Here is a 52454-nt window from a genome sequence, read left to right on the forward strand (position 1 = left end):
TATAGAGTCGCGGTGAAGTCTCCTTCAGTGAGATAAGCCCTTGAAGGACACTCCAACCTCGCCAGGGGGTAGCACAAGGACCAATAAAGTTGGGATTATGTTCACAGTTGACTAATTTAAATATGGCTTTGTTTATCAAAGAATGCTATGAAGCAATGTTTGAGAAAGTGCAGCCATATAGCCATACTATTTTATTTTTTTCATTTTCAGTATCTGTCATTGAAACACAACGATACACGACGGGTATTCATAACAGAGATAATACATGATTGCATGATTTGAAAGGGGGATGTCTTGGCCATTTCTTTTAGCCTATGCTGTACATACTAAGTTCATCAAGTCTTACTGAGAGGGGAAATCGCTTGCTCCAAAGATGATAAGCGAAAATTAAACCACGTTAACTTATGAATGTTATGTAGACTATGATCAATTGGTGTTGATTGAAAATCAAAATGAACACTTTTAGTTCACAAAAGAAGAATCTGTAATGATATCGTATCAATGATGTTGATGTATCGCTTATTCTACACGAATTCAACGGATGGCTACAACCTTTCATACTCATTGTCACCACGAAGGAGGCCAAAATAACTTGAAAGTCGTTGTAGAACACAATGTGCTCCAAACAAAATAAAGTATTTACATAAAGTAATACTTATGCTTCATTCTTGCAGGTTTGAATCGGGCCTTGTGAGGAATAGCAAAATTTATGGGGATCAGCTGCTAAATTGTGTCCTTCTATCCAGCTACTTGGACACACACACACACACACACACACAAAAAAAAAAACTTACTTGTGAAAGAGAAAAATATACGACTCTCCTCTGAAAAAGGACACGAGCGGGCAAAGTGATTTTTTTTTTATGTTCTTATCCATCAAATATCAGAACATCGCATGAAAACCATTATTTTGGTAAGTTTGTTTGTTTTTGTTTGTTTGTTTTTTATTGTTCCATATTCCACATTTCAACAAATACATAAAACATAAACATCACAATCAAAGCCTGGATGAATTGTCAAGTACAGCTTACAAGACAATAAAATGTGTGAAATATGAGGAATCTACATAGAAGCATTGCTTGTAGGGTGTAGATTCCCAGATGCGGATGTGAGATTATTTCTTACTTGGTATATGTAATTAAAGGAATGACAATTTGTGAATTGGAGAAATATAAACGCCAAAAAGTAAAAAGAAAAAAAAGAAAACAATGTCCGCGGCACAAGACTTCTTGAGAGTTGCGTAATCACCCTAGCGAGGTACAAGTCAGATGCAGTGTACAACAGCAGAGATACCAAAATCAATGTGTACAAAGGAAGTTCAGAAGATAATACAGAAATCACGAGCGAGGCACATGTTACATAATCGATAATGTCAGTACTGTGAAGAATGTCGAGAAGGATTGAAGAATAGCTATAGATATGAATTCAGAAAAACTAGTTTAAGTTTATGCTTAAATGAAAAAAGAGACTGAGATTGGATTATTTCCCAACTCATTCCAAAATTTAGGTCCTGCAGTGGTTATTGTTTTTAAAGCAGATACGGTCCGTACAGGAGAGAGATGAAAAGAATCTTTTTGTCTAGTAGGGTAAGAATGAACTTCAGTATTTTCGACAAACATCGAAGAAAACACATCAGGGAAACCACCTGAGTTTAATTGATAGATAAATGACCCGATATTAAAATGATATAAGTCCTGGATCTTAAGTGTTCTACTGGAAAAGAATAAGATATTAGTGTGTTCCAAAAATGTGGCGAAGTTAATTATCCGTATAGCTCTTTTCTGTATCAATAATAAAGAATTAAGTCTAGTTGTACAGCAGTTTCCCCATGCCAGGATTCCATAACCTATATAAGGCAAAAATAGAGTAGAATACAATGAATGCAGAACATGTTTAGGAAAATACTGTTTTAACTTATACATAACACCTACATTTTTTGATAGTAATTTACGCAAAGAATCAACATGAACTTTCCATGTCAACTTACAATCAATATGAAGACCAAGGAATTTTGTATATTCCACCTGGTTCAATTCCACGTCGTTGCCTTCAACGTTGAAGTTGCCTTCAACGTGTCAATAATTGAAATACTGGGGGGGGGGGGAGGGGGAGTTAAGCTCAATCTATTTTATTTGCCAGTAGTCAAAATCGTCCTTACAGTTCGTTATTCTGAAGGTACGTTATTCCAGAGATTTTTTAATCAGAAAAGGAAATGAGGTTCGTTATTCCGGACGTTCGTTTATCCCCCCCCCCCCCCCAAAAAAAAAAAAAATCGTTTTTCCCCGGATTCCTTCATAAGAAAACGAAACAAGCTTCTAAATTCCGAAAGTTCGTTTTTAATAGTACGCAGTTTTGTATATACAATGTATTCTTTTTTTTTTTCATTTTCGGATCGATTAATCTTATCTTCTTTTCGAATTAACGAACCTTCAAAATGACAAATCGTCTGAAAATGCCGAAACTGTTCGGATTAATAAACATCTAGGTGTAGAAAATAAGTTTGTTTCGGAACAACAAACACCTATGCAAGAATAACAAACCTTATCCTATTTCGGATTAACAAACCTTCGGATAACAAACCTCACCCCCAAAATCATTGCGATATGGCAGAATGCAAATAGTAACGCACTTTGTATTGGGAATATGGAGAAACATTGACGAAGACTTGGCCTAGGTCTCCTGCCTGATTCTTTGATCCTTGGTCAGGGTATTTTATCCACTGTGTCCCTCCCCTAGTGACCTGCTAATGCTGGTGTGATGATTATGACATTGTAACCGGGAAAGAGTAGTACATCTTTGTGGGCACTACGATCATCTCATTGATGTCATCATTGATTTTAGCTAACGAGCACGGAAAAGGAAATTGCCTTGTCAAGTTCAGCTTTCTCGTTTAGAAGACTGCTTTATAAGAATGAGAGGTGTTGCCTATTCTTTTTTTCGAAAGACGGGGGATGAAAACAAAAATCTTGGAGCATACAAAAATTTGAACATAGAAGTATGTACGGTTTTAGAATCGGTTTACTACAAGTGTTCTATTTGTTCGTTGATGTGGCTGCTGTCATATTAGTCTAGTGGGATTTCGGGAAAATATGACTGTCAGAGGCATTTTTTAGTAAAAGTTGGGAACTGGTCTACTTTGTATAATTCAAGTACGCTGAATCCAAAAATTCCGGTTCCCAAGCGGAATTTTGAGTCTAAGAGCATCTAATTTGCATAAACAAAATGGCCGCCATTCCATTGCTTCTTAAGGTGTTTTGATGATCTAATTTTCAGTAAAACTCCACAGCAATGCAAAAACAGTAATAATTTCAGAAATCAAGATGTAGAGACAATAGCTAGGTCATCAGTTGTTTATAACATTCACTTACACATGCAAATTAAGATGTGAAATATGCAAATTAGGAGCTGTCGCTGATACAGCAATGCAGTACAGCATATTATGCACATGACAGTACTTGTTCACTTCGGTTTTAAGTCTTTTAAACAAGTTATCGGGCGAACAAAAAGTACATGATGTCGTCAGAGTCTAATCAAAATGAAGTCCTGCAATCAGTCAATTCAAAAGAATTAAATAACACATATGCAAACTTTGCATAAACAAAATGGCCGCCATTCCATTGCTTCTTAAGGTGTTTCGATGATCTAATTTTCAGTAAAACTCCACAGCAATGGAAAAATAGTAATAATTTCAGAAATCAAGATCCAGAGACAATAGCTAGGTCATCAATTTTTTATAACATTCACTTACATATGCAAATTAAGATGTGAAATATGCAAATTAGTAGTTGTCGCTGATACAGCAATGCAGTACAGCATATCATGCACATGACAGTACTTGTTCACTTCGGTTTTAAGTCATTTTAACAAGTTATCGGGCGAACAAAAAGTACATGATGTCGTCAGAGTCTAACCAAAATGAAGTCCTGCAATCAGTCAATTCAAAAGAATTGAATAACACATATGCAAATATCTATATGCAAATTAGTATACAAGAGCATACCGAACTGGCAGGTTTCTAGATACTACAACGCATTGCCGCAATATATGAATCTGAATAATAATCCTGATGATAGTTATCATTGTATCAAGACCGGTTCACGATTCCTAGTGTGATAAAGAGATACAAGGACCAACTTCAAGTATTAATAGATAAAACACGCAATCCATTTGCATAATGAATTATGCAAAAATTATTTCCCATTTTCTCAACATATTTTCCCCCCAAACTAAATTTTTCTATCAAAATGTACCTCGGCGTAGTGAAAAATAGATAAGCTATCGGTCAAACAAAGTGTACACGGTGTCATTAGAGTCCGAGTAAAATCAAGTACTGAAATCAACCAATTCGGGGGAAAATGAATAACAATATTTGCAATTATGTATGCACTATGCAATTGGTATGCAAAGGCTAAACTACGGCAGGCTTCGAGATTCTACAATACATTGCCGCCAATGTGAATCATTATAGTTATTATATCAAGACCTAAGTTGATAATTCTTTTGTGATAAATAGATACAAGAATAAACTCTATTAAGAATACCTTAATAATCTAATTTGCATAATAAATTATACAAACAGTTGGCCTTTTCTATGAATATTTTCCCTGAACAAAGTCTCGATATCAAAATGTACCTTGGCGTACTGAAAAACAGCTAATATCGAGCAAACGAGGTGCACATTGTAGTATAGTCAGAGTCCGAGGTAAAATCAAGTACTGGAATCAATCAATAAAGAAGAACAGACTGAATAACACTTACGGAAATATGTTTGCAAATTGGTATTCAAGAGTCCGTAGACCAGGCATGCAGGTTTCGAAATTCTACAACGCACTGCCGCAATATATGAATATGTTTTATAACAGTTATTACATCAAGACCTGTTCATTATTCTTGGTATGATTAAGAGATGTGCACAACAATTACCTGCAACTACTAAACAATTCACCTCTATTTTCTCATTTGCATAATAAATTATGCAAATATATACCAATTTTCCACCAAAACATTGTCTTGTTTTCAAAGTGTATCATGGCGACATGAAAAAAGGGATAATTGGTCAATCACATCACTATACATTGCTCTATAGATTAGTGCAAAGTCGCTTAATCTTTCCCTGTACAGTGTACTTTGCCGTTTTCATTGGATAAATTGGTATAATGATTATTTTTAATCTGCAGCTGAATGTAAAATCAAGTGGCAAGTTTTAAAAATCTCGTCTGCGAACATAATTTATGTCTTTCCTTATCTATCTCCTGGAATCTGGAATCTCGGAAACAGAAACAAACGATGACTTTGTAATTTTTCAGTCATTAACCCCTTGATATTTTGGCTGTCGAACAGACATAATCTGAGTCGAAAGGTCTATTTCTCAATCGAGCTGAATTAATCTACATTCATGCAAGGTTTGCATCATCACATTATTGCTAACATGCACAAACATCGTTAGGCCTGATTTGTAACATTTGCAAACGTTCTGAATTGCTTTCGCAGGCACATGAAACAATCTCAAGGCAACTTTGCAGGATTGGAGCTATAGATACATCAGTACAGGCTGTAGGCCAGATTAAAACGTTCCCACCCATTGTCTTCTAGCACATTGAGCAGGTTTTTTTTCTTCTTTATTATTTTTTTTATGCAGGAGTATTGTTTTCAGTTTACTTTTGTCTGTAAAAATTAATGGGCGGAACATATTTTGTGCCAAACGAGCTTGCGTGATGCATCTTGTGAAACGAATATAAGTCTATTCTTAATATAAAGACGACTGATAACAACCATGTTCTTGAAATCCTTTAGTTTTCTTCTTGTTCAAACAGCATCCTTGATGATAGTGAGTTCTTGATCACTTGCTTTACTAAGACTGCTACTGTCAGTGTCAGTCTGACAGAAAAAGCACAACTACAGTATCTACGGGATGTAAGAAGGCCTTTTTAAGGTAGCTATCGGATCGATGTTATCTATCAAAGGAACAAAAGTAACTTCATGTTCGCAAGGTGGTGGAAACCCAGGTCCTTCATAAAAAGATCCATATCCTTTCTCTTCTTGGGCAGAAATTCAAGTGACAACATGGATATTCAAAAACTATACTTGATAAAGCATAATAATGAGGGGCAAAACGGCGAACATTTACCTCTTATACGAACTGGAATCTTCTGTATGTCTAGCATGGTTCCTTATGAGTATATCAAAACCACTGGCCGTTAAAGATAGAGGCCTATTTGCTTAGAATGTAATTTCTATGATCTGATTCAGACCTGGTGAGATCTATCATAAATGTGTCTTATAGACTAACATGGAGTATGGGCTTAAGCTCGATATCTAAAATTGTAATGATCAACAGAAAATGACATAAATCAATGGAAGCGAATTATAAGGTATATCACTTCTCGCTGGTAAAGATGCATAACAATAAAATTTTTCGAGGAATGGGACCGGATGATTTACCCATTTAGCAAAATTCAGACAGAAAAGGGAGTGTGGTGTCCTCCAATTAAGAATAAATTGAAATGCATCAATACCTGGTGGTTATCACTTGCGGCATGTTATCCACGTACATCGGGAAAAAAAAAAAAGGGGCCAGGAAGGTGTGAACCCCGTATTTCGCAGATTGCACTGTATGACCGAGGCAATTTCAAAGTTCAAACTGTCTTGGAAGTTGACTAAGTTACATTCTTATAAGAGATGTAGAAGGATCAAATCTAGGTAGATGTAGGTGCATGTCACACGTCTTTTATCATTACATTATTTAAGTTTATCATGATATGGCGCGATCAGAGTGGTTATATAAGAGGTCGCAAAGTTTAAGATCTCGAAGTCTTCGCGATCTCAAGTTTTGTTGTCCGGCCACACTGGCAAGAGATCGAGAAGTTTGGCGGGGATGGCACAGGATGAAATATCGCACTTGTAAAACTTCAAGATCTTAAAGATTGCTTTTCTATATTTTGCCAATCTCACCACACCTTCTGAGATCTTAGAGATCGCGATCTTAAACTTCTTGATCTTTTGCCAGTGTGAGATCGCGGCTATTCTACAATCTTTACTTCCCAATGGATTCTTCTCCAGTCATATATATATATATATATATATATATATAACATATATAATACATGAATAATATAATTTCATCCAACGGACTCACAACATCATTTTGTTTATTTAATTGGGACATCAGTAATGTTTGTTGTGAAATTAAAGGTGTTTTTCTCCGATGTGTAAGAAAAAAATGCCTAAATAGAAAATAGAATTTCATCCTATAGACGAATGTTTGCGATAAATAAATAAATAAATAAATGTATATATGTATATGTATATATATATATATATATATATATATATATATATATATATAATCACTAAAACCGAAAATTACTTGCATGACACTCGTGGTATTCCCGCGTGTGTTATGAAACATGATAATTTTAATGAATGCCATGTGTCATGATTACCGTACGGTGCTGTGGTTCGCTGGGAAATAGAATTTTCGCGCTGATGCTACAGATATGCGTATTGGAACAATTATGTTGCATATGAACTGAAAAAGTTGAGTCATGATACGCGGAGAGAAAGTTTTCATCAATTTGTTTTACGATTATCGATGTACTAGAAAATATTTTCCTTGGAAATAACAATTTCATGGCAATACTGCAGCCATTTTGTATGTATTATGCAAATTAGGTGTTAAAGTTTATTCACTTGAATAAGAACCGGGCTTTTTTTGCCCTAGCGCAATCAGTTTTTGGTTAAGAATCGGGTTCCTAACTTGAATAAAAAAAAAAAAATAAAATCCACAAGGACCTTTTTAGACGATTTGAAAAAAACAAACAAACATCGAGGTACATAGCTAGGCTATTTAATGAACTGCATGCACATAAAACTCATGAAGGCTACATTATGATTCGAATACCAATTACAATATTTGCATTTATCGTCATACCACTGAGAAGGAATTTGGTTTTTATTTAACCCTCAAAACCTTAAAATCTATATATTTAGTGCTTAACTTCCCTCTCAAAAAAAAATTAAAAGTTACTCTTTCAGTGTTTTATATTTATCTGTATATTTCAGTAGGCCTACTAATTTGCATAATCATGAATAAAAAATAGACTATTTACCACCTGACACACGTTTATCCCTCAAATTGCTAATTCCATTCTATTAACAAAGATTTCAAATCACATTTTCCAGCTCGTTGCAAAGAATGTATTAGAAATGCGTATGTGAAACTGACAATGTCTGTGGCTTGGCAGCCATTTTGTTTATGCATATTAGATGGTCAATATCGGTGAATTTCGCTTGGGAACATGATTTTCCTAACCTTCAAAACCCTAAAGTCTACATATTTAGTGTTTAACTTGCCTCTCAAGAAAAAAAGTACAAATTATTTTTTCCAGTGTTAATATATAAATATATATCTGCATATTTCAGTACTAATTTGCATAATTATGAATGAAATATACTATTTACCATCTGAAATATGTTTACCCTCAAATTGATTATTTCATTTTATGCACAAAGATTTCAAATCACTTTTTACCAGCTCGTTGCAAAGAATTTATTAGAAATGCGTGTCTGAAACTGACAATGTCTGTGGCATGGCAGCCATTTTGTTTTTGCAAATTAGATGGTCAAGATCGGTGAATTTCGCTTGGAAACAGGATTTTCCTAACCCTCAAAACCTTAAAGTCTACATATTTAATGATTAACTTGCCTCTCAATAAAAAAAAAAAGTAAAAATTACTCTTCCAGTGTTATATATTTATATCTAAAGATATCTATGTGCATATTTCAGTACTAATTTGCATAATTATCAATAAAATATACTATTTACCACATGAGAAACGTTTACCCTCAAATTGATCATTCTGATGTATGCACAAAGATTTCAAATCACTTTTTACCAGCTCGTTTGCAAAGAATTTCTACAAAATGCGTGTCTGAAACTGACGATTTCTGTGGCTTGGCAGCCATTTTGTTTATGCAAATTAGATGGTCAAGATCGGTGAATTTCGCTTGGGAACCGGATTTTTCGGATTCAGCATACTCAAATTAGGTAAAATAGACCGGTTCCCAACTTTTACTAAAAAATGCCTCTAACACCTTTTTAGAGAGCTCTTTTTCAGAAATCCCACTAGACTATATAGGTTTTTATTACGAAGGAGCGTAATATGGGTCGGGAATGTGAGATAGATACACCGTAACGAGTGTAGGCCTACTGACCAAGATTAAAACACACAACGATAAAACACAATTTAACAACAAAAGAGAGATAACGTGAAAGAGGCAAGAAATTGCACAAATCAAACATCAGAAATTAAAATGCTCATAATTATGAAGTAAGGAACCATAAGAACGAGTGAAATGCATGGCATAAAGTCAATTGACGGCCCCGAGTGCATCAGCTTCGGTGAAATTAAATTACTGGTCGTTGACACACAAACGGAACCCCCCCCCCCCCCCCCCCCACACACACAGACACACAGTCCCGTGGGGTAATGTAAGAAGGGATCTTTTAATTAGAGATTCAAATGATTTAAAGTATTTGATCAAGTGATGTGAGGTCCGTTTGTTGAAGATGTAATGACGTATTAAAAAAGGTTTTATCAAAATTCCCCGCATTCGGCATCTTATAGGCCTTGCTTTTATTTGTTTCCTTATTACACAATTATGCAAGCCCATTATAATGACTGTGTCCATTGTAAGGAGGATATAATAGCTTTTATGAGTTTTACCTTTGCCTAATGTATTTTTGTGTGCACAGCAATTCCGGTTCAACTCTATCAAAGAATATACTCCCATAGCCCCTTAATTCTGTTCATTATGATAGTTGTATTGGTTACTTGATACAAACGATTGGGTCTGAAAAGTCCAATGAGATTGGTGTGTGTAGCTTAATTACAGTAACTAAAGTGAAGGAAACGAGTGGACAGGACGCAGATGTAAGCTTTGACAGAACTGATTATCATAAAGCGTGTGACAGTCATGAGAGAAATCGTCTCCACGAAACTGTCTTTGTTCCGTTTAAACTCTTTCTAATAGGGTCTACACCACCTGCCGAAACAGTAAACCGAACTCCGATCACTGTGTGTTCACATATCTGTAGATACTGACAGCTCAAGCAGTATACAACGACCTTACCTATCAGGAAGGATGCTCTTCTTGTACGAGGTGGTATTGAGTGAGCACTGACACGATTACTATCATCTAATTTCATTCAAATTTCCTCATTTTTTTTTCTTTGCTCGGAAATTCATTCCAGTGGTTTTTTGAGTGGGAATCGGAATAAGGATGCAAGGCTTAAATACATCATTTAATACTTCCTATCAAGGGCATTGGCAGATTGCTTCCATTGCGTCAGTGATGAGTTGTTCGTTATCTCTCGCATTCAACACAATTCTTTTCTGTCTCTTGCAAAAGCAAAGGAACATTGGAGATGTCACACGATTCTTACACAAGACTTACTCGTGTCTTCAGATGGCTCTTAGTATAATTTTGTGTGCCTGGATGATGTTCTGGTATCCATTCTACAATGAACACTTGTGCGAGGAAATTTCTACCATCTCACCTTGCTTAACAATGGCTAGCTTCTACGTTACCATGACCTGCTTGTGTTTAATCAACGTGGACAAGTACATCCAAGTTTCCCGACCTCTGCAGTACTACAGCCTGCTTTCAGTTGTGAAAGTTAAAGTCGTCTTGGTCGTCTTGTTCCTTGTGATGTCACCTGTATACATTCTGCACCTGCCCTTACCCGGATTACCGTTACAGAAATACTTCGTATTCGAGTGTTTGAGAGAAGACCTGGATGATATTCCAGGTTGGGCTATTTTCTTTGCTAACTTCTGCCTCGGGCTACCCGCTGTTGTCGCAGGAACTTTCCTCACGGTAATCAACGTCTCTCTCCTCCGCATCGCTCGTCGACACGCACGCCGGGTCGACGTCCAGCTCGTTGCAGCACTGAACAGAAATGTCGAAATGAAGCTCAGCACAGAGAAGACGATTGACACGCCATATCTGCGAAGGCTGTTTCGTTTAAAATCTTGGCAAAAAGGTGGTCTGTATCCTGGAAAGGGAATTGTGACTGTAATTCTTCTCTCGACCACATTTTTTGCCTGTTGGGTTTTTTACATAATACAACCGATACTCCCACTGTATCTTCGGGATATGGCACTCATACTTCACGAATCAAGCGGATGGCTACAACCTGTAATTTATATTGTCACCACGAAGGAAGCCAAAAACACTCTGATATCGTTGTGGAAGAAATGGTAACAAAAACAAAGTTATGGTATGTGTCAATAAAGCTATAATTTATCATACTGAGTAGAGAAATCCGTAGAAAGGGCAGCTAGATTATCATTTTCTTCTTACCGAATGCCGCGAAACACTAAAGTGGATTTCTCATTCGAGACTAGGTGGTGGTGACCTGGTTGTGATAGGTCTCGCTGGGCTCGAAGTGGTGGGGACACGTCTCCTCGACGTCTCCGAGAATCTAACCTGGTCTCAAGGCAGGCGAGTCACGAGAAAATCGAACATGTTTTTGTTTTTGTTTTTTCTTTGACCTTTTTCCAGTCTCCATGCTGGTTTCGGAGAGGTCTCCGCAACGTCTCCTCAGTGACGGCCAAGTCGCGGAGACGTTTCCGCGTCCTTGCGGAGACCCATTATTCGACTTCCCAGAGAATATTGCTGTCTCCGAGACTTGTTGAAAGTTGTCACATTGTTTGTAGACGTCTCGGACGTCGCCAGGGAGTCCCCTTTTCCGGTTAGATTGCAAGAAATTTCTTGGTGTCGAGTCGCGGCAGTCGCGATGAGGTCTTCTTCATTGTGAAAGGGCCTTAAAGGAAGGACACTCCAGCATCTTGAAGGGATCTATAGCACAGGGGTCGGTAAAGTTTAGATTATGTTCACAAGCACTTTACTAATTTCCGTATTGCTTTGTTTATTAAATGATGTTGTAAAGCAATGTTCGATAAAGTGCAGCCACGAGCATACCTTCTATTTTATTCCGTATCTGTGATTGAAATACAACGATACACGAAGTGTATTCAAAACAGAGATATGATTGCATAAATGTGTTGAAAGGGAGATGTCTTGACTATTTCTTTTAGCCTATGCTGTACATACTGAGCTCATCTATTTTACTGAGAGGGAAAACGCTTGCAAGATGTTTTGCGAAAATCAAACCACGTTAAATTATAAGTGTTGTGCAGACTATGATCAATAGGTGTTCATTGAAAATCTTGTGGTAGGATAAAAGCCCAATGTGAGAACTTATAGTGCACAAAGGAAGAAACTGTAATGATAGCATACCAATGATGTTACCAAGGGTGGACGTGGATAAAATGGTGTTTATGTGAGTATGCTTTTGATTTGATTTTGATTTGATTTGATTTATTGGTTTCTGTATCATCATTGTACATATACACATTCATGTACAAACATAAATATGATAATATATACAATGTATATGCTCATGTATTCTTTTTTCGTTGTTGTTTTTACAGCGTTTATAAGTAGGCTACATGTACTTAAGAAAAGGCGCTTTATGGTGCAGGTATGACATTGTACGTAGATGCTTGAATTTGTAGTTTATCAATATACATGCTAAACAGACTATACAGGCGTAAAGAGGATTGAATTTCTTATCGCATTAATTTGATAATGGAATCGGGATAGACTTACTGGATGTAGACGAAATTTGTACAAGTATTATTTATGGTACTTGTGGCGTGTTGTATTGCACTAGATTTGCTATTAATTGCAATTTGTATACCCATTTTCTCCTGGATGATCAAAACTTTGTGTCATTTTTCATTGATTAAATTCTATTTGATTTGTCGACTCTGTGCGTGTTATTCGCTTTCTCAAGTTATTCCTTTTGCTGGCATTCCCAATGATTACTGTCACGTGATTGGTTAGCAAGCTTGTAGTTTGATTTTGACCAAGTGAGCTGGATAGAGTTGTCTTGAGTTGAAGTCAAATTGTTCTCGTTTTCTTTTCTAATTTCTCCCCCTTTCAGTTCTCCCTGTTCTTTGTTCGTTTTGCACGTACGCTTTTTCTTATTATTATTTCTTCTTCTTCTTGTTTGTGTACACGTTTGGGTGTGTGTGTGTGTGTGTGTGTGTGTGTTGATGGGTAGACATCTTTTCTGAAGAGCTATAGTTACCTCGCAAGCATCAGATTTTCTGTAAGTGCTTCTACACATTTTCTTAATTTTCAAATATAATTTTGGCGTACTTTAGAGTCACATAAAGAGTGTCTAGTGACTTTGATCAAAATTGCATTTTTTAAACGATTTGTGATTTTTTTTATGTGGAGATGTTTGTTTCAATTTATTACAAAAATCTAATGATCACAATGAAATGAAATGAAATAAAGGTATACATATTGGCCAATAATTAATAATTAAAATGAAATGAAATTAAATAAAGGTATACATATTGGCCAAGCGTTTGTGTGTGTGTGTGTGTGTGTGTGTGTGTGTGTGTGTGTGTGTGTGTGTGTGTGTGTTGATGGGTAGACATCTTTTCTGAAGAGCTATATTACCTCGCAAGCATCAGATTTTCTGTAAGTGCTTCTACACATTTTCTTAATTTTCAAATATAATTTTGGCGTACTTTAGAGTCACATATAAAGAGTGTCTTGTGACTTTGATCAAAATTGCATTTTTTAAACGATTTGTGATTTTTTTTTATGTGGAGATGTTTGTTTCAATTTATTACAAAAGTCTAATGATTAAAATGAAATGAAATGAAATAAAGGTATACATATTGGCCAATAATTAATAAATAAAAATAAAATGAAATGAAATAAAGGAATACATATTGGCCAAGCATTTGTGTGTGTGTGTGTGTGTGTGTGTGTGTGTGTGTGTGTGTGTGTGTTGATGGGTAGACATCTTTAGTGAAGAGCTATATTACCTCGCAAGCATCAGATTTTCTGTAAGTTCGACACATTTTCTTAATTTTCAAATATAATCTTGGCGTACTTTAGAGTCACATAAAGAGTGTCTTGTGACTTTGATCAAAATTGCATTTTCTAAACAATTTTTGGTTTATCTTTTTTTTATGTGGAGATGTTTGTTTCAATTCATTACAAAAATCTAATAATTAAAATGAAATGAAATGAAAAAAAGGTATACATATTGGCCAAGCGCTTTATAAAGGTTAGACGTCATTTGGTGCCGATTTACCCCCAAAATATACACCAAACGTTCGTAAGAATGTCTCTAAAAGTACTCGACGAATAGTTTTCGGATAGGTCGGAAAAAAAAAATAGATTTGGGGAACTTTTGCGAAACATGCGCAAGACATTCCCCAAACTGTCGTAATCTGTTTCTCGCTGCTTATTCCCATCGTGTTTCTAATCAACGTTTTATTGTCTCCGTATATACAATTAAACGATATTGTACCTAAGCTATTGAAAGGGTAAGCTATAAGTTTCTTCTCTTTCGTAATTATAATAGTGAGTCATAATAATGTTAATCTCCCCTCATTTCTCTCTGTGTCCATGTCCCTATCAAGCTAAATCACGAAATCACGAAAATCAGCGTTTAACATCAGAGGAGGATATCTTTTTCGTATTGTTTTTAAAGAAGACTGAATTTCCATAGCCTTACCCAGTGTACTAAGTCTTTGACACCTATATACACACACCAAAACTATGTCTGGTTTGTTTTGTTGGGTTTATCTTTTTACCTCCTTCATTTTCTATTCCCCGCCTTCTCGTCATTGTTTACATTACAATTATCTTCTTTCCTCCCGCTATAAAAAAAAAAAGAAAAGTTGATGGCAGAGATTAGATGACAACTGATCGTGTTTATTCAGATTGAGCAAAAGCAATTTCAACAGCTCGATGTGACGACACAATCTCACGGCTCAATCACCTGTAGTGCATGAAGTGTAAGTTTATATCAAATACGCTTTTTCCTGTCGTAGGTTGTATCTGTTCTTGTGTCTAATGTGATGGATTATCACCGTCGGTTCTCTATTAATGAAACACTGCTGTTTGAATTTACTCGTTCTTTGATGATGTGATCTATGGTACCGTGAGGTGTACTTATTTCAGATAATATGGACATGAAAATCTTGCGCCTATGAAAAACCTATCACCATATTTCAGCGTATATAAGTAGATGTGTCAAAGCCTATGTGTTGTATGAATGATACGTGAACATAATCTGGACTGTGCAAATGCCTAAATGCACAAATACATATTTACATATACACATAATGTTATGCGTGTGGGTTTTCTTGCGTTTGCGTACATTGTGTATAGGCATACCAAACAGCGCACATTGCGAGACCTAGTCCATGATTATAATTTCACATCATGTAGTACATAAATCATACAGCTCTATGTATAGATTTTTGAGGAATTATTATTGTCAGCGGAGAAACTGATACCCTCTAAAATCGACAACAAATTACACCGAGCAAGGATCATAGCATAGGAGGGGAGGCTCACGTAATATTTCAGAGACGTAGCAATATAATTCTATATTACAATACAGCTTGCTAAACAAGTTCACCTGCATGGCAAGAATTCATGCATGCTTCCTTCCTTTTGTTCGGTTTCCTTGAGCACGCCCCCACTCATACATTCTTATGATGAGGCTGCCATGTCATCATCCTTGTACATTTTGATTTGTTATAAAATTTGAAAACTTTCTGATTCCTCATCCCAGTGACTATTATTCTGAAATCATGTACCCAGAACAAGCAATTTATCGTTGTTGAAATGTAAAAATCTGAAAATTGTCCGGAGGTCTCTTTTACACGACGCAACATGCAATGAAATTACTTATAGAAACTGAAGTCTACTATTCTAATCAAAATTGCACATTGCAGATGAAGGAAATTTAACAACTCAAAGAATTTAAAAGAGATACTATTCATGGGAAAGTATGGAAGAACCCAACCAGACAGTCTGTTTGATAAAAGCGGGGTGAATAAGAAAATAGATCAACAAGACCACCCCCTCTGGAAACAGCTTAAGACTAATGTTCCCCTTTTATTTCAAGCTCTCAACATTATGTTGCGAAAAATCACCAAGCACTTAACGCATAATGAATAACAAACTTGGAATTGATATTGGCCTTTGTGATCTACGGACATTTTTGCAATGATGGTAACACTTTGTTCTTGTCGACGTGCAAGCACCTGAAACAAAAGTCACCGGATTGGCGACTCGACTTGGGTCTCTGAAATCAATTCGACACTACGGTCAAAATGGAAAGGAACTTAGCAATAATTCTCTAGCTTCCTTTGTTGAAACGATGTAGAGTACAGGCTGCAGCCATCCATTCATTCCTCCCAATACTAGTGACAATTCTTTCACGAAGAAGTCGGATAGGAGATCATAAAACACATACAGCGTCCAGCACACGCAGAATGAACTGGTGAGCAGCAGCAACGTTAGAATACCCTTCGTTGACAGCCGGCAGCGCCGCCTTCGTGGATGTCTCCGCTGATGAGCATCCAGTAAGATTCTCTCTCTATTTCCGTCAACCGCATTCGAGGAGGGCACCATGTGGATGACATCGATTCGACGCGCGTGGCGACCAGCGATACGTAAAAGAGCGATGTTGATGACGAGCATGATGACGCCCGTCAGAACGTCCGGTACTCCGAGACATGTTCTTTCGAAGATAGGTATCCATACTGGAAAATCATTGACGACACGAGCACCAGTACATCGATCGTAGAAAAGTAGTAAAAAGGCAGATTGGGTCACGGCAGTTGAATGATGCAGAAAGGTAGCCGCATAATACACATGATTCCGTAAGCCTTTCTCATCTTCGAACGCGATATTATGCTTGGATAGCGAAGAGGATACGCGACTTGTGTAAATTTGTCGACGTCTATCAGACAAACGCAAAACATTGTGGAAATAAACGAGCAATAATGCATTAGTGGATACACTGTGTTTGTAAATCGGCACACTGTCTCTCCGTGTGATTCATACGAGAACACTGACCACGAGCACCACACCAGATTGAGAATCGTATTGCTCCAGATGAATATTTTGTGCAACCATCTGGTCGCATCTTCGATCATTCGTTGCCTTGACAACAGGATGAGCAGAATAATGTTTGGAGGAAGAGTTAGGACACCATTGATCATCGACAAGATGGATACTGGATGCCATGGTTGCAAGTGAGACCCATTATTCAAGGTTCGTATGTTTAACATCTTAAGATTAATATTCATCGCCAAAGAGAAGACAGTTCATAATATATTCACCACTTCTCTAAGCTACTCTCCTCTGAAATGAGATTACTCAGAATTTATACAAACGTCCTCCTTGTTACTTACAACATGCCGCCCATGACATGAATGATGCTTACTTCACACGTCGAATCTTGATTACCCTCTTAGTACCACCCGGTCTCCTAATAGTATACACCTCTGCCGATGCCATCAATGCATTTCATTCTGAAGACAAACATGGTTCCTAATTTGTCTCGCAATCCGAACGGATGCTCTATTTTCGATTGTCTGCCTTCCCGCTCATGTTCATCTGATAATATCTGACTGTCTTGCTTCTCTCGCTTCCTGCCTGTCTATTTTCTTTTCTCTTGGGACCCCCCCCCCCCCCCCTATGCCAGGGATGTATTTAAACATGGACCCTACCTAGGGTCCATGATTTAAACATGTTCAAGGTGTTTACCTTTCCAACCCGATGCTGTTCTTAGTGGTTAGCAGTGAGCAAAAATGGTGAGAATAATATAGGACTCCAGTATACCTGTCCCCCCTCCACCACCCGGGGAGGGGTTGGGGGATAGTTCTTTGTCGAGCCATTTACTTTTTCTACCTGTTGCGTTCCTATACCTTGCGTTGAAGGTTTCAATTGACTTGGCTATCACTCCTCTCAATTTGATTGATATTGGTAGAACATACGGTGGTATAGCAATCTGGATAACTGGGTATAAGTGCCATAATGGCAAACTTCTGGATGAAGAAAATTGCTATCCAGCTTATTCTAGTTTCGAATGAAATGGCGACGGATGACTATTAATGACAGAATAACTTTCAAGTATAAAACGTTTTTCGATAACACTCTCTCTTTTCTTCAATGTTGTAACTGAATAATATAAATTGACTGCCCTATTTCTCTCATGTTGAGAACATTGTTATAATGTTTAGTACAGAAGACTGCCTTCTACGAGGTATTCGGGATCAAATTTTAGGTCACTCTACTGATTCCTAAGAAAAACATGACAAAGTCACACTCTCATTTAGATTTGACTGTAAATTGCAAAGGTTGTTGTTACATCATCGGAACTGGGCTACAGAAAGATTATTTCGTTATTGTTATTATTATTATTATCATTGTTATAATTCTTTTTACTACTATCATCATCATCATTACAACTATAATAATAACCGTAATTATTATCATTATTATTCATTAGCAAAAGTAGTATAGTAGTAGCTTGTTAAAACTTTAAGCATAACTATTACACCTACATAGACCGTCCCTGCATGCGTATGCGTGTGTACATAAATGCGTTTGCGTTGGCATAACTACAAAAACCATGTTATGCGTCCTCTATGTATTATAGTTCAAAGCGCTCGTATGATACGATATAGTTAGGTAGGCCTAATAAAGAATTGCATCGAATATTTCAATGACAATTTACTATAGAGTGGAGTTGAAGGAAATTAAAAAGGACAAAAAAAAAATGGTGAGGATACTATAAATGAGAAAGTGCTGAAGGATCCCATATCATATGGGTAGTACGAACTAAGCTATAGAAACCGAATATGAAGAGGATGTAGACTGAGCAAGCCATGTCTTTCCAATTGGCGACTAATCTTTATTATTCATTTCCATATTCGCATTTATTATGATTGCCCTCCATGATAAGTTGTTGTTTAAAAACAAACAAACACTTAACTCATATTAATTGACGAACTTGGAAATGATGCGGGTTTGTTTGTTTTTGTTTTTGTTTTTAAATGAAAGGGCAAATTAAATGATGGAACTTGCCGAGATGTTATTACACAACAGACCCACATTCGAAGAGATGTCAAGGTGTGGAATTATTCTTTCCTTTGAATTGTTATGTTTATTTCGTTTCATGTCATTTGCCAGAGGCAATATTGTTCAGCTCGTCGAATGGAAAACGCATTACCATTTTTACTCTTGTAACTGCATGCTCCTCAGACCGGCAAGCTCATGAGACGAAACTCACTGGTTTGCGACTTGCTTTGGGCGTATGAAATAATCACAAATAATTTAGTATTCTAGTAACATTATACTCAACTGCATTCACAAGAGCCGAGATGTACATCAGTTTAGGTCTACGCTGAACATGGAAAGGTACTCAACAGCATTTCCTTCGCTTCCTTTGTTGAAACGATGTAGAAAACAGGTTGCAGCCATCCATTCATTCCTCCCAGTACTAGTGACAAGTCTTTCACGAAGAGGTCGGGCAGGAGATCATAAAATACGTACAGGACCCAGCACACCCAGAAAGAACTGGTGAGCAGCAGCAAAGTTGGAATACCCTTTGTCGACAGTCCGCGGCGCATTCGTCGAGGCTGCCTCCGCTGCTGAGCGTTCATAAAGCTTCCTTCACTATTTCCGTCAACCGCGTACGAGGAGGGCGCCACGTGGATGACATCGATTCGACGCGCGTGGCGACCAGCGATACGTAAAAGAGCGATGTTGATGACGAGCATGATGGCTCCGATGAAGACAGCTGGCACTCCGAGACATGATCTTTCGAAGATAGGTATCCATACTGGGAAATCATCGAAGACACGAGCACCGACACATCGATCGTAGAAGAAGTAATAAAAAGGCAGATTGGGCCACGGCAGTTGAATGATGCAGAAAGGTATAGCCAGATAATACACATGATTCCGTAAGTCTTTCTCATCTTCGAGCGCGATATTATGCTTGGATAGCGAAGAGGATACGCGACTTGTGTATACTTGTCGACGTTTATCAGACAAAGGCAAAACATTGTGGAAATAAACGAGCAATAATGAGCCAGTGGAAACAGTGTGTTTGTAATTCGGCACATTGTCTCTCCCTGCTGCGATTCATACCAGAACACTGACCACAAAGAAAATTCCATATTGAGAATCACATTGCTCCAGATAAACATTTTGTGCAACCATCTGGTCGCATCCTCGATCATTCGTTGCCTTGATAACAGGATGAGCAGGATAATGTTTGGAGGAAGAGTCAGTACAACATTGATTATCGACAAGATTGATACTGTATGCCATGCCTGGAACTCAAGTCCGTTACTCGATGCGCTTATATTCAGCATCATAAGATTACTAAAATCCATCGGAAGAGATGTCACACTAGATTCACCGCTGCTAAAAATTTACTTCGCAGTTTCCTGATATTACTCAGGTTTTAAACAAACGTGCCACCTGCCATTGCTTCTTATATGTACATACGGTATGTCGACGATGGTATGAATGATGCTCTATCAAACATGTCGAACAGGAGCACGTTCTCATCAGCATCCATGGTCTACTAATGATATATATCTTTCTGTCAATGCTAGCTATTTATTTGCACGCAGATGTCAAACTTGTTTCCTAACTTATCTCGCAATCCAAATGGATGCTCCATTTTTGACTATCCGCCACCCCGCGTTCATCATATCAGATGATACTATAGCTGCTTTTCTCTCAGTTTTCGTTTCTCTTGTCCCTCTCCATCTCTCTCTCTCTCTCTCTCTCTCTCTGTGCAAAAGGCTCTATTTATGAATATTTAATGTATTCACCTTTCCAAACCAGTGCTGTTTGTGGTGGCTAGCATTATACATACAAGATTCGAATATGTCTATTTTCCGTAGTTGCCTTTTAGTGTCATTTTTTTTCTTTCAGATTCCTGTACCTACAGTGTATAAAGTAACTTGCTTTTAGTATTTCCATGGACTTCTTTTTCATTCCTTTCAATTTGCGTGATATTGATATAGAAGTGATGGGTACAGTAGCAATCTGGATAACTGGGTTGTCGCATAATAGCAAAACTTCTGGAGGAAGAAAAATGCTATCCAGCTCAATCTAGTTTCGAATGAAAAGACGACGGGAGACCTTTCATGATAGTCAAGATTCCAGGTACAAAACGCTTCTTGAAAACTTACTTCTTTAATCGATGATGCATAGCACAACGTAGCTGCCCTGTTTCCCTTATGTCGATAACATTTTTATAATGACTATTGAAGATTCCCAAAACAGGAAGTTGTGTACCTTCTTCATGCTCAATTATAATCATAATCTATTTCACCATTTATCTCACAATTCTGTCGAATTATATGGACGTATAGTCCCTTTAGTCTCTGAACTGTGCAATATTTAAACCAGACTGTTAGGTGTTAGAATATTTAACATATAAAATCATGTCAAAATTTTTGATATTTCAACATGCCTGTCTGGTGTTTTGTTGTTACATTTCTTTTTGCTTAATGGCATATACATGTGACAGTGAAATCGTTCCACCCATTGCACAACATCAGTCAAATTTTGGTTTAGATTTGCCTGTGAATGGTGAATTTGATCAGGCATTTATTGTTACATTTGGGATGATTGATAGTCAGCTGTAATAAGAAGATGAGAGAGAAAGAGACTGGAGGAAAGAGGGGAAAGGACGAAAGAAATAAAAGAGAGAGGGGAGAATGACAAGAAAAAAAAATAAGATATCGAATGGAAAACCGACATAAAGTCAAATTAAAAAAGTGATATTTCTGGAATATACCACTTCAACAATTATTTTTAATAACAGAAAGACAGATTATATTCATTCGAGGTTAAACAGTTTTAACTCTTTGTAATGATATCACTTATAGCCGCTATTTTGAATATTGCTATAAAGAGATCGTTTAGTATCTTTATATCTCCATCTACTCATTATCTCCAACACGAGTACTGAATTCTACGTTTATCTTGTGCAGCTGTATAATCAGTTTTCATCTTCTGACTCCGTTCAATCAGTAACAATCCTCTGATTATTGATATAGTGTAGCTGCAGTTGATGATGGTAGTGAAGGAGTGCTCGTTACAGGATTCAATATGTCTGCCGTAATCCGCAGAACAAAACATCTCCAGTGCTCGAAGAGCTTCAAAGACAATAGCAAAAATGAAACTCACAACCCCACACCACTTAAATCACATTATCATCATAACACACATAAAAAAAAAAAAAACGAAGGAAAACCAAAACAAGATCCTGCAATCATGGCGAAGATATTTACATTAACTTACAAACACACTCTACTAAATTTGACATAATCATCAAACTACATTACCTGTTTTAAAGTTAAAGAGAACTCTCGAACAGTCTAGAAAATATAGAGGAAGAAAGTATTCATCGTGAATAATTTGTTTCTTCGTGGTAATGACACAATGTTAAGAGAATATAGAGAGGGAGTCTTGAAAATCATAAAATTGTTAAAGGACAAGTTCACCTTCATTAACATAAATGATTGAGAGAATGTAGCAATATTAGTAGAACACATCATTGAAAGTTGGAGGAAAATCGGACAATCCGTTCAAAAGTTATGAATTTTTGAAGTTTTTGTGCAGTCACCGTTGGATGAGAAGACTACTGCAGTGTATGATGTCGCATGCGTACAACACTATAAGGAAAATATAAAGAGAATTTCACAAAATTTCATCTTTTGAAAAAAGTACACATTCCCTTGACTCGTTACTGACATAGTATTTTATGGGTAATATTATTTCCATTGCCTTTGGAAAGAGGCAAGTCAAGTGCTCTTTTATTATGCGAAAAAAGTGAAAATATGTTGAATTTTCTTTACATTTTCTTTATACTGTTGTACTCATATGACATCACAAGCCTTAATAGTCTCCTCATCCAGCGGTTCCAACACAAAAATTTTAAAAATTCGTAACTTTTGCATCGATTGTCCAATTTTCCTCAAACTTTCACTGATGTGTTCTAATAATATTGCTGCATTCTCTCAATCCTTATGTTTATGAAGGTGAACTTGTCCTTTAAGTTTTACGGGATTCTCGAGTAGACAAGAGTATAAACTATCGGGCGCAAACAAAATCTACATCAGCCTGCAGATTACATGAATTATTATGTTAACGATTAGAAGATTAAAATGGGTGTGCAAATTTATTGATGAAACACGTGGAAAGTAGAAATGATATTTCTAATATTGGTGTGAGAAAATGGAAGGCATGTATTGGGCCTGCGTCATCCCAGATCCTGAATATATTTCAGCAAAAGTCATACTTCCGTAAGTGTTTAAATGAATTTTGTCTTCGTTTTACATCCGAGTGTATTTTCATTTTCATTTTCAAGCGAGGTATAGTTTAGCTAGAGTGATAATATAACATGAACAGATGGGCCATAAGGTTGTATATCTGGGGCAAGGCTTGACACTAATTTTTTTTTTTCTTTCAGTTCGGAACATCATGATTGTCAAACTTCGTTTTTGGTGGCCCAACAATGGAATTCCATGACCTGGAAAAAACAAAGGGATACTGTAAGGAAACGAATAGTTAGGCCAAATTTACTCATAGAAACTAGCCTCAGTCAGGCAACCCTGGTTGCCGCAGGGTATAGCTGAAATTATATTTATCAAGTAATGTACCGCGAGCAAATTATTCTCCCCCATTCTAGTTGAAAGGGGGGGGGGGGGGACACATAAAAACAATGAACACACTCAAAATTGCCGGTGACTCCTGGCTATCGGCCTTCGCTAATACCAATTAAGTCTTGAGCATATTATGAGGTATAAAGATATTATGCCATTATTCAAGAAATTTGATAGGATCAAACATTACTTTTGCATGTGATGTGATGGGCAAGAACAATGGAATTATTGGTAGGGCCTATACATTAAAACATAATAAAAACAATTGTTAGATATGAATCGTATTGTTATATTTTTCAACATAATGCAGAATTGCAGCGCAATATAAAAAGCAGAGAAATAAAGATTATATCCCAAATAATTGATGTATTCATAGAATATAGGGCAGAGCTTGATATGCAAACAACAGATAAACAAACAAAAAATGAGTATAATGAGATATCCCCTAAAAAGCACGAAAGAAATTTATGCAGAAATACAAAACTCAGATATTCAAACCAATCAAGAGCCATCATGTATCGTTATGGTGTAACTTTTTTTTTTTGAAATTGATACAATTATTTTAATTGAAAAATATCAAGTTGGAAAAGTGCAAGATAATTACCTCAAACAGTCTCATGTCAAGTTATGATACAATCTATTATTACCGACTGCAAACATGTGTCTTTATTGAAAAGGAAAGAAAATTTGTGTTTGATTTGAGAAGTTTGTTTTATGTTGCCTACATTATATTTTTTCTCCATTTCAGTCTGTATCGAACATCTTATGTACCATACGCGGTTGACGCAATATCTTAAATGGATCCAGAAACAATATTGGAGTCTACGTATTATAAATATGATTTTTGAAATGCAAATTGATAGACTTATATGCGCTTTTCGATATGCCTTTGTATAATACAGGACGCAGTCACTCGCTCACAACACCTACGATATGTACAGCATTATGGACTTTATATAGGTATATAGTCGTCAGTAAGAGATTCTTTGATTGAAAAAAAAAATAATAATTTGATTCAACAACAGACATTTATCAGAAAGACGGATGGACAATATTTCGAAGCATGACCGTACCTTGCAGATATTTTGATCAGTATCCTATAGCCTATGGGTAGACCTAGTATAATTTACTTTGCGGTTGTATTAATTTTGCAACTATAGTCACGAAGACACAGTGTGGTACTATAAAGAGAGAATGAGGATCAACAAATATTGATAGCAATAACAATTACAATATTTTTTGATATAAAGAATCTAGTAAACAGGGGAAGACAATAACAACAACAACAACAACAACAACAAAACAAATTGCAGCAATTAAAAGCTCCGAAACCGATACCAAAACCTCTCACTCTCCAACAGTTTCCCCTAGGCCTCTTTGGTGGGATTTCCTCAGAGTGACATTCGACAGACTTTCTCCGACATTTTTAACCGTTTGTTAACCCGTTGAGGACGGTTTGATTTTGCTACAACGCACATTTCCCAAAGACACCTGCCCGAGTATACTCGGGACTCTCCTCAGCGGGTTTTTAGATACTTGTCTATCAATAACATGCACAAGAAGGCAAAATTGTTTATTCCTTCTGACGAAATCCTCGATAAAAACGCGCTGATCAAACGCTGTAAACGTGCACTGTACCAAAACGTAACGTTATGCAGTATGACCTTGCTTGATCCTTAGTCGCTGATGGCGCTGTACAATCTCGTAAGAAAAATACTACGTCACCTCATTTGCATAACATAGTTGTGGAAACAGTCAACATGGACGACGCAGTGAGATGCTCGAGTAGCTGAGCGATTCCGGCAATTCCTCAGTAGCTTTCATCTGCAGTGATTGCCTTTTGCGTACAACGGACTTTCACGTTCGGAAAAATCTGTGCAATATGTGACGTCTGCTGGAACTGTCAAATATTATCCTTGAATCGCCAGAGGGATGTTGACAGGCACAGCCCAAGGAAATTACTCGTATCCTTTTCACATAAATTTCACGCACGTTAGTTCAATGTCGTGCAATACCAATGGGATAGAGACGATGCGCGATGCATGTAAAATTTACGTGGTTCGCTACGACTCTTACGAGCACAAACTGTCAGTGTCACTGACATAGAGTCTAACGTTAGAAAAGTCACTTGACTGTGGGCAGATATGTGGTAGAATTCTACCTCTGAAGTCGATGGTGTCTTTTAACAAATATGGGTTAACTGTACCAGTAGTTGAACAGGATTTAAATTTAACGATAGCTCCAGAAACTTGTCTGTTTGAGCTGCGAGACTGTAACGTTAGTGATGTCTAGTGATGAGGCATGTAACGTTAGATGTATGGATGAGGGCAAGGCCAAGGAAGAGGCAACATTTTTAGTACCGGTATCTCACAATTTGCCTGAAATTTTACTCATTATTGTCTATGTAAAGAAAATAATCTGAATTCACAAGTGTGCATTGAAAATGCGATTTGCACTCCAAGCGAATAACTGCTTCGAAGTTAATGAGTGTTAAACTGTTATTTTAACGCGCTCAGTTGCACCGCGTTTTAAAACCAACACTCCTACCTTATATTATTGGCGATGTGTGTGAAATGCTTAATGCTTTTCCAATGTGCATTTGTAATCTACAGTCGTCAGTATCGTTGAATGCACACAGGCGTGTGCATTATTTACAATTTGGCAAGTGTTTTGGGTAGTTGTTCTTTGTTTATTCTTTTTTTTTTGAGAGAGAGAGAGAGAGAGCTTGCATATTTTACTACACAAGGTTTCCTTGATTGGCACTATTGCAAACAAACAGCGCCAAATTTCAGCTTCTGGAGCAGAGTCGGATGAAGGATGTTGGGGTGGAGCATGCCCGCCAGGTCGCTGCGAGGGAGAGGGCCCGGAAGATGTCTGTGGAGACAAACAGGAGGAGAAAGTATGTGCATCCACCATACCTCCATGTCACTCTCAAAATTGACTAATTTTTTTTTTTTTTCAAGGTGCTTGGTCAGGCTTATATTCGCCGATTATTTATCACCAGTCTATAGGGAGTCCAGAGCCCCATTTCATGAAGCTGTTCTTAAAGACCTAATAAAATGCTTGCAAAATTTTTCAATATGCAAAAGAAATGTAAAATATATGTCATGATTATCAATGTAAATATGTTGTCAGTGTCGTTCCGGTTTTCATCGCTTCTAGAAACTCCCCCAAATATCACATTTTTGGAGGACCCCGTTGCAGCTTTTGCGAAAAAGATAGTCACGTGACTAACACCCCTGAACCGATTGATGACGTATAAGCACGGAGTTGTGCTCAGTTAGCAGACGCCGCTCAGCACAAGCACTCAGATTACTAGCTTGGTACACGCGCGTACACGATAGCTAGCCCGGCCAGGCCCGGGCCCCGCGGGATGTGCGCTCCCGGTCGACACACTGACTGTCGACATGTACGCATTACCACGTACATTATCACTAAGTTAGCTTGCACAGATACCTGGTACCTCGAGCATAATATCTTACCCTATATGGGTAAACTTCGACATTGATGATGATGATGAAGACTGCAGCTCGGACGATAGCGGAGAGGAAGAGGAGGCACATGAAGTTGAAGGGGAAGATGGGGAGGGAGAGGCAGCCGATGAACCAGAACGTTATCGTGGGGCTGCACCTTACCGATATGAACCAGCTGCATCTCCCCCGCTGCCAGTGCAAGAGCGTATGAACATATGGCACCAAGCCCGAGAATAGACCTCACGGAAACGATCGCCTGGGAAATACAGAGTGGTATGTCTGGTATGCCCCCATATAGTTTAACGTTAGAAAGGATACACTGTATTCTACATGACTGACATTGTAAGTTGTAACTGTCTAGTAAGTAGATTAGAAGAACAGGCCCAGCTCGCTCACAAAGTGAGCGGCTACTCCGGCCGCAGCAAGCAAGCGGGAGCGTCCCGGCCGTGGCTGCGGCCGGCGCTTACAAGTTAAACTACCAGTAGTAGTCTAGTAGTAGATCTAGTAGCAGTCTACTAGTAGTTATAATAGTCTACTAGTAGTAGTAGTCTACTAGTACTACTACTAGTAGTGTACTATTACCACTACGGCACTAGGTCTAGTAGACTAGTAAGTAGTAATAGCAGAATCTTTGGTAGTAGTACAGAGGCTACACTCTAACGATTAACGGTTAGGGGGATATGTTGTTACAGGGTGGGTCGTGGCTGAAAAAAAAAGAAGCCTAACACGTTAACCAGTTTCCCATAGTCAGTTTCTGCAATATGATCAGTAATTTAGATGCGTCATTTTCTAAGAAAAACGATACCAAGAATGATCGTCAATTTTGGTCGAGTAGTTTTTGTTTTATGCTAAAAATCATACTGTGGAAGGAAGCCCAAACGCCGTGACCGATGAATGCCACGGTGGGGCTGGATTCACGAGTAGGTCCAGGCCTATAAAGCAGGCGAGTCGCCGTAGTATTAGTACAGACACGCAGTGGTGGTGGGGCTATCGTGAAATAGGCCCCACCGCAGTCACGCGTGCACCGTACCCGTGCGTTTATAGCAAGCAAGGGTAGGTCCTCCTAGGGTTTAGGGTTAGGTAGGGTTGTATTTATGGTTAAATTGGCCGTTAAATTAGTCGAACCGAGGGCCATATTATGAAGTCATTTTCGCCGCATTCACGAGTATTCACTGTGGAAGGCAGCCCCACCGCCGTGCTTACCTACCGAGATGAACGCCACACGGTGGGGCTGAAACAGGCGAGTCGCCGTAGTATTACTATTAGTACAGACACGCAGTGGTGGGGCCTATTTCACGAGTTTGCCGAAAATAATGGATATCCAAGCGTACCACAGTTGTAATCTGTATTATTGGCAGTATTAAATCCGATACAGTTCATTAAATATTTTTTATTCTTTTGTCTAAAGGCTTAGCCAATGACAATAGTGCAGCGCAGCACCTGTTATGCGCTCGCTAGCTCGCTCCCCCGCCAGCGCTAGTAGCCAGTGCAGCCGCCGGCCGCGCGCCGGCTGTCGCTGCGCTCGCTGCGCTAGCATAGCATAGCCTTGCCAGCTCGCTGGCTACGGCTAGACTGGTCGTGAACGACTCCGTTCTTAGACGTCATCACAATTTAGAAGTGATAGTGCGCCGCATGCGGTGAAAGTATAGCAAGTTTTCCAAAACCGAGGAAATTGCATCCATTATGTTAACAAATATAGAACAAAATTCAGAACAGTAAAAAACCCCGCACAACCATAGAATTACTTAGAATTTAACATTTAATATTATTACATCATTGAGAAAAAAATGCCTAAACCATTTTATTAGGTCTTTAAAGTTACAAACGACTTGTGAATGACTGGTGATCAGTTTTGATGCGCTGTACTTGTGCTATATCAGAATTACAATACCATAATTCAGCACAAGAACTCATCACCAGTCATTCTTATTCAAGTCGTTCGTAGCTTGAAGAACAGCTTTATGAAACACCCCCCGATCCAACATTTTGATTGTAGAATACCTCCATCCCACTCCAAAGTATACATTAACATATTGATTATTTCATCTCTTTTGCTTCCAGATCATCCTTTTGAACCTGTGAGAAAAATATGTGAAATTAGGGCTGTGTTTTGTTTTGTAAGGAGATGATACTAGAAAAATTGAGGAAAGTCAATAGATGCATCTTGATATGTACATACAATGTCAAGCACACCCCAAATTTTCCCTCGAAAGAGCACTTCTACAGTTGATCTTTGGGAACCAAGTTTTAAGTACAGCGTATGTCTTTTTTTGCCAACAGGGCCCTCGAGTCCAAGAAAAAGCTGGAAGCGCAGAGAGAGGCCAAGCGTCGGCAGGAAGTACTGGACGAGCGACGGCAACGGCAGCGAGATGCCACCAACCGCTTCCAGAGATTGAACAAGGGCAGCGCCAGGAAATACGGGGATTACAACAATACAGGTAGGACAGCCACGTGGAATTTCACGGCAATGAAAAGTCAAGATGCCTCTTTCAAGATGAGCCATCTTTCATCTAACTGAAAGGAAAAAAACATATGTCCGTAAAGATTTCTTTAACAAGACCGAGTGAGCATTGAAGTATTCACATTTGAACCAGCAAAGAACAGCCTTCTCATTGAAATATCAGTCAACAAGCATGGAATATGCCTTGTGTTCATTGCAGAATTACTTGATGTTCATTTTACCAGAACATCAAAGCTTCTGTTACCTAAAAATGTTCAACATTGCTTACTGTTACTCTATATAGAGTTGGCACAAAAAAAAAGAAGAAGAAGTGACCAGTAATATAAATGATATTTGATGGTTTCCAACAAGATAACAATAGTTTCATACTCCCCGATACGTCATAAAAACTTGTGTGATTTTGAGTGTGGCTCCAGTGAGATGCCTGTTCTCGAATCTTACTAGCATCTTGTATCAATTACGTACCATGTAGATATTTGAATTTATACACTTTTGTTGACTTTTCATCAAGTGCCAGCATGTTGCAAGTTTACACTTTCACCCTTGATTTGTCATTTGAGTGTTTATGTTGTTGTTTTTAGTTAGTTTGTTGTAAACATCAATTGAATGTCATTTTGATAGTGATAACATGTTACAATTTTCTTTACTGTTGACAAGTTACTCAGTCTTCAAGGCTTTCAACTTTGTGAAGTGCATTCTCAGCATATTTAGAAAGATATTAACTTTGTTAAGTGGTTTCCATTGATGTTACCAGATATTTTTCATTTCATTTTGTGCATGCACTCATAATTATTCTCTTTCCTGTAGTAGCAGATATTTTAATATAAAGCTTATCCTTCCTACCATAACAGTGCAGCAATTACATAACAGCTGTTGTAGCCATATAAAAGTGGTGATTTTTGTTAAATTATGCACACAAAAAAAAAAAAAATAAATGAAGAGAGCAAAACCAAAGTAACTAATAAGCCAAACAAACTGCAAAAAAAAAGGAAGCACATTAATGAGACTAAAAAACAAAAAAAGAATAATGTCATGGTGTCAGTAGTCACTTGACACTTAATTGGTCAACAAAGATGACTTGGTGTACACTGGGTGTTTCTAAATAACTAGCCTGAGTGTTTTCAAACTTGCATTGACAGTGGTCATCAAGTCCTGATTTGCTCAATAGTGTCTTCAAATTATCACTAGCCTGCTATGCATTCACATTTACTTCGAACCTAAAGTTGCATTGAAGCCATTGAACAGATGTAAGCCTATTGAATTGCAATGAGGTGGCATGCCTCCAAAGTTGTTCTGTTTCTTCACATGTTTCATGCTCTGAAACCTTTATGTTTGAATCATTGCTCTCCAACAAGATTTACCTTTCCAGGCAACCATCACACTTTTCATGCTTTCTAAACATGGCTCCATCATAAAAGCAAGATATGAAGGCTTTGGATGGCTCCTGATAATGACATAAAAAAAAAAATAATAATAAAAAAGTCTTACACATTTGTGTCATGTTTCAATACTGTTATAAACTCGTGAAAAACTGACAAAAACAAAGTAAAGCCAAAGCTAATTTTACATCATCCCTCCACCATTGTCCTCCTGTTGTAGCTCCTGCATATCCTGGCGCCCCCCTCCAGGAAGGTATTCTGATGGCTCGGGGCTACCGTCTAGACTCACCTCGCAGCTCAAGTATGTCTTTTCCTCTAAAAATGCTATCTTCATTCGTGCTTTTTCATCCTCGGTAATCATTTTCATTGAATGAGACTAACAATGACAAAAAGACTATGTCATTACCATTATCATGATATTAGAACTCTTCTCATCAGTTGTTGAAATTCATGGTATCATTATAGTTTTATGGTTATTCTTACACCAGTATTGCAAACATTTGCAGCTAGAGTTTTTGTGTAATCCATGTTACAATGTGTTGAACCTCACATGCATTCATTGCATGCTGTATGTATAAGTCTTTGTAATATCCACATTGTGTATGTTTGTTTCTGTTAATCTCTAGGACAGGCCATCATTATCATGAAAACTTTTTCTTTTGTTGTTACTATATGTGACCGTGCATCACAAAACAAACACAAAGTCGCAGCCCTTGACTTTGCGTGAGGACCTAAAAAGGGTGAAACAGGTCAACCAAGTCAATCTTGAGTTTCTCATACTTTCTGAAAGAGCTATTCTTCGTTTACATCATTCATTTAAAGTTTGGGGTCATAAAACGAACGGGAAAGTGTGTTTTCAACAGTTTTTCTACAACCCCTTTTTATAGAGTAGTGTGATTAGGTACGTCGTCAGAGGTCCCTTTTCATTTCTTTAAAATCCTTGACACACCCTTCAATTTCAACTCTAATAACTTTTGAAAAGATAGTGCTACCACCTTGAAAGTGGACATTCAATATGGACAGAATGTGCTAATTCAGCATGCTCAATTTCAGCTTAAACTGATAATCACTTCATTGTTGTTGCTACCGTGGTTTACATCCTGTTTTTTGGTCCCATTCATCGCACAGCCAGCACGGTTTCTAAAGATTAAGCGCTTGAATAGACCCTTTACTTCAGAGCCTCTTTTCTCAGTTCAAACCTTTCCAGAGTGTGTACTTTCTATCCAATATTTAGATAGGTTAGGAGAGTCCATTTGATTTGAGTTATACATCATTTTAAAGCTTAGAATCTGCTCTTTCAATATATTCCCTTAACTAAAAATCCATGTCTGGCGACTTTTTGTTGGTATTGTGATGCAGGGTCACATATATACTAATATGGCAGTGATGCATCCCTCAGATAGAGGCATTTTAAATTTGTTTGACCTACAAGTCTATTCTCTACTGATACAAAACGATGTCTGATGATATGGTGTGTACTGAATGGCCATGGTAGAATATTGGATATGGCATCACGGTGTCATTGTTCATTTCCATTAGCAGCCTTTTGGTCTGTGCATACAATGGATGTACATGAACAGACCTTAATGCAAATCAGTGTAGGAATGCTATTATACAATACAAGTACCTCTCTCTTCAATATCAAAGTAGCTTTCTGAACATAGTAACATGAACAACACAAACATTCTAGATTCTTCAGAAAAGCCCCTCTGATTGATGCCTTATACTCTGGCAAAAGAAAAAAAAAATAAATTTCAATAAGTCATTCACTTCTGATTAGGAAATAAAGACAAATTGAAAGGCAGATCAGGGGTCGCACTTAACTTTTTTTTTAAACTAGCCAGGCGGACTACTTAGAATCAATTTTAACACTGAAGCAATATTTTGGCCAGCCAGACGGACTAGTAACTTCAGAATTTTATGATTTTTAGCTAGTCCGACGTGATTTTGGGTGGCCAATGGCCAGCGGACCATTGCCAATTTCGAACCCTGCAGATTGTATGCAAATCTCAAAGAGATACACACTGTATTGCTTGTCATTTAGAGTTGTCAAATGTTCAAATTTGAAATAAAGAATAATTCTTGCTTTCCCAAATCAGGAACAGTTGGACATGTCATGTAATGTTCATTTTTGTATCCCAGTGAATTTGCTTCATCATAGTATCATTGATAGTTCCAGTTTTGTTTTGTTTTGTTTTGTTTTTCTTTTATGGAAATCTATGCTGATCATTTAAAATGTCTTTACAGTACTTGTTAACAGTTCACATTGTCTGCATAAAGAAACATTACTGTTCTAGAAACTTCAATGCACAAATAATATTTTGCCACATAACTCTTCTCCATGGTAATAATTCCACATGTCCGTCACTTTTAAATTGCACAACAGCCTATGAAAGCGGAACTCCATCTCTGGATGATGTGCTTCAGATGGTGGGAACACCATCCTCTCTGTCCCTCAAGTATGGCTCAGGACAGCCTTCCTACCCGTCAAATGGACTCGCCCATTCATCCACGCACCCGACACCATCCCACTACACTGGATCATACCTAGATACCAATGCCAATGTGTCGTCCGATGTTGCGGCCAGAAATGAGGTTAGGACTAATGGAAGAGCTGGTCAAAGTGCACCAAGTTCTGTGGTGAATCAAGGTAGGGTAGACTCGCAAGCCAGTCTGATAGAGCAGGAGATTGTGGAACAGCAGCAGCAGCTACTTGCACAACAGCAGAGGACTTTGCAAGAATTTAGCCAGGCTATACAGATTGAGACTGGTGGAGAGGCTAGTGATGGGGAGCATTTACAAAGGAGTGGTAGCTTATCCAGCGTCGATAGCTTGGAGGAGCAGAAACCAGATTCTTCAAAACAACAGAATGCACGATTTCACAATGGAAAGACATCCACAGGCCCCGCAGGTCAAAAGGGTGAGAATGAAGGAACCCCAGTGTATGAAAGGGTTGGAAACACAGTGGAGGACCAGCGTGCAAATTACAGCTTGTACCACAATGATGTGCTGATGAGAGGTGGTTCTTCAAATTTCAACCACAATGATGCACTGAGCAGCAAAATGCATCAGGCTGATGACCGCAGTAGGATGACAAGCAATGGATATCATCCTGAAGGACCTGTGAGGGGCGTTTCTGACAATGATAGAGCAAAGAATGTCAGTGGATATACATATAGTCAGGCTGGGTATAATAGTAGTGCAAATCACAGCTATGTCACGGACAGCAGTAAGGATAATGCTCTAAACTCAACATCACAAGCATGGTCGGTTGCAAAGAATACCAAACCTCCCATACACCAACATTCCAGTGCCCCAACTGCCAATACAAGTCAAAGACAGAAGCCATACTCTTCACAGACAACAGCAACGGCCATTACTGTGGCACCCACAGTGTCATATGCAGGTGGAGGGCATGTTTCACAAACGCAGGAGAACGTTGGCCATGGTGGGCCACAGACTCATACGAACCATTATCCAGGAGCGACGAAAAGGCCCCTTCAGTACCAAACCAGATACAATTCAGAAGAAGCGCTTCAAGATGTCACCAAGCATGAAAACAGTAATCTGGCAGAAGAAACCATTCCTCAGGTGATGTCCCCACCAAAGGGCATCCTGAAGAAGCACAAACCTGATAACTCCGGCAAAGATCGCAGGGTGTCTGGCCTCGCAGCAGCCATCATGAAAGACAGCCTGGACATGGGCAAGCAAAATGGTGTCAGGTCTCCGAAGAAAGGCGTACGCTGGACAGACTTGCAATACAGCGACGATGGTGAAAGCGTGGAAACTCAATCAACCATCACCAGCGCTGCTCCAGCCCCTCGCAAACCACGGCTTGTATCAGGAGTGAGTGCCAGGACAGTGCAGGAGAGGTTAGGAGGAGGGTCAGAGACAGTCGTCACTGGAACTCCGCCCAGACCAAAATCTGGGAATGTGAAAGAGAGAACTAGTACGCAGGTGAAGAACAATCGCTTTCCTCGTGGCTCAGAAGCAAAGCAGTATCCTGATGAGAGAGAGGAAGGCAACGATAAGTCTGCTCCGGTTATTCAGAATGGAATACGGTTAGATAAGACGCCAACAGATGAGGAAATAAACTGGTTGTGGGATAAAGTGAGGACTTGTTTGCATACCCGTGATGACGGCGCTGACGCATCAACAGTGAGACAATCATTGGCCAGTCAGCAGCACCAGGACCAAAGGATAACGGCGAATCTCCGTGTGGCTCCCCCAGCCAACAAGCCCCGCTTCAGTCACTACCAGGACACCCTGCGCAGACAGACAGCAGTCCCGCGATGGAGGACAAACAGTGATTCCGGGTCCCATGTTCAGCATGCTGCCCATCAACGGCGCCCTCATGTGAGGGGTTCCAGCGCAACAAGGTCAAACAATCAGCTGGTGCCAGAAAGCAGTCCAAAAGGACCAGCTAGATCTGGAGTGACTGGCCACAAACCAGATGGTGAGCAGTATGCTGCTTTAAACAAAATTCACTTTTTGAAAACAGTTCTAATAGCAACTTTGAGCTACAGATATAGTAGTAAACTGTGCATACTGTTTTTAAAAATGAATAAATAAATATATGTAAGGAGCATTTTAACAAGTGGTTAAGAAATTGCGTCCATGACATATCTGAAATAGAGTCATAGAGAAAACTGCTCCTGTAAGACAAAGTCAAATCATACATTATGACAATGAATAATGACCTAAAAGCATCACAGTCACATGATAGCTGCAGCTATGTTTAGATATTGTCTGTCAGGGATTCAAGTGGTCAAAATATTCTTTGTATGTTTTTGCTAGCTTGCTCAACCTATCTTGCAGCAATTTCATTCATTTTACTGTTTTCATATGAAATAACTTTCTGTACCATTTAAGCTATCTAAGTTTCAGATGTATGCATTGTTGAAGCACTGTGGTACATAGTGGATGACGCTCTAGAAGTTTGAACAAAAGGTCCTGGTTTTAAATTCTGCTTGATTTGTTTATCCCTAGACAAGATGTCTTACAACTTGTCTGCCATGTTCTTTGTGACACGGGTGCATATGGGTTCCTGACAGTGCAGGGCTATTAGTAATGACTGGGCCAATCAAAAGAGCAATGGTAACACTGCAGAGGCTACCCTGGGTGAATGAGACCATGATTGATTATTATTAGTAATTGATTATCATTCCCTGTCCAACTGCTGATATCCCATTTGACCTACCCTGGCCCTGCAGTGACCGAGAGCCTGTTAGCCTTCCAGCAAGCTGAGCAGATGGTCCAGCAGAATGCTGAAGAGGCGGACATTGCAGCCGTCCTGCACCAGCAGCACCAGCCGAGGCAACAGCAGCAGTATGCACAGATAGAGCAGAAAGGTGAGGTCAGGGGTCATTTAACGCTCTTACGTGTGAGTCACATGACTGCAGAGCTATGTTCAGATACCCACATGATGTATTGATTGTCTTACTAACGTTGAAATGGTCATAGTGTACTGCAACTTTTGCATGTGTTGCTCCAGGTCATGTAGTGTCAGTTAATGTACAAATCAACAACCATCACCAGTACAATGTATGTGCATGTACATGATGTCCTTCCTTTGATCTATGATAAATCAGGAACAGGTTGAAGCATATCTTGTATATTATGCCATTATGACAATGTTGATTCAAACGAACAAGTGCATTGACAAAGAGAAAATCATTAAAAGGAGCAGAAGCAAAATGGACAGAAGGCACATTTGAGGTATATTCCCTTTTTTATTGTGTTGTGAAATTCTTCAGTTTACCTGGTCATTATTTGTATTCACAAACACACATATATTAAGAAATAAGCTGAGATGTTTCTGCGACAAAGTGTTGTCAGACTGAAAACAGCAACAGCAACAAGACAGACGCGGTGGAGCACCCCAATTATCTCGCAGAAATTCATCGGCAGCCGAGCCTCATTTGCATAAAGTAAACAACATGTACTCGCGTAGTTGAGAAAAAGTAAACGACTTCTCAAGCTAATAACAATTTAAGGAAACCTATTTTCGGATTAAAATTGAGTTAGTTTGAATTTGAAAACATGTCAGGAAGTGTGATTACGGAACCAAAGCGCCATTCGAACAGAGTACACCAAAATTTATTTATCTGCTTGCATTTTAAATGTCATACCGTAATATTCCCGGCCATGGTTGTGTCGGAAAAACACAGAAGGTGATGTCAAAAATGACACGAACGCAAAGCGTACAGGTCGGTCCCATGTATATATAATCGCGTGACTGTAGCGTTGCATGTCACAGCACACACAACGCTTTGCTGCATGCAGCGTGCGCGGCAGCAGCTCAGCAGTCACCGCCGTGCGACACTCACAGAACTCTTGTGGCGACACTCAGCAAAATTGACTGCGTCACATGCAAACCAACAATGAGCACGAAATCCTGAATCTCACGTACAGCTACACGCATGCCCAATATTACGGGAAAAGAAATGACGTCATTTTCAATTGTTTCACTGACTACAATTTTCTATTCCAAACCCTGTAGAAACAGGTTGATTTCTCAAAAAGTACAGGTGGAACCAAGCGAAAACTTTCACCATATATGGATTGAGGCCTGATAAACTTATGTTGCCAATTTCGGACACATTGGAGCCCGGCCATAGTCCAGTCGGAAAAAAAAACAGAGAGCATGTTTTGCGAGAGGTGATTTCCAAAACGCTGTAATATCTCAAGTTCTAGTGCAGCAAATTTCACAATTTTTTCATCAAAAGGAAGGTTTTTAAAAACTTAGATAGTGTGGGAAGTTTGAGCTTACTAGCGGCACGCATAGCGGCACAAGGAGAAGGTAAAGATTTGACTTTTTCATGCACACAGTTTCGGGCAGCCGTGGATGCCCGTTGGGAATTCAAATAGAACAGGGCGATAATGAGATGCAAATTGGGGTGCTCCACCGCGCCTGAAGACAATTCAATTCAATTCAATAGTTTATTTATTTCCATCATCACAAAGAAAGAAAAGAAAAAGTTGACATAATCCAAAGTGATACAAATTTTTTTTTCATTTCTCTTACACTCGTCCGATAAAGGATTTTTTTCAATACAATATAAAGTATATTATACACGAATGGTGTCGTAAAAAAGAAATAATGCACTTTGTCATGGCAACAAAAATATTAAATAATCACAATGATGGAAAACAGTGTTCCACTAAAAAAGCCACGCTTTTTTAGCTACAATAATAGTAAGGGAATTCCAGCTGAATGAGTTCTGCATTCTCTGAATTTTCTCTGTCGTTCTCTTCCAGTGAACCCCAGTGCCCTGTCCATAGAAGAAGCCAAGATTATGGAGTCTCTAGACAGGCTGAACGCAAGGCTAAAGAGTAAGTATAGTAGCCACTAACGCTAGTTGATTATGCGTGGTTCACTATTGCCCGAATTCACGAAAGTGGTACAATCTTTGTCCATGGTTTAAACCATGGACAAAGACTGTAGTTTTGTGTGGGGTGCCAAGTGTCGCATGGCCTATTTCATTACGAAATCAGTCATTTCATTGACGAAATGTTAATTTTGTTATGAAATGTTGATGAAGTGGTAATTTCGTCGACGAAATAGGCCATGCAACACTTGGCGCCCCATACAAAACAAGTCTTTGTCCATGGTTTAAACCATGAACAAAGATTGTACCACCTTTGTGAATTCGGGCCTATGTGTTTGCAAGTTCACACTTTGGATCAATGATAGAAAAGTATCTTTAGCAAGTTTCAATTTTTTTTTTTCTTCAAAAATATCTGCTGAACTCGGTGATGTAATGATAGCTTTTGGATTTCTTTGGTTTTATGGTGTAGCTGGGTAAGACTTGTTACTACACACTATCCTTTCCATGAATTGCAGATCTCCAAAGACCAGCATTACATGCTACATCATATCCCGCCACTCATTAAATTCATGGGGACCTAGTTTGATCGCAGTATGTATGAGTCTGTATCTAGAGGCAACCTAGATGTGCAACAAATTCTTGCAATGACTGATTTCACTTTTCATACTTCATATAGGGGCTTTGACAAAGGTTGAATCATCCACTCCGACGAAAGAAAAAAAAGAAACAAAAGAATGAATAGATAGATAAAATAAATACAAACTAGGAAAAACCTTCATTAATAATCATGCTGATTCAGTAATGTAAAATATGAGTATTTATGTGTTTCTGTATTTAACCCGAGGCTTTTCTGACTGAAGATATGTGTTTTACATCATTAAATCAAGACATTGGTTGATTTTCAATTTGTTGTCCTTGTAGCTGTGACTGCTGAGATGAACGGCTCCTTCACACCTTTGTATCCCGTTATGCAGCCCAGGCCTCCTGTATATGTAAGTGCAGCTGGTATATCTGGCAGAAAATCCTCCTAAACCATTTCCTGTTGATGATAACTGAGGTCATCAATGTTCCACCTCCATGGACTGTCCACAACTGTTCAGTAAGACAAAGCTGTGATGTTTAGTTTTACTTTTTTTTTTCTCCCAATATCAGCAGCCTGGGATTGCCTGGAAAGCGAATCTCCTAGTAGACATTTGTTTGCTTCTAATGTGGCAGTGAACTGTCTTCTTATAAAGTGCACTATTCAGTGTTGGTGTATATTGAGTATGATTCTTTTTTTCACTTTTTTATGTTCTGTGTCTTACACAGCATTGAGAGTTTGTCCAAAAAACAAAAAAGCACATTTGTTTGGCCTATTGTACCGCCACTGCACAAAATTTGATATGGTCATATTGTTTGAGGTGGGCAATTTATGCACTTTGCTTTCTGATTCCCGCTTAATTACATAAAACACAATCTCTATGAATTGAACAATAGCACATTCATGTATAGCATCGGCATCATTCAAATATTGCCCTTCTGGTGTATTGACGGTTTAAATCACATAAAGTACATTTCTGTGGTTTGATGCTGTGTCTTTTATTACACTCTTTACTTTTAATTGTAAGTGTTTATTAGGTAAGATTTTAAAAAAAAGTAATTGTTCAGTTTGCAACCAATCCTTAAATTTGCAACACATTTAAAGAAATAAAAGAACCTGTCTTAATTTGGCTCATGTTTACTTTTTTCTGATTTTGTGCAGATTTTAAGAAATATTGTGGGTTCCATCTAATCTTTTCAAATATAAGATTCACATCACGTAGGTAGTGATATTCAGAGGCGCCAATTTTGTATTTATAAAATGATGATGTCCCCCGGAACATGACATGTGAAGATTCCGTATTTTCAGTCCATTTCTCACCACAATCCTTCTATCTTCTCTCCGTTGTGATTTCATGCCTAAAGAAATATAGTTCACAGGGAAAGAAGTGAAAGCGTAAGGCTGTTTGGGATCCTTAACATGCATTGTCGTTTTGTTTGTTGGCACATACATTATATGTGTAGATCTTGCCCTGATAGCGACCTCCATGAACTGTGCTTGTTTGTCAAAGAATGGATCTTCTGTCAGTTGCAGAATGTTAGTTATTTCTACATTTTGTTCACTTCTTGATACATTGCTAGCCTCTTGCTACCTTCTACCTCAAACATAGTTAGTTTCTACATCATTACCTTTTTTGTTAAACAAATGTAGACTTTTTTTCTGGATTCACTCATTTGTTTTGCAGATTTGTATAGATCTCTGCTATAGAATCTCAACATTCTTCATTAGTAATGTTTAAGATATTGTCATCACATTCTATGCCAATACTTATGCCTTTAATGCTTCTTTTCATTTCAGTTTTGGTATTTTTAATTGGCTTCCTCTCTCATTTTTGCTCTTTTTGTGCCCAGCAATATAGTTGCCAGAGGCATTGTAGTATACGTGACCGCGCATCACAAAACGAACAAAAAGTCGCACACACTGATTTTGTGTGAGGATTGAAATAAGGTGAAATGGGTCAACCTAGCCAATCTTGACTTTTTCATATTTTCTGAAAGACCAAGGCTTCTACATTATGCTAAAATTTGGGATCATAAAATGGGCAGGAAAGTGTGTTTTCTAGCAGTTTATTTTGAATAGTTTTTGGTGGAATAGTGTGATTAGGTGTGTCTTTAGAGTCCACTTTTGATTTCTTCAAAACCTTGTACACACTGTTCACTTTCAACTCTAATAACTTTTGAAAGGATGATGCTACTACTTTGAAAGGTGGCATTAATACTGGACAGAATGTGTTAATAAGGCATGCTCAATTTCAGTTTAATCTGATAATCCCTTCATTGTTGTTGCTCCAGTGGTTAACCCTAAAGGGGCCGGGCTTTTTTGGCTATGCTCAGACCGGGGGGGGGGGCGGATTCCGCCCCCCCCTGAGATCTCGGCCATCGGTGGTGCGATCGCGATGAAATTTTGCATGCGTGAGACCCGCGTCATAATCTACAAGATTGTGTCATAAGATTTTTTGAAACAATCAATTTCTAATTTTAATTAATTAATTATGCAAATTAAGCTCAAGGTGATATTTTAGCTTAATTAAAAGCATTGAGAGTCTAATTTTTGATCTGTAAATCTGTTTTAGCATATTCAACAATTGTACATCAAAAAAACTTCCAAAACTCATTTCAATTCTTATGTATTTTATTGTTTTCAGAATTTCTTATGTATTTCTTTGTTTTTCAACTTTTGTTTTTTCTTTGTTTTTTCATTGGAAATTGTCACTGACCACTTTTCTACCATAATTAGCACAAAATTAATCAATGAAAGTGATTAATTGTAAAAATAATCAGGTTTTTATGCCTTTCATGACAGAGCACTGTTTTCCATAGGAAATGTACACAAAACCACAAAATTGTGCCCGTTTTGGAGCGACATTCCGTTACAAAAATGGGCGTGGCTTCGCAAAAGTATGCGCGGACGTTGCAAATTTGGTCTCAAAAGTTGCGCGAGACTTGAACGAAGAAAGTCAAGAAGCCTCGCGATGAGGCCTTCTCGCGTTACAGAATTATAGCGCGAAACGTCGAGGGGGGGGCGGATTCCGCCCCCCCCCGGCCCTTTTAGGGTTAACATCCTGTCTTTTGTCCCATTCATCACACAGCTAGCAATTTGGTAAAGATTAAGCACTTGAATAGACAGATAGACCCTGTACTTCAGAGCCTCTTTTCTCAGTTCACACTTTTCCAGAGTGTGCGCTTTCTTTCCAATATTTAGATAGGTTAGGGGAGTCCATATGAATTGAGTTATACATCATTTTAAAGCTTAGAGTCTGCTCTGTCAGAATCTGTCCTTCACTAAAAATCCATGTCTGGCGACTTTTTGTTTGTTTTGTGGTGTAGGGTCACATATCCTCTGGTTTCATTTGTCAGTTTTTTTTTTGTTTTTTTTTTCACATGTTATTTCCAGCTTTTAGCTTGTGGCACACTGTGTTTATGTTATAGAATTTAGAAGGCATACAGTATTATGTTCCCTCTCATGTATGGGTGATTAATCATGTAGCAAGTGTTTTGTCTCATGATGCTATGTGCATACCAAGCAGTCCAATAATGCACAGAGCCTGAGACGGTTCCTCTCCCAAAGTGACATATCTGTACACACAGATTACTATGAAACAAGTGCAAATGATGACCTGTGTTCATTTAAGAGAGTGGTAATCCACAGTTCACACAACGAGCAAGTTCTGTGGGCTCAGCCCTGCATCATACTGCATACGCCAAATGTTTCGCGAAGTTTTTATTTTTGTGAATTTCATGAGTCGGATGCTATTACACGAAAATATTAACTCTGACCCCAACATGAATGTGATGTGCACTCATACTTTCTCCGTTCAGTACTGTATTCCACAACTGCGAATTTAACCACTCGCGAAATTGTTGTGAAGTCCCGGGGCCCATTGCATAAAACTCCAACCGGATTTTTTTCCGGATGAAATCACAAAATTCCAGTTGGAAGCTCCCAACCAGAGTTTTTATGCAACGGATTTTACATTCTTAGGTTAGCAACCTTAAAAAAGTTTTATGCAACGGGACCCTGGTTCACCAATATTAGACTCACTAAATATATGGCGTATACAGTACATGTAAGGAATAGCCAGTGACCCCTTGTTGGAACAGTGATAATGTGCTTCACTTGTCACTGATACAACTAAGAGAAGCCCTGGCTGTAGTTGCTCCTGTTATTATAGTTGCCCATACATGTAGCCAAAATATTTCCTTTATTGTCATACGAAGATACATGAGTAAAAATGGTAAAATTAATGTTACTTAATGAGTTAGCCTATCCACATCATGTTGATGTGTGTAACATCATTCATGATTACTACAACACTACTTCCAAACATGTTTTTCCTTCACAAAAAATTTAGATTTGGACTCTCAAAGGGATATCGTGATTCATAGCGTATATTTTCAGACTAAACTGCTGTGATACAGTAGTTTAGTATTTTAACCGGGAAGGGGGGGGGGGGGGCATTTTATTTTTTTTTTTTTTTTGGTCAGATATTTTTCTGACAAACTGTTATAAGCTACTGGAATCTTTGCATTTGATTGGCTGAGAGCAAAATTGTCAGAAAAACAAATCCGACCAAAACGCTTCATAAAGTGCCCCCCAGACAATAATGTTATCATTGTTGACATGTGTCTCTTTTCTATGTATCCATTTATTTATTCTCAATTCCATACTCCTCTTTCTTGATTGAATCTACAGGGTGGAGGCTTCAGGGGTCATCGCCCTGTGAGTTCACGGCCCGGGGTCACAGGGGTCACAAAGTCCAGTCACCGAGCGAGGGCACACTCTGCTGATAGGAGTAACGTTAGAATGGGTCAACACAGATGAGGAAGAGAAGCAGGACTTACAATAGAGGAGGACCAAAGACACAATGTGCTTGAGAGCAGTCTAGTAAATCCCCATGGAATAGAGTCCTTTCTGCACTGCAGATGTGCAGATGCGACCTCAGAGGCCCAGATTCATAAGGGATGATTAACCCTAACTAGGCCGGGGCGGGGGGCCTCCGAGGCCCCCCCTCGACGTTCCGCGCAATGTATCGCTAACGCGAAAAGCTATCGCCACGACGTTTTGTGACTATTTTCTTTCGAGTCTCCCGCATCTTTTGACACCAAATTTGCGATACCCGGGCGCGCGGTTCTGAAGTTGCGCATAAATATGTACGTGCATGTCAGACCAAAAATTGCTCAAAAACGTGAATTCGTGTACAATTTCAATGCAAACTGTGCTTACAGGCAAATTTCATAAAAGCATAATTATTTTGAGGTTTTATGGATTAATATCAATTAATAACATATTTTCTTGTTCGGAACAATGTCGCGGACAAGTTTCATTGAAAAAACAATGAAAAACATAAAGTCGAAAAAACAAAGAAATACATAAGAAATTCAAAAAACAATAAAATACTTAGGAAATTTTTTCTGATGGCGTAATTTTTTTCTCTTATATTTGCTCAGGACACTGAAAAGAATATTTCCACAAAAAATGTGCCCATTTTGAGCTTTATTTAGTGATTTATACAAAATTGTCTGATTTCATGCATCATTACGTATAAATTAGCATAATTTAGCATAAATGATAATTTCTTTAAAATTTAACTTCATGGTACTTTAGATTACATCATAGGCAACGTGTGTGCCAATTTTTGTCGCAATCGCGCGGTCGACGGCCGAGATCTGGAGGGGGGGCCTGGGAGGCCCCCCCCCGGCTCTATGATCTACCTAAATAGCCCGGCCTAGTTAGGGTTAAATCAAATCCATGGTTTCGATTTGATCCATGGACTAAAATAAGTATGAAATAGGCATACCTTACACATACCTGCCTGTGTCTATGAGCTTTCAGCATCAGATGTTTGTTGACATAAAGTGATATGGGACGTGTATTCATGTAGTGAAATGCGTATGTGATATGTGACATGCATTCGTGTAGTGGAAATTTACATCCATGGACTAGATATACTCTACCTTGTGAGTTAAAGAGCTAGAGAGTCCTGATGGACTTGCTGTGTGTTCCCATGAGGATGCTAGCAGTCAGTCAGGTACCGTTATGTGTTTTGTTTGTTTTGTTTTGTTTTGTGTGTTTGTTTTTTTTGGGGGGGGGGGGTGATTACTCTTCGAGTGTGGTTCTTTGTAGACGATAGACATATTATACAGCATTGAATTTAGCTGATGCAGTAGACATTATTGTTTAACAGTGGCATCATATCCAGTGGCATGGGTCTGTGATTCGTCAGCAAAGACATGATCATGTTTAGATGCTGGGCTGTCGCAACTGTTAAGGTACAGTTGCAGGCTCCAGGTGAACAGAGCCTCGAGTACAAAGAGGTGTTGGCCATCTCACTTCCACCAAAATGCCATATTGTATCCTGATAAATGATTGAATCATATTCTTTCCACCACGATACCGTAACAGACCGGGAGAAATCTTAGTAAGACCTAACAAAGCATTAAAACGGAAAGGGGGGGGGGGGAATGACCAGAATCCCGTGGCACTTTTCAGGGTTGCTGTGGCCGCCGGGAATACAGTGTAAACTGTGGCTGCAGCTGCCAGGAAACTGGTGTAAACGTAGCATTAGATGTAATGTACAGGTGTTGCCACTGCGTAATCTCAGATTGGTGTTTGTGTATATTATGTGTTGTATCTCATAGTGACTCGCTGATGTATCATGTGACCTATGTTTGTTTTCACCTTGTGTGTGGTGCGCCACACTGCCTTCAAATGCGAACCTTGATGTACCAGCAAAACTAGTGACTTGGAGCTCACCTGAGCTAAAGGCGCGAGGGAATCGTCCAACGGTGTTGAATTCTTTGTTCACTTTCTTTGAAAGGTACAAGTGTATCCATTATTCTGCATTAACAAATCATGTAGAAGCAGAGACAATGTAATTTCGAATGTTCTGTTTATATGTACTTAGTTGTGTTGAACACATTTCCACTGAATGATTAAAAGAAACTGAAGAATTTTCAATTGTGCAGTGTTCAATAATCAAAACTGATGTACAGAGCTCTTTGATGTGCATATGAAGTTACAGCAAATACTTCCATTTCTACTGTATATGCTCTTATTTTTGCCAGAGTTCAATTTTTGTGAATGTTGTGAATCACTGTTTGACCGCGAATTTAACAACATGCGAAAATGTCGCAATGCGCTAGGATAATAGTGTACTTACAATACCCTTAGTGTCAATTCACGAAAACGACATCTCATGAAAATGTCTGTGACCTCATTCGCAAAAATATCTGTGTGCAAAAATAACAGGTTATACAGTATTCCTATGTAGCCTGCGATCAAATAGGAGCTTGTCAGCACTCAGCTGTATTGCTGGAAATAGTTTCGTAAGTTTTTACGTTTTCATGAGCTTTCTGATGATATTTTCCCTCTTATCACGTCGCATGAGAAGGCCTGTAAAAATATCATGAAGACAAGTCAACACAAAGAAACAAATTTACCTGCTGTCATCTAAGTGCCTCCCCAACTGACTGAAGCAGTGCTTTTTGCACTCATCTTTCGATGTTTATTGCTCTGTAGAATTTTTCCTACACTTGAAATAAATTGTGTACACACAGATTGACGTAGATGGAGCTGAATATTGGTAATGGCAATTCAGTGTATTTCTGTGTAATACTCCTGTTCAGGGGCATATCTCCTCTCTCCCATGCAACCTTCCAGTCCACAATACAAGTTAACCAGACATAACTTCACATACATGTAAATCTCATATATAAGAAATGTAAAAGTACTACCAGTGGTAAACCATAATTGTGATTTGTAGTAAACACAAGGATTGTGCTGTGGTACTGTCTGAAATATGCAGCAATGACTCTTTCCCTCTGTGCGCGCCGAGTTGTGAATCCATCAAATTCTACTGCAGTTGATGAAGAGCAATTCATGGCTGTCTCCACACTGTAAAAGCAACCATGTATGTCTTTTAGGTCTTGATGAAGTGCAGCAACATGTGAGCTATTGAACAAACTGCAAGCAATTTTGTTTAAAAAAAAATCCCAAACTAAATATCTACCATAAATCAAGGCTGCACAATAACCCTTTTTTCTCCTGGTGCGACCTGTCCCAGTCGGACCAGTAGGTGCCCAGTTTTTCAATTTTTCTACTGGTCCATTCCTGAAAGGTCTAACAGTGAATTTTACTGGTCTGGACCATGGTACCAGTGCCAGTGTGCAGCGTAAATCTCTTTTGGAATGATTGTGTTGTCACTATCAGGCACTTGTCTTCTGTATAAGAAACAGGTATGGAGTGTGCCTTGAAAATCAAATTAAAATGTGAAATGTGCTTTGAGATTAAACAGCAGGGCCTTATTCTGCAAATGCCATGCACTGTCATAAAATTAGATGTCAGATACTGTACGAGCTGAAATTTTCGCGTACAGATATTTTCGCGAATTGCTACTTGGAGGACATTTTCACGTGTTGTTAATTTCGCGGTTGCGAGGGTCTAACTGCACTTAGTTATTTGCGCGTTGTTATTTTCGCGTGTTGTTATTTTCGCGGTTCAAAGGCAATTCGCGAAATTCGCGAAAATAAAACCACCGCGAAAATTTCAGCTCGTACAGTAGTAAAGCAGGTACCAGAATTGAAATAGAACGTCATGAAAAGTGCAATTGGTGAGAGATACCTATTAGAGCCCAAGTTCCTATAAAATGCCCGTCAGTATATAGGTATGGCATTTAATGATCATTTCAGTTAAAGTGAAAAGGATAGTGTACATACTACGCAAGCATTCACTTTGCCAGATATGTGCACCTTTTCCTCCTATCCTTCCGTCCAGAAAATCTACCAAGTAGACAGACGCTTTGTGATTTTTAGATGTTGGGGAGCAGAGTCAGAATAGATGAGCTTATAAAGGTGTGCGCCTGCTTGCCTGATGAGAAGCATCAAAGCAACTGAGCTTCAGATTGTCTGCACGACTTACTGCGTATATAGTCAACCTTGCCAAAGTCAAATCTATTTGGACTGAAGAATAACTTCGACTTAGAGAAAAAAAAAATGATTTATGAGGAATTAAAGTCAATGAAATACAAAGAGAAGAGGACTTGAAAAGACCTGCTGAGACGATTATTCGACTTATGTGAGGTCAACTTAAGCAAGGTTGACTGTACTCTCAGATGCAAATTCATGCCTGAATTCTTGCAGGCCTAACATTCCTATTGCACATGTCCTCACATTCCTACTTTTTAGTTGAACCTTACCTTCTTTGTGCCTGGGACTTAAAGGCTATTGAGTTTTGTGTGCCAATGTTGAATCGGCACCCAAAGCACATAGAGGATTAATATGTCCTTTTGTCTAGACTCGGGCACGATGTAGTTGAAAAAGAGAAGACTCCTTGAGTGTTGCTATGTATCATTTTACTGATGTAGTTGTGTACCAAGTCCACTGATTGGTCTCGATAGTATGATTTTTGTGTTCTGTTGTGCAATGAAATCTGATGTTGTATTCAGTCCTGTGATATAATGTCGCAAAGCACTGTATTGCAAGTTACTTTTAATGCTCATGACAACATTGTAAGGAAAGCAGTAATGAACGATATTGGTTTTTGTGCACGGTGTCACCCCTTGCGCCCAATATGAATCTTTGCTCCAACTCAACTTGATGAATTATTCTTATCAATGCAAAGTTCTTGTGACTACGAAGACTGCAGACATTGTGTAGCAGGGGACATTTTCAGAATCAAGTGATTTCAAAAGTGATGTAAATTAGAGTGAATGTTGCTTATACTGCAATTTAAAAACAGCTTCATTTCAAGAGAAAAAGAATGTGTGTGATCCATTATAAACACTTTCGCCTTTTCTTATTACAACAGGAGTTTGCATTAGAAAGGAAATTGTAAGAGGAGGAGAAGAAGAGCTAATAGATACAAAACTTGCTGCAAACTTTTGTATCGTGTATTCATACAAACAAAAAATGGAGAAATATAATGACTGCCCTCTTAACTGTGTGCATTTGTCTTGTAATTTAAAGGCAAGTTGATCGTAACTTAAGAAATGTGAATCCAGTTTTTAATTAAATTATACTTGATGATTCCTCCGTATTTAGCAGAAATTCGGAAAACATGAAGTAATCATCTTTATTCTGTTGTATCTTTGCATTTTCTGCATAGTGAATGTGCTGTAAATCATCATAGAATGTCTAACTGTACAGAGAATTATAGAGTAATAAATTATGGCTGACTAGTTTTCAACATGCAAGTCATTTCTGCTTTTTGTCATTTCTCTATTCACTTTGCATGATCAGTTCTGTAAACACAAACCACACTGTACCCGATCACCCTACCCACCCCTTGAGCTGCTACGATAATTACTGTACCAAGAAAACAAGAAGCATAACACCAAATGGCTTCCTATTGTCCTCCGACTGGCCTGTATTTAACAGTGGGTATTCAGGAAAATACTGTTGTGATCATTAGCAGCAGCACTTTGCCAAAAATATGACTAGTCCATAGGCTTTGAATGCTGCATCAAGTATGAGTATTGAAGATAGCATAGAGTTGAATAATATATTTATATATTTTTTTTTTTTTTTGCATCACATGACACAAGGAATGCTAACTTTTGGCAATCTTTGATCCCTGACTTTCTGCACATGCATCTTCAAACCCACATTGAGTGGAGTGCCTTGCCATGGAGTTCAATTCCACTGAATTTTTGAAGGTGTGGCCAAAATTGGAAGGAAAAACAAACGAACAATTGAAATCTATCTTTCTATCATACAGAGGAACCTCATTACAAGAAGAACCTAGAAACCATGACAATGCCCGTCAGTTCTCACCAGATCCATCTGCAAATGCCTGAAATGCCTTACCATGTCATTGCATGTGTTCGTATATACACTGTCACTGTATGTGTGCGCAAAATTTTGATTTTTCATGAAATGCTCGTCTACTATTCATGTACTGTACGAGCTGAAATTTTCGCGAAGTTTTATTTTCACGAATTTCTCGAATCGCCTTTGAACCGCGAAAATAACAACACGCGAAAATAACAACGCGTGAATAACTAAGCTCAGTTAGACCCTCGCAACCGCGAAATTAACAAGACGCGAAAATGTCCTCCAAGTAGCAATTCGCGAAAATATCTGTACGCGAAAATTTCAGCTCGTACAGTATCACATTTCTTGTCAGTTGTAGGGCTTAATTTTTTTCCTTGCTATTGTCACGCATATACATACATAAGTTTCAATTCCAATACCAAGCTTTTCTGGTGTCTTGTTCAAACGCTAAAATAAACTTGCATAGACAGACAAAAGAAAGAACAAACAAAAAACATTCAACTCCTCTTGCACGACCAAAGAGAAAGGAGAGAAAAAAGAAATACACAGAATGCGGTACATCTTTTTCAATCTGGCATTTTTTAAGGTGAAATTTATTTTCATCTTGTCCTTGAAATGTCACATAATGTACAAAAGAGTGCAGCTAACTTCAGACATTCCATCTAAGAGCACCTTTATCTCTTGTAATACAGAAATATTGCTATCAGAACGGCAGAGGAAAACTTTAGAAGAGAGTCTTTAAAATCCAGAACCTTTCAAGATTATATCGATACCTTACGTGTGATGCATCAGATTTTTTAATTGAATGAGAATAAGTTGTGTGTGTGTGTGTGTGTGTGTGTGTGTGTGTGCACTTACTCGTGGTGGAAAACGAGGACATACACACAAACTTTACATTTAAACTGAGGACACCCAGCCAACCAAGGACGTCCTCCATTCCAGATGGTCTGCTTTTGCATTTAGGGGGTACGTGTCTGTAGGTCCTCGATTAACATTACTGTAATAAGTTCTCGGTTGTATGGTACTAGTATATATATGAATGAGTCCTCGGTTGACCAGATTCCTATTTACACACAGGTCCTTGGTTATGTGGTAAAATTCTTGTGGGTAAAACATGTCTTCGATTTCCACCATAGACAAGTGTGTGTGTGTGTGTGCATGTGTGTGTGTGTGTGTGTGTGTGTGTGTGCTTACAATCACTCCCAATTCAAAACATTTGATTTACACTGAAGGTGCATTCTGGTGTCTACACTACTTTTGTATAACAGAAGTCAAGTGGACGGATTTAATGCAGAATCCATAAATTACCACCTGCTTTTCACGAAAGACAACATTTCTCTGAGGAGGAATTACTGTATACGCCATACATTTTGCAAGGTATCTATTTTCACAAATTTCGCAAGTTGGGAGCAATTCACCAATTCATTCAGTTGCTAACTGTCTTGGGGGAATCTGCGCCTTTGAATGTTTTTAAACAGATAATTGGTGCCATACATACATGTATGCTGTAAATCATCATCATCATCATTCGCGAATTTAACAACACATGAAAATATCAACTTTAATTCCAGTATGAATGTAACATGCACACATGCATATCTCCATCCATTTCTGTACTCCAATTGTAAATTTAAATACTCAAGAAATTATTGAGAAGTCCTGACTCGCAAAAAAAAAAAAAATAAATAAAAAAATAAAAAAATAGACTAGTTTGTATATGGCGTATGCAGTACTATATGGTCTCTTGAAGATAGTTGGAGGTTCATGCTCATTGTATGGCTATACAATGCCTGTTCAATTTGTGAAATACACTTAATTCATACAGTTCGACGTCGATTATCCGGCCTCCTTTTATCCGGAAATCTCTATTATCCGGACGCGTTCACGCAGTGAAGGACCTTTTTTTTTCATCCAAAAATTGAGAAAAAACAGTGACTTTCATGGATCTATTTCACTAATTTCATAAGATGTGCATGATAGGTTTCTCAATATCTAATGAGGTCAAAACATGTATGATTTTCACATAAAGATATACTTTATTTTTGTGAAAAAAGGGACTACAATTTTGCGCAGGCTAGCATAGATTACACCACCGTTGCGGGGTAAACTACCTGCCTAGCTGCCAGTGCACTGGGATGGCAGCTTGGACGGCAGCTACATATACATTAACATTGTGTCTCCCATATCCAGCCAATTCGCTTATCCGGATGAGCGTCGGTCCCGGCATAGCCGGATAATCGAGGTCGAACTGCACATGGTTTCATAAAATCTCTAACAAACACTTGATCACCAGCAGCATATGAAAGTGTGAAGATCATCAATCAAATTTCTAACCAATAAACACAGCTCAGCATTTTGTGATGAAAAATACACACATCCTCCTAGATTTCCTCTCCTTTAAAGACTTTGGAAAATTACACAATCATCTTGCCGTGATAATCATCCCCTTTGCAAGTGAATGACATGGTACTGCTACAAAAGTAATGTTCAATTCTGATTCATATATTTTCTAATCAAAGGTATCAATTATAATCTAGACTATACTTCTTTCACTGTGCAGTCTCTGACGTCTTACCCTAATCTTGGTCTGCAGTGAGGACTATGTCGTCGGTTGAGAATGATAAGGGCGTTAAGTTGTCACAAAACCCTTAGGCCCGAATTCACGAAGGTGGTACAAACAAAACCATGGTTTAAACCATGGACAAAAACCATGGAGCGCCAAGTGTCGCACGGGATATTTCGTTACGAAATTGGTCATTTCGTCGATAAAATGACAGGTTTCGTTAACGAAATTATCATTCCGTGGACGAAATGTTCATTTAGTTACAAAATGTTGTCATTTTGTTACAAAATAATAATTTCATCGAC

General features: G+C 38.4%; 1 protein-coding gene across 2 annotated transcripts; it reads left to right on the forward strand.

Moving 5' to 3' along the window:
- The first annotated feature begins 25371 nt into the window (after nucleotides 1-25371).
- LOC140242515 (uncharacterized) lies at nucleotides 25372-44134 on the forward strand. 2 transcript variants are annotated; one of them, XM_072322249.1, is made up of 9 exons: nucleotides 25372-25557; nucleotides 26373-26492; nucleotides 29347-29504; nucleotides 31127-31207; nucleotides 33293-35362; nucleotides 36120-36257; nucleotides 38167-38241; nucleotides 39159-39229; nucleotides 43510-44134. In XM_072322249.1, the coding sequence occupies exons 1-9, from the start codon at nucleotides 25526-25528 to the stop codon at nucleotides 43636-43638; spliced, it is 2874 nt and encodes a 957-aa protein (XP_072178350.1). In that variant the 5' UTR covers nucleotides 25372-25525; the 3' UTR covers nucleotides 43639-44134. The 2 variants fall into 2 exon arrangements, with proteins under 2 accessions (XP_072178350.1, XP_072178352.1); XM_072322251.1 differs by lacking the exon at nucleotides 31127-31207.
- Nucleotides 44135-52454: the final 8320 nt, after the last annotated feature.

This window comes from Diadema setosum, chromosome 19 (genome assembly GCF_964275005.1).
Source record: "Diadema setosum chromosome 19, eeDiaSeto1, whole genome shotgun sequence".
NCBI lineage: Eukaryota > Metazoa > Echinodermata > Echinoidea > Diadematoida > Diadematidae > Diadema > Diadema setosum.

Bases quoted from the DNA above. Each gene is read 5' to 3' on its own strand.
- LOC140242515 (XM_072322249.1), top strand. From the start codon at position 25,526: ATGTTGACAGGCACAGCCCAAGGAAATTACTC. The intron at 25,558-26,372 runs GTATCCTTTTCA...GCAAACAAACAG, and splicing joins ACAGCCCAAGGAAATTACTC to CGCCAAATTTCAGCTTCTGG. The intron at 29,505-31,126 runs GTAGGACAGCCA...CTCCTGTTGTAG, and splicing joins CGGGGATTACAACAATACAG to CTCCTGCATATCCTGGCGCC.